Source organism: Euphorbia lathyris, chromosome 10 (assembly GCF_963576675.1).
Source record: "Euphorbia lathyris chromosome 10, ddEupLath1.1, whole genome shotgun sequence".
Lineage (NCBI taxonomy): Eukaryota > Viridiplantae > Streptophyta > Magnoliopsida > Malpighiales > Euphorbiaceae > Euphorbia > Euphorbia lathyris.
This window is the reverse complement of record NC_088919.1, coordinates 76,244,434-76,305,381: the sequence shown is the minus strand read 5'-3', so window position 1 is coordinate 76,305,381 and position 60,948 is coordinate 76,244,434. Positions and strand designations below refer to the sequence as shown.

At 36.2% G+C, this 60,948-nt stretch overlaps 1 long non-coding RNA gene and 1 pseudogene across 4 annotated transcripts; one reads left to right on the top strand and one right to left on the bottom strand.

Moving 5' to 3' along the window:
• Positions 1-10,404: 10,404 nt before the first annotated feature.
• LOC136208225 (DNA (cytosine-5)-methyltransferase DRM1-like) lies at positions 10,405-26,101 on the top strand (annotated as a pseudogene).
• A 10,959-nt stretch (positions 26,102-37,060) lies between these two features.
• LOC136208488 (uncharacterized) lies at positions 37,061-41,638 on the bottom strand. Of its 4 annotated transcripts, XR_010677181.1 has the most exons (5): positions 41,310-41,638; positions 41,177-41,222; positions 39,214-39,472; positions 37,646-37,832; positions 37,061-37,354 (listed from the first exon to the last, which is right to left on the bottom strand). It is a non-coding gene; the product is annotated as an uncharacterized lncRNA (long non-coding RNA). The 4 variants fall into 4 exon arrangements; XR_010677182.1 differs by lacking the exon at positions 37,646-37,832 and having other exon boundaries at positions 37,065-37,354; XR_010677180.1 differs by lacking the exons at positions 37,061-37,354; positions 37,646-37,832 and adding an exon at positions 37,851-38,844.
• Positions 41,639-60,948: the final 19,310 nt, after the last annotated feature.

Below are 60,948 nucleotides of genomic sequence, written 5' to 3'. Positions count from 1 at the left end.
GAAACAGACCTTCCAGACCTCCGAACGACAATCCCTTCGGTGGAAACGTGGAAGAATATGTCTATAAGCTACTGTCCAAAAATCGCGACGATCCGACGGTTCAATCTTCGGGAATCCTCGAAATAGTGGACTGACCTGATGTAGGCGAAGAAAAACGAATTTCTCCCTTTTGATTGTTTTTCCTTCTTTCGTGAACACTGTGAGATTAAGTTAGAATCAACCCCTATGAGATACAACCAAAATAGATTGCCTCTAATAAACCAACACAAGATCAAAGAGAAAGAGGGATGAATAAGATTAATCAATCGATGGAATGCCGTATGAATTCTTGTTCACGAACTTGGGAATAGAATTCTTTTCTCTCTCTCTTAAGCAATTTCGAAAATCACAAGTGGGGAGGGATATGTGCATTAGTCGAAATTCATTAGGGGAGGGGGTATATATATTAGCTTGTATCTAAACCCTAGTTAGATAGGAATAGGTTACTTAATAAGAATCCAATTCGGAAAAGGATTCCAAATTATTATCTCACTATATATCTAATATATTTAGGATAATAATAAATAACCTAATTGGATAATAATAGGAGAATATTAATCTAATTAAAACTCCTAATTAAATTATCTCTTAATTAATTTAATTCATAATCCTAATCTAATTAGGATTAATGGAATAAAATTAATTCTTTACTAACATATATAAATTTCGGCCCCCTCCTAGTATTTGGGCCTTACTGGGCTTAATTGGGCTTCCATCTATTAATCATATCCATCTCTCTTTTGGTTCCAAGTCTTATGTGTGATCCATTAGGTCCTTACTACTTCTGGCCGTATGCAACCTATTAAATTAATTTCTTCAAGAATTATATTTAATCCCTTGCATAACGGAAAGATGTACAGAGTATGTTATTGGCAAGTCCGTAATCATTCCCCCAGAGTCCGTTAAGAAGATAGGTTGATTCTGTCGTTAGCCCTTCCGTATTAGTTACGGTATAATACGATCCTTTATCAACTACATTCTTGAACTGAATCTTATGACTATGGGTAATGTCAAGTCACATATAGCGAGACGTTCATTTTACTTGTTATTGGCCGAGTCAACTCAAAAAGATAGGTTAAGTGAAATCCGAATTTCTACTCTTAAGCTATCACCTTGCAAGGGTTTAGAGTCGAGTCTTCCACAAGCGATCCTTGGATGTATCTCCCATTAATCGGGAGTGATAAATGCTCAATCCAATGTATAACTACCCTGAAATTACTTCATGTGACACCCAACCTTTGCAGTTCACACCCTAGAGTCATCTCTGTTAAGGATCGTGGGACCACAGGATCAAAGTCTCACATTCAGTAATTCAGGATGACCAATTAACATTCCTTTGAGTTTGAGAATTAGTTATACCTATTAATACCAATGAGATGAACAGTTGACAAGGATGAATCTACCCATCCTGTTATCTCAAGTCGGATCCCCAATCCTAATGAACAACGTTTCACCGGATCTATGTAACTGTCCAGATATCTATATATGTGAAGCTTGTGAGATCAGCTTTCTGTCGGATAGAAGACATTGTTACATACAAGTCTCAACTGTGATATATCAATCCTAAATATATCACTTGACTTGGGGTGGTTTTAAGTTTATTGGTTTATTATAAAGTTTTGTCTCACTTCATGCTTGTATGAACACTTTATAATCACTTTAAACAAACTTACGGATTTCCTTTTATTAGACTTTATTTAGTGCTTAAAAAGGGATTGCCTTTATATGGTTATAAAACATATATCTCATTAAAATAAATGATATAAAGAACAATTCATTTACAATAAGTTTGTATCCTGCAACAATTGACTATAGGACACAAAACCCCAACACACCAGAGTCAAAGCATCACATTTCGTAATCCAGAATACCAATTAATATTCCTTTGAGTCTGAGGATTAGTTATACCTATTAATACCAATGAGATGAACAGGTGACAAGGATGAATCTACCCATCCTGTTATCTCAAATCGGATCCCCAATCCTAATGAACAACGTTTCATCGGATCTATGTAACTGTCCAGATATCTGTATATATGAAGCTTATGAGATCAGCTTTCTATCGGACAGAAGACATTGTTACATACAAGTCTCAACAATGATATGTCAATCCCAAACATATCACTTGACTTGGGGTGGTTTTAAGTTTATCAGTTTACTATAAAGTTTTGTCTCACTTCATGCTTGTATGAACACTTTATAATCACTTTAAATAAACTTACGGATTTCCTTTTATTAGACTTTATTGAGTGCTTAAAAGGGATTGCCTTTATATAGTTATAAAACATATATCTCATTAAACAAATGATATAAAGAACAATTCATTTACATTAAGTTTGTACCCTAGAACAATTGTCTATAGGACACTAAACCCCAACATACTCCCACTTGGACTAAAGCCAATTGTTTCTAAAACTTATCCCAGTAGAAGTTAAATGACGATCATGTATTCTCTGGGTTAAAGGCTTTGTCAACGGATCTGCAACGTTGTCCTCTGTAGGTACTCTTTCTATTCTCACATCTCCTCTAGCCACAATCTCTCTAATGATGTGGTATCGCTTAAGGTAATGCTTGGATGCATTATGAGACCGTGGTTCCTTTGCTTGCGCAATGGCTCCATTGTTATCACAGTACAGTGTAATGGGATTGACAATGTCAGGCACCACACCTAGTCCTGTAATGAACTTTCTAATCCAAACCGCTTCCTTTGCTGCTTCCGCAGCTGCGATATACTCTGACTCGGTCGTAGAGAAAGCTACGCTTCCCTGCTTGGAACTCTTCCAACTGCCCGCGCCCCCATTCAAGATAAACAGGTATCCTGATTGGGATTTATAATCATTCTCATCTGTGAGATGACTTGCGTTTGAAAATCCTTCTATTTTCAGATCACCTTCTCCGTACACTAGGAACATATCTTTAGTTCTTCTCAAGTACTTAAGAATGTTCTTGACGGCAATCCAATGCTCGTCTCCCGGATTCCCTTGGTAACGACTCGTTACAGATAACGCGAACGCTACGTCAGGTCTAGTGTATAGCATAGCATACATAATCGAATCGATTGCGCTGGCGTACGGGACTACAGCCATGCGTCGTTTATCATCATCGGTTTTAGGACATTGATGATTGTTTAACTTTACTCCATGTAACATGGGTAACTTACCTCGTTTCGACTCAAGCATGCTAAACCGATTTAGCACCTTTTCAATGTATGTAGCCTATGAAAGACCAAACAGTCTTCTCGATCTATCTCTATAGATCTTTATACGAAGTATATAAGCTGCTTCACCAAGGTCTTTCATTAAGAAGTTACCAGATAACCATACTTTCACTGACTGTAAGAGAGCAACGTCATTTCCCATTAATAATATATCATCCACATATAGTATGAGAAATGCTATAGAGCTCCCACTTGCTTTCTTGTAAATGCAAGCTTTTTCGCAATTTTGTTCAAAACCAAATTGTTTTATGGTTTCGTCAAAACGCTTATTCCAGCTTCTAGATGCTTGCTTGAGTCCATAAATGGATCTCTGATGTTTGCAAACTTTATTTGCATCCTTCGATATGAAACCTTCAGGTTGCATCATATATACATCCTCAAGCAGGTTTCCGTTTAGGAAAGCTGTTTTCACATCCATTTGCCAAATCTCATAATCGTAGTGAGCGGCAATTGCAAGCATGATTCTGATTGATTTGGACATAGCCACAGGAGAGAAATTTTCGTCATAATCAATTCCTTGCTTCTGACGATATCCTTTCGCTACTAACCTAGCTTTGTAGGTACTAACCTTTCCATCCATGTATGTCTTCCTTTTGAAGATCCACCTGCACCCAATGGGTATTATCCCTTCGGGTGGATCAACCAAAGTCCACACTTGGTTAGTATACATGGAATCCATTTCAGAATCCATGGCCTCAAGCCATGCTTTAGAATCTGGACTAGTAAGAGCCTCTTCGTAGTTTTCGGGTTCGTCGTCTAACACGGGAACCTCATTATCATCTCCCACTAGAAAGCCATATTTAACTGGGAGTTCATGAACTCTTTGTGATCTACGAATAGGTGGCACTGGAGTCTCATCTAATGGGACTCCTTCGGGTACCTCAACCGCCTCTGTTGTTTCAGTCGGTGTTTCTTCTTCTTGAACTTCGTCAAGTTCAATCATGCTTCCCTTTTGTGTTTCTTCGAGAAACTCTTTCTCTAAGAAGGTTGCGTGCTTGGATACGATTACTTTCTAATCATCTGGATGATAGAAGTAATATCCCATAGTTTCCTTAGGGTATCCAATGAAGAAACATTTATCAGATTTCGAATCTAGTTTGTCGGACGCAATGCGTTTGACAAAGGCTGAACAACCCCATACTCTCATAAATGAAAACACGGGTTTCCTACCAACGAACAATTCATATGGTGTGGAACTAGCGGATTTAGTTGGTACTCGATTTAGGGTGAAGAGGGCAGTTTCTAAGGCATAGCCCCAGAACGTCTTTGGAAGTAAGGCCATGCTCATCATGGATCGTACCATATCTAATAGGGTACGGTTTCTCCTCTCGGACACACCATTGTGTTGTGGTGTATAGGGAGGTGTCCATTGTGAGCATATCCCACATTCAGTTAGATAATTCAGAAAATCATCTGAAAGATATTCGCCACCTCGATCAGATCGAAGCGTCTTTATTTTCTTTCCTAATTGATTTTCTACTTCATTCTTGAAGCATTTGAATTTCTCAAAAGCTTCTGACTTGTGCTTCATCAAGTAGATGTAACCATATCGGGTATGGTCATCTATGAAGCTTATGAAGAATCTGAATCCTCCACTTGCTTGGACTGACATAGGACCACATACATCTGAATGAATGAGTCCTAGAGTGTCTGATACACGCTCACCTTTATTGCTAAAGGGCGTCTTTGTCATTTTACCTTTTAAACATGATTCGCATGTTTCCAATGATTTGGGATCGAATGGATCTATAAGCCCATCTGAATGTAGCTTTAGCATGCGTCTCTTGTTTATATGGCCTAAACGACAATGTCACAAGTAAGTTGAATTATCTAGCTTATGTCTTTTGGTATCAATTGCAAAAGCAGGAATTTTGTTATCTAACACATAAATCCCATTTTGTGAAATCCCTGAAAAATAAAAGATCGAATCTTTATAAAAATTACAACTCTTGTCTTTTATTGAAATATGAAAACCGTCGTCAACAAGACGGCTAATAGAAATAATGTTGCGAGACATTTGAGGAACATATAAACAATTCCTTAATTCTATTACAAGCCCAGAGGGCAAATTTAAAACATAATCTCCAATTGCGAGGGCGGCAACTCTTGCTCCATTTCCTACTCGCAAGTTTATGCTTTCTTTCTTTAGTTCCCTAGTCTGATTTAGCTCCTGCATATTTGTACAAATATGAGATCCACACCCGGTATCTAATACCCAAGATTCAGACAGTGAAACTGTATTTATTTCAATATAAAACATACCAGATGTTGAAGCACCGCCATTTCCCTTCTTGAGGGAGGCTAGATACTCCTTGCAGTTCCTCTTCCAATGCCCGTCTTTACCACAGAAGTGGCACTCTCCTTTGGGCTTCTTCACTTTCTTTCCCTTAGCTTTGTAGGGCACGACTTTCTTACCTTTCTTGGGATAACTAGGATTGGGATAACTCCCTTTCCTTTTCTTTGATCCCTCAATGGCTTTATCTTTCTTCATATTGGGCTCAACTGACTTGAGCATATTTGCAAGCTCTTCAAGAGAGGTTTGCAAGTCATTCATCTGATAGTTCATAATGAACTGTGAATAACTTTCTGGGAGGGATTGAAGAATTAAGTCTACACTTAATTCGTTATCCATCGCAAATCTAATACTAGAAAGTTTGGTAATGTAGCCAATCATCTTGACACAATGTGTCATGACAGATGTGCCCTCTTGCATCCTACTACGATATAGCAATTTGGATATCTCGTAGCGTTCGCACCTGGTTTGTTTCCCAAACAATTCCTTTAGGTGCATGATGATGGAATAGGCATCCATTTCCTCATGTTGCCTTTGTAATTCCAGTGTCATCGATGCAAGTATGATGCATCCAGCATGATCATCATCAGCCTTATGCTTCTGGTAAGCATCAATTTCCTCAATGGGAGCATCATCAGCAGGGAGAGGGGGTATCGATGTATCAAGTACATACCCTATTTTATCGAACTTCAAAACAATTTTGAGGTTACGAAACCAGTCGGTGAAGTTTGAACCATTCAATTTGTTATCGGTAAGAATGTTTTGCAGATTGGTTTTAGTCATGATTATAAGAGTGGGTTTAATTAAACATGAGAGTGAGAAAGAGTAAACGTATGTCATTCATTTGCTTAAAGTATATCAATCTAAAATTATAGGCCTTTTAGTTTATTTTAGATTGCTCCCACTATTTTGCCAAATTAATAGCCCTCCATATTAATTCGAAGAATTTCACAAATCCTTTAGTGAGCTAGGATCCTAACTCCTGAGATTTCGCCTTGAGTTTACTCAACAAGCTAGTCTCATTCATTAGGTAGATTCATGTAATCAATCACATCTTTAATGTGATTCCTAGGTTATTGGGTTACTAACCACATTAGTAACTAATATGCTATTCATATTAATCCCAACCGTCTTGCCCATTAGTTTATGACAACATGAGTTTACTCATCCAATTATCATAATCTAATTTAAGTATTACCCCATATTCATGAAAAATGATTTTCGATAATTCAGGTGTTACCGAAAGGACCCCGAGCTTGAGTTTACTCAACAACCCAAAAGCCCTCAGCACTGCCGGCTGAATTATAATATTAGGGAGGGGCAACCGATTTTAATAACTTGTTTATTTACTTAACTTTTTAATGAGGGATTTTATTTTAGGTCTCATAATCTAACTTAGTCTTGATTTGCTTTAGCATACATCAGACACATACATTCACATACATTGGCGTTATGGACATATCATCTAAATTATTTCGTCGAGCCAGAGACGGAATAAAATGGCAAACCTAAGGAAACACTAACTATTACATATTTCTCTTTAGGTCCTCCGTCTTCTCCATGGCGCCTTGAAATTACATATTAATTTCTATACTACTAAATAAAACTTCAATTGAATTGAAGGGAATCAGATTAGAGGAGAAATTACAATAGATAGTAGAAAGGCAGGACTCGCAGGCCCTATTTCAAAAATACCAAAAGACTAAAAAGGGTCCAAATATGTCCATAACTCCAAACATGCACAGACTCAATTAAATAAATTTAATTGGTTGATTACATAACTATCTTGTGTAATATTTATGTTAATCACATTAACTTATCAATTAACTTTCATCCAATTTTACTTCTAATAGTTTCGTATCTTTTATATTAATCTTTAGATTAATATAACTATACAAAACTTTAATTATGCACGTCCCAATTATTTTGATTTTAATTCATTTAACATTTTGATTTACAAATTGGTAAAACAAACTTTTAAACAAATTAGGAACATACGCATAATCTGTTTTAATTAACAATTAATTAAAACTTATTTATCTTTAGAATTAATTAATGAAAACAATTTGTTAATTAATCCTAACTATAAATATTTATGCAATCCTATTGAAAACTTCTAAATTTTCATATATGAAATAACGGATTTAACGATGGCTCTGATACCACTGTTGGAAATTAGGCTAAGGTATAGCAGCGGAAATATAAAAATTTTAACCTATTTTCATTTAACCACAAGATCCGTTAATCGTTATTTCATATAAAGAGAGATAAGGAGAATTACCTCTTGATGATCAATCTACCAATGTTAATGAAGTGCCCACAACTTCAAAAGAGATAGAAACTGTCTACCAATCTGCCCCTATCCGAAATAGACCTTCCAGACCTCCGAACGACAATCCCTTCGGTGGAAACGTGGAAGAATATGTCTAGAAGCTCCTGTCCAAATATAGCGACGATCCGACGGTTCAACCTCCGGGAATCCGCGAAATCGCGAACTGACCTGATGTAGGATTAGTAAAACGAATTTCTCCCTTTTGTTTGTTTTTCTTCTTCGAGTTCCCAAACACGAAATAAAACAGGGGAAGATTAATTTAGAATCAACCGTTGAATAGCAACCAAAGTAGATTGCCTGTAATTAATCAACACACGATCAAGGATAAAAGAAATAGATGACATCAATTGATCGGAAGGAAGCCGTAGAAAATCTCGTCCTCGAACTGGGGGTGTCGAAATTTTCTCTCTCTTACACTATAGGGAATTTCGAAAATCTCTCTAGGGTTTGCACTAGTGGATTTCGAAAATCCTAGGTGGGGTATTTATAATCTCTTGTATCTAATCCCTAGTTAGATAGAATTAGGTTACTGAATTGGAATTCAATTCGGAATAGAATTCCTAATTATTATCTCATTATATATCTAATATATTAAGGATAATAATAATAACCTTATTGGATAATAATAGGAGTATTTTAATTTAATTAAAACTCCTAACTTATTTATCTCTTAATTAATTTAATTCATAATCCTAATCTAATTAGGAATAACAAAATCAAATTAATTATTCATGTATTCTATTACATGAATTTCGACCCCCTTATGTCCATGGGCCTTATTGGGCTCAATTATTAACATCTATCTCTCTTTTAGGTTCCAAGTCTTATATGTGATCCATTAGATTCTTATTGCTTCTAGCCGTATGCAACGTTATTAAATTAATTTTCAAAGAATTATATTTAATCTTTGCATAACGGAATGATGTACAGAGTATGTGATTAGCAAGTTCGTAATCATTTCCCCAGAGCTATAAGAAGACAGGTTGATTCTGTCGTTAACCTTTCCGTATTAGTTACAGTATATTTCGATCCTTTATCAACTACATCCTTGAACTGAATCTTATGACTATGGGTGATGTCAAGTCATATATAGCGAGACGTTCGTTTTACTTGTATAGGCCGAGTCAACTCAAAAAGATAGGTTAAGTGAAATCTGTATTTCTTACTCTTAAGCTATCACCTTGCAAGGATTTAGAGTCGAGTCTTCCACAAGCGATCCATGGATGTATCTCCCATTTATCGGGAGTGATAAATGCTCAATCCAATATATAACGACTCCGCAATTGCTTCCTGTGATACCCAACGTCTACTGTTCACACCCCAGAGTCATCTCTTTTAAGGATCGTGTTACACCAGAGTCAAAGCATCACATTCCGTAATCCAGAATACCAATTAATATTCCTTTGAGTCTGAGGATTAGATATACCTATTAATACCAATGAGATGAACAGGTGACAAGGATGAATCTACCCATCCTGTTATCTCAAATCGGATCCCCAATCCTAATGAACAACGTTTCATCGGATCTATGTAACTATTCAGATATCTGTATATATGAAGCTTGTGAGATCAGCTTTCTGTCGGACAGAAGACATTGTTACATACAAGTCTCAACAGTGATATGTCAATCCCAAACATATCACTTGACTTGGGGTGGTTTTAAGTTTATCAGTTTACTATAAAGTTTTGTCTCACTTCATGCTTGTATGAACACTTTATAATCACTTTAAATAAACTTACGGATTTCCTTTTATTAGACTTTATTTAGTGCTTAAAAGGGATTGCCTTTATACAATTATAAAACATATATCTCATTAAACAAATGATATAAAGAACAATTCATTTACATTAAGTTTGTATCCTAGAACAATTGTCTATAGGACACTAAACCCCAACAAAACCTAAAAAAAAAATTGAGATGCATCAGTACAAGCTTTAACAGAAAATTCATTGGCCTCAACTTGCAAATTTCACTAGCCCACAATTTCCCATACTTAAACAAAACATCAACAAATATCATCAGCAAATCTATCAATGCCAGTACCAAAACACTTTGAAGCACTTAAATTAGTAGATGAATGGAAAATAAAAATAAATTTATATTTATTCATAGGACTAATCCCACCTCCCCTTATGCGGTTCCTAGGAAAACTAATAAGCATTCCTCATCTGGCTCAAGTAGTGCAACTTTGTTCCTCCCAACATATACCAGATTTTATTTCCTGCACTGATCAAGAACAAACTTCTCAACACTCAAATGAGGTTCTCCTTCATAAGCCCCATCAACTTGATGAATATTCTCCATCAATTTCACGCTCGTGTAACTATTTTCAGCCACTTGTGTCCATTGAAAGCCACCATTTATAGCCAATGGAGGCATCAGAACAAGGGGAAACCTCTTATGAATTTGAAGATTATGAATGTATCCCTTTTTCTTTGTTGCACTACTAATATGTTTTGAATCAACATATTAGCGATGCATCAAGGAAAAGGGGATACATTCATAATCGTTGAATTCATAACATGTTTAGTCTTGTTCAAATGCATCCACTGACCATAAATGGTGGCCTACGAGTGCCTGAAATCGGTTACCAGAGCGTGAAATTGACGGAGAAGATTCGTCAAGCTGTTAGGGCTTATGAAAGAGACCCTTCTTTGAGTGTTAAGACGTATGTTCTTGATCAGTGCAGGAAATACAACCTGATATGGGTTGGGAGGAACAAAGTTACACTACTTGACCCAGATGAGATAGAAATGCTTCTTGGTTTTCCTAAGAACAATGGGAGGTGGGATTAGTCGAACTGATAAATATAAACTACTTGGTAACTTATTCACATTTTGTAGTTTAAAAGTTTACAAATACGGTTTATGGGTGTTAGTTAACATAATATTCCTTTAGTTTTCCAATCTAAGTTCAGATGATGTTCCAAATTCATCAAAATTGAAGTTCCATTCATTGAATAGTTAATATCTTTACATATCCATATTGAATCTGTTTTATAAAATCTTGATATCAATTTATGTAAGTTCACATTATTAATCTCATCAATTTAAAAGTTCAAGGATAAAAATATTATTAGTTATAAACTTGTTTAGATTGACATGATTAATTTTCTATGTGTTACAAGATATTTGCATAGTCGAACCATGTACCACTTAAAACAAATTTAAGAACTAATATGTCACTTTAAACAAGTTTAAATGTCAATAAATCACTTTAACCAAGTTCAAGGATCAAATAGACCACTTAAAACAAATTCAAGAGCTAATCTGTCATTTTAAACAAGTTCATATTTCAGAGGCTAATAAATCACTTTAACTAGATTCAAGGGACGAATAAATGAATTAAAACAAATTCAGAGAGCTAATTAATATTTGACCAAGTATGGAGACTTCCTTATGCATTAAGTTTCTATCTGCCTCAATAGATGAGGCTCCTGAACTTGACCAGAATAACAAGTTGACTTCTTAAACTTTAAAGTTGTCTTGTGAGTCTTCTGATTTTGCTTACAATCATATATTGACCTCTAAATTTTCTTAAATTGACATATCGGCCCCCTAAAGTAGTTAGGGTAATATGTTAGCTCACTAAACTTGTTTAAAGTGATACATGTTTTGATGTGATATTGGTTATGAAAAAGAGATAATAACCAAATCAACAAGTTTTCCCGATCTATCTTAAGGAATTAATAGAATCAAATAACAAACATAAATTGGTGATAACAAACCAATCCCAAAGAATTAAAGACAATGAAAGGAGATCTGACCTTACACCTTCGAATAATTAAATTGGAACCTGAGTGTTTGGCGATTCACAAGTACCTTACCAAAATACTTGTTCACGATCAAGATAATATTGCAAGAATGATGACCCGGTCTCTCAAGCTCACAATAAAGAATTCAATCCCGGATTGAAAATAATTCCCAAAGGAAAAGAAGAACTTTTGTTCATAAAAATATTGATTTCTGATTGATGAAAATAATGAAGAATACAAGCCTTTATATAGGCTACAAAATAAACCTAAACCTAAACTAAAAAGGAAGTTGAATCCTAGTGCACCAAGGTAAAAGAAATCCTAATTAGACAAGGAAAAACATTAAATTCGTTTTTGTCCTTTAGAGCCCAATTTCAGCCCACTAATTAACATTATTTGGGCCTTTTAATTAGCTAGAAATAAGCCCAATCAAACCTATAAGGTTATAGCATTAATTTTAATGAGTCCCAATGGGTTTTGCACATGCCAAACACATGCAAGTCCAAAGCTTCTCTTAAAATATGATCAACCTTTTTACATATCACTATTATGGGCTTGGGCTTGGATACAACACAAAAACACACCATCTTTAATGACTTCGCTAGAATTCATTCCTTGTTTAAAGAAGCTCAAGATGAGTCCATTAAGCATTTGTTGGTCTTTCTTTGCACGATTCTTCGTCATAGGTCCAATTGACAGCTCCAATGGATCCCTCATGCTTCTACTAGGCTCCTTAACTCCAAGCTCCTTTGTTCCATGCTCTTGTGCTTTTGATATCACATCATGTTTTAACTTACGAAGCCTCTTCTTGTTGTCCAGTTGCCTATCGACTTTTTTGACAAGTTGATGTGCTTATATTTTAATCAAGCTCATGAAGATAACAGATTATAATAATCAAGTTTAGGAGGCAAACTAGTCACTTAAGAAAGTTTAAAGATATAGATTGATCTAGTGGAATTAGACGCTTCCGCTCAACCAATATTGAAAAGGGTATGTAACCCCCTCACTAGGATCACATGATATCTCACACAATATCAGTTATAGACATACTTTCAATTCTCAATTATATAAACTTCAATCTCATATAAACTTTACATATTATACATAAGAGAAAGCATTTACAATTTACAATACACGTTTAAGTCATTATCCTACATAGAGGATTTACAAAACAAAAGTACATCACAAGACTCCAAAATGCTTAGATGAGAATGGACTGACACTGCCGGTGCGACTTTAAGCAAGAAGAACTCCACCTAACTTGTAAAATTTGTTGGCAAGGGGTGAGCTTCCTACTCAATAAACATATTACGCATATATGTATATACAAAAGTAATGTAAAGAGCACAAATCAAAATATATCATCAGTACCAGGTTAGAATTTTCAATAGAAAGATATATTCACTTGTTTCACTTAGTATAATAATACTTATTTTAGAAAGGCCTTGCTATACTTAGACAATATATATATAATGGTCATTGGGCCCAATCTATATCCCGGCTCACTAAATTCGGAATACAATCATCTGCGCTACGGAGGAGTTACACTCAACTCGCGTACTCATATATCTCAACACATGTGCTTCTGGCTCACAATATTCAGATAGCACTCTTAACTTGGACCATTTCATATATCCATGCAAGCTCATATTCATTAAAGAATATCGTCCCTGAAATTCACTTACCAGAAACTTCAAATAGGTAAGGATATTGTGTCCTCATATTTTCTTCTACCTCCCAAGTTGCCTCATCAAGTGTTTGATTATGAGTCCATCTCACCTTAACCATCGAAATTTCACGGTTTCTGAGTCGTTTCATTTATCGTCCCAAAATATCTAAAGGCTGCTCACTTGGGTCTGATCTATATCTTCTTAATACTGACACGTGAAATACATCATGTATTAAAGACAATTTTGGTGGTAAAGCTAACCTATAAGCCAATGGTCCAACTCTTTCAATGATCTCATAAGGCCCGATGTATCTTGGATTCAACTTCCCTCTTCTGCCAAAACGAACTATTCCTTTCCATGGGGATATTTTTAAAAATACTTTATCTCCAACTTTATATTCCATCTCCCTTCAGTGCTGATCCACATAAGCTTTCTAACGTTCCTGTGCAGCTTTTAAATACTTCTTTATGACATTGATCTTCTCAACCGTTTCCTGGACTAACTCAGGTCCTTCTAATTGCCTCATTCCTTCAACATCCCAACATATAGGGCTTCTACACGGTCTTCCATATAATGCCTCATAAAGTGCCATGCCTATACTCGAATGATAACCATTATTATAAGCAAACTCCATAAGAGGTAAATGTATATCCCACTCACCTTGGAAATTAAGAACACAAGCTCTCATCATATCCTCCAAGGTCTGAATAGTTCTTTCTGATTGTCCATCTGTCTGTGGATGAAAAGCTGTACTGAAATGCAATTTTGTTCCCAAGGAGTGCTGTAAACTGCCCCAAAATCTAGATGTAAATCTAGGATCACGATCTGAAACAATAGATATAGGTACTCCATGCAATCTCACAATTCCAAACTCAATTAACCCATCGTTACATCTTAACGACACACTAATCGCCTCCTAATCGCACGGTAATCACATTATGAATACGAAACTTCTAATGACAATGAGATGAATCTAAAATGTATGTATTCAATCATGAAAACATATATGAATGTGGGAAGACTCATATGTTAGGGTTTTGGGGATGTTACAGGGTAGCTGGCTGCAAACAATAAATTTAAGTAAGTTCAAAAACTAAATAAAACATTTTTAAAGTGTAGCCGCAGTTAGACTTTTTTTTTCTAAAAAATGCAGAGAACTAAAGATCTATTAAGGCTTTTTCTTTTTTCCTCCTCTTTGAGCTTAATTATTTGGTGTAGGATTTGAGATGGGAGTTGCGTTTAGATTGGGTCACTTATTTAAATGGGATATAAAAGATGCTTGAAACCAGGTTAGGATGCAACACAAGTTATGAGAATAAACTCGAGGTGAATGATGAGGCTACCTCTGGGAGATCATGAAGCCACCAAGGATACAGAACAATAAGAGGACAAGAAATCCAAATGTACATAGCGAGCTGACTGATGTATTGCAAAGAATGAAAAGTACTGTTTGAAAAACCTGAAAAAAAAAATTGAGATGCATCAGTACAAGTTTTAACAGAAAATTCATTGGCCTCAACTTGCAAATTTCACTAGCCCACAATTTCTCATACTTAAACAAAACATCAACAAATATCATCAGCAAATCTATCAATTCCAGAACCAAAACACTTTGAAGCACTTAAATTAGTAGATGAATGGGAAATAAAAATAAATTTATATCTATTCATAGAACTAATCCCACCTACCCTTATGCCGTTCCTAGGAAAACTAATAAGCATTCCTCATCTGCCTCAAGTAGTGCAACTTTGTTCCTCCCAACATATACCAGAGTTTATTTCCTGCACTGATCAAGAACAAACTTCTCGACACTCAAAGGATGTTCTCCTTCATAAGCCCCAACAACTTGATGAATCTTCTCCATCAATTTCGCGCTCGTGTAACTATTTTCAGGCACTTGTGTCCCATGAAAGCCACCATTTATAGTCAATGGAGGCATCCGAACAAGGGGAAACCTCTTATGAATTTGAAGATTATGAATGTATCGCTTTTTCTTTGTTGCAGCACTAATATGGTTTGAATCAACATATTAGTGATGCATCAAGGAAAAGGGGATACATTCATAATCGTCGAATTTATAACATGTTTCAAATGCCTCCACTGACCATAAATGGTGGCCTACGAGTGCCTGAAATCGGTTACCAGAGCGTAAAATTGACGGAGAAGATTCGTCAAGCTGTTGGGGCTTATGAAAGAGACCCTTCTTTGAGTGTTAAGACGTATATTCTTGATCAGTGCAGGAAATACAACCTCATATAGGTTGGGAGGATTAGTTATAAACTTGTTTAGATTGACATGATTAATTTTCTATGTGTTACAAGATATTTGCATAGTCGAACCACGTACCACTTAAAACAAATTTAAGAACTAATATGTCACTTTGAACAAGTTCAAATGACAATAAATCACTTTAACCAGGTTCAATGATCAAATAGACCACTTAAAACAAATTCAGGAGCTAATATGTCATTTCAAACAAGTTCATACTTTAGAGGCTAATAAATCACTTTAACTAGATTCAAGGGACGAATAAATGAATTAAAACAAATTCAGAGAGCTAATTAATATTTGACCAAGTATGGAGACTTCCTTATGCATTAAGTTTCTATCTGCCTCAATAGATGAGGCCCCTCAACTTGACCAGAAAAACAAGTTGACTTCTTAAACTTTAAAGTTGTCTCGTGAGTCTTCTGAGTTTGCTTACAATCATATATTGACCTCTAAATTTTCTTAAATTGACATATCGGCCCCCTAAAGTAGTTAGGGTAATATGTTGGCTCACTGAACTTGTTTAAAGTGATACATGTTTTAACTTGACGAAGCCTCTTCTTGTTGTCCAGTTGCCTATCGACTTTTTTGACAAGTTGATGTGCTTATATTTTAAGCAAGCTCATGAAGATAACAGATTATAATAATCAAGTTTAGGAGGCAAACTACTCACTTAAGAAAGTTTAAAGATATAGATTGATCTAGTGGAATTAGACGCTTCCGCTCAACCAATATTGGAAAGGGTAGCTGGCTGCAAACAATAAATTTAAGTAAGTTCAAAAACTAAATAAAACATTTTTAAAGTGTAGCCGCAGTTAGACTTTTTTTTTTAAAATGTAGAGAACTAAAGATCTATTAAGGCTTTTTATTTTTCCCCCCTCTTTGAGCTTAATTATTTGGTGTAGGATTTGAGAAGAGAATTGGGTTTAGATTGGGTCACTTATTTAAATGGGATATAAAAGATGCTTGAAACCAGGTTAGGCAATGCAGCACAAGTTCTCAGAATAAACTGGACGTGAAACAAATGGTTTTAAAAATCTGACCGGCTATCTAGAGATTCCTTCATCATCACCTCCATTATATTGTTTTCCGTGGAAAATGTGCTCTAGAACTCATGGTTTTAAAAACCCGATCGGCTATCAAACCGATGGAACAAATGATTTAAGGGTCAATGGGTTCAACCGGTTTATTCAAACTGGTTGAACCGGACGACGTAATAAATATTATATATATATATATTAATGAATATATAATTAAAAAAATCAATTTGACATAACAAAATTATATTTCTAAATATTACTTTAATTCAACATAATTATCTGAGATTCAATTTTAAAGAATGAACTAAAATTGGGTTTGTATAAAAAAAAATATTCATTTCGCTGGATTTGCATGGCTTATTTATATGCCACATTCTCATTTCTTAGCTTTCACTATTTTTGATGTGGGACATAAAAATAGTGTGCAAGTGAAACCATCGAGCAACGACTGCCCCTCATATCCCTGAAACTAGAGATACCATATTTATCCCTCTTGGGAATAAGTCTTTCGGTACGGATAAATGGTACGTAATTGTATCAATCTGAAATAAGTTTTAAATTTTAAAACCATATGGTAGATTGCAGAACAAGAGGAATATTAGGGTAAATGACACCCATAGACTGCATTTGTAAACTTTTAAACTATAAACATGTCTTTGCAAATGCGTAGATCTTACCGCGAATAAGTTACCAAACGATTTATATCTATCTGTTCGACCAACCCCACCTCCCCTAGTGTGGTTACTATGAAAACTAATAAGCATTTTTTATCTCATCTCGCTAAAGTAGTGCAACTTTGTTCCTCCCAACCTACCAGATTGTATTTCCTACACTGATCAAGAACAAACTTCTTGACACTCAAAGGAGGTTCTCCTTCAGAATCCCTAACAACTTGATGAATCTTCTCTGTCAATTTCACGCTCTTGTAACTGTTTTCAGACACTTGTGTCCCATGAAAGCCACCATTTATATTCACTAGAGGCATTGGAACAAGGGGAAACTTGTTATGAATTTGAAGATTGTGAAAATGTATGCCTTTTTCTATGTTGCATCACTAATATGTTTTTAATCAAAAAATTATGGCTTCACTTCATATAAGAAACTTACATTGTTTGTCAAACTCCTTTAAGAGCAAGTGCCACATTCTCATCATAAAAATACGGCGGCCAGATTGCCACTTCTGAAAGTGTTCTACAGTTCACGACAGCTGAATCAGTTGGTAGTCCGAATTCAATCATCGGTGGGAGCCTTTCATCTCATCATCTCTATGTACTAGCTTCAGCTTCTTCTTCTCCTTAGAGTGCTTGATCATTGTTGAATTTGACAGTCAAAGATCAAACACTCTAAGCAGAAGAAGAAACTGAAGCTAGTACATATAGAAATGATGAAATGGTATGACTACCATTTCTAATGATCGCATTTGGCCTACCCACTGATTCAGCTATCATAACTCTTAGAACACTTTCAAAAGTGGAAATCGGGTCACCATATATTTATTATGAGAATGTGGCACTTGCTCTTAAAAGAGTTTGATAAACAATGTCAGGTTTCTTATATGAAGTGAGATCATAATTTGTTCATTCAAAACATATTAGTGATTTATCAAGGAAAAAAAAGGATACGTTCACAATCTTCCAATTCATAGCATGTTTTCTCTTGTTCAAATGCATCCACTGACCATAAATGGTGGCCTTTATGGGACACGAGTGCCTAAAAATGGTTACTGGAGCGTGAAATTGACGGAGAAAATTCGTCAAGTTGTTAGGGCTTATGAAGGAGAACCTCCTTTGAGTGCTAAGACGTTTGTTCTTGACCAGTGCAAGAAATACAATCTGGTATGGGTTGGGAGGAACAAAGTTGCACTACTTGACCCAGATGAGTTACAAATGCTTTTTGGTTTTCCTAAGAACAATGGGAGGTGGGATTACTCAAACTGATAAATATAAATCACTTGGTAACTCATTCTCGGTAAGATTATGCATTTGCAAAGACATTTTTATAGTTTAAAAGTTTATAAATACGGTTTATGGGTGTTAGTTACCCTAATATTCCTCTTGTTCTTTAATTAACATATGGTTTTTAAATTGAAAAATTGTTTCCGATTGATACAGTTGCGTACCATTTATATGTACTGAAAGACTTGTTCCCAAGAGGCATAAATATGTTGTCTCTATTCTCAGGGATACGAGAGGGAGAAGTTTCTCTTCATCGGCTAGATATTAGACTAAAGAATGTAGTGTCAATTGAGAAGTCAAATGTCAATAGAAACATGGTGAGGTGTTGGTGGGAGCAAACCAACCAGACCAGGAATTTGATAGACTTAGAAGATGTCCAAGATCTAAAGGAAGATAAAATTAGTGCAACCAATTCAATCATTTTGAGGATTCGATCTGATAGTAGATGGAAGTACATGTAACAATCTTGCTGGTAGCAATCGATTTCATCATGATAGTTTAGAGGGTAAAGAATCATATCCTTTTCTTAGCCTATAGGTAATACTTCGTAAAGCGATATTATTCTAACTCCTTGGCACTCCGTTTATTTGGTTTAGTCCATAGGTATGAGTGTTGACACACTCAGCCACCCGGAAGGGTCTTTCCCATTTTCTTTCCATATTTCCTAAATATGATATATTTTTTTTTGAAAAAAATGAATTATTTTATAATTAGAAAATAATTAATTTAATTTAAGAGAGGAGATAATTAGGAAAGAAATAGGATTCATCTTTAAAAAAATAATATTTTACTAAGTTAAACCTCTAAATAGTACTAATTTAAAAAAATCAATTTAATTGTTTTATTCTTTTTATAAGGATGATTTAGAATAAACGAAACAATTCAAGATAACTTTCATCTCATGGTTGTTTGGGTATCGATAGTTATAAAAAAAAATATTTTTTATTCGTTTTAATCTCTAATGTAATAAACTTTATTTTTATTCGATGCTACCCTAATCTAATAACTTTATCTTTTTTCACTTTTAATCCAAATCTGATAATTTACTTTTCTAATTCATTTTAATCTTTAACAAAATAATATTATTTTTATTCATTTTGATCCTTAATTAATAAATTAGCTTTTGTTGTAAATGTGTGTATCTCATTACTAATGGGTGTAGCATATATACAGATATAATAGGGGTATAATGGTCATCCATTACATTATTTATAACACTCCCCATTGGATGTCCATTATACAAAAATAAGTAAATGCGCTTGGGGATGCTGCCTCATTAAAAACCTTACCAGGAAAACCCAGTGGGAAAAAACCATGGTCAAGGAAAAGAGTGCAGCACGCATTTACTCCCCCTCATGAATACATAGCTAAAAATCTTTACAACGACGCAATCCAATGCGATAAACTAACTTCTTGAAAGTAGCAGTTGGAAGCGCCTTGGTGAATAAATCCGCCAAATTGTCACTTGAACGAATCTGTTGAACTTTCACATTACCATTCTTTTGTAGATCATGGGTGAAGAAAAATTTTGGTAAGATATGCTTCGTTCTATCTCCTTTAATGTATCCTTCCTACAGTTGTGCAATACATGCAGCATTATCTTCATACAAAACTGTTGGAGCTTCTTTTCCGGTAGATAGACCACAATCTTCTCGAATATGTTGAGTTACAGACCGTAACCATACACATTCACGACTAGCTTCATGAATAGCTAAAATTTCTGAATGATTAGAAGAAGTAGCTGCTATGGTTTGCTTCATAGAACGCCAAGAAATTGCAGTATCACCACATGTAAACACATATCCCGTTTGTGATCGAGCAGTATGAGGATCAGACAAATATCCTGCATCAGCAAAACCAATCAAGTCCTCTTTGGACTGGTTAGAAAAGAATAAGCCCATATCTTTCGTACCTTGAAGGTAACGGAATACATGTTTAATCCCATTCCAATGCCTTCGGGTTGGACATGAGCTAAACCTTGCTAACAAATTCACAGAAAATGATATGTCGGGTCTTGTATGACTAGCAAGGTACATCAATGCCCCAATTGCACTTAAGTATGGTACTTCTGGACCAAGAACTTCTTCATTGCTTTCCCGAGGACGGAATGGGTCCTTATCCACATCAAGTGATCTTACAATCATTGGGCTACTCAACGGGTGTGCTTGATCAAAATAGAATCTCTGAAGCACCTTTTCTGTGTATGTTGTTTGATGCAGAAGTATTCCATCTTTCAGATGTTCAATTTGCAGTCCCAAGCAAAATTTTGTCTTTCCAAATCTTTCATCTCAAATTCTTTTTTCAAATATTCCACTGTATGTGAAATCTCTTCAGGAGTTCCGATGATATTTAAATCATCAACATACACTGCAATTATGACAAATCCAGACCCAAATCTCTTAATAAAAATGCACGGACTGATAGGGTCATTCTTATAATCTTCTCTTATCAAATATTCACTAAGACGATTATACCACATACGCCCTGATTGTTTCAATCAATAAAGAGATCTATTTAACTTTATGCAGTAATGTTCTCGAGAACTAGATCTTGCTACTTCTGGCAGTTTAAATCCTTCCGGGACTTTCATATAAATTTCATTATCCAATGGACCATATAAGTAGGCTGTGACTACGTCCATTAGACGTAAATCAAGTCCTTTCATTGCCAGACTCATGAGAAACCTAAAAGTAGTTGCATCCACCACAGGAGAATATGTTTCTTCATAATCAATTCCAGGTCTTTGTGAGAATCCTTGTGCAACTAAGCGTGCTTTATATCTCACAATTTCACCATTTTCATTCTTTTTTCTCACAAAGACCCATTTATGTCCCACTGGTTTTACACCTTTAGGTGTACGGACTACAGGTCCAAATACTTCTCTCTTTGCAAGAGATTTCAATTCTGTCTCAATTGCTTCTTTCCATTTTGGCCAATCATTACTTTGTGTACACTCCTCAATGGATTTTGGTTCATGATCCTCATTTTTATCCATAACATCAACTGCTACATTGCATGCAAAAATTTCATCGACGTCGATTTTATTTCGATTCCATTTTATTCCAGACATGACATAATTAATAGAGATCTCTTCATTCTCAGGTACATGAATTTCTTTCTTTGTCATGTTTATAGTCTCTTCAGGAGATCCTTAATTGTTCTTTGGTTCCTTGGAAAGGCCATTGTCAATTTCTGCTCCTTTTCTTTTTCGAGGATTCTTATCTTTGGAACCGATAGGTCTACCACGCTTCATGCGTGTGTGAGACTCATTAGCAGTTGGATGTTGTCCTTCAGGGACTTCAATTATATTTGGAGCATTTACAGCTGGAATATGTGATTTGGTCACTCTCTTTGGGTCAGAAAATGCGTCTGGAAATTGATTCGCTAAGTTTTGTAAATGAAATATCTTTTGAACTTCTATTTCACATGCTTTAGTACAAGGATCAAAATGAGACAGAGATAATTCATTCCAACTAATTTCTTTTCCAACTGTTTCTTTTCTCCCCCTAATGTTGGAAAAACTGACTCATTAAAATGACAGTTAGCAAATCGAGCCTTAAATAGATTTCCAGTAGCTGGCTCTAGATACTTAATGATTGATGGGGATTCAAATCCAACATATATTCCCATCCTCCTTTGAGGGCCCATCTTAGTGCGTTGTGGTGGAGCAATTGGAACATATACCGCACATCCAAAAACTTTCAAATGAGAAATATTTGGTTCCTGACCAAGAACCAATTGTGATGGGGAGAATTGTTGATTACTCGTTGGCCTGGTGCGAATTAATGCTGCTGCATGTAATATAGCATGTCCCCAAGCTGATATTGGAAGTTTGGACTTCATAAGTAATGGTCTAGCAATCAACTGCAAACATTTAATTAACGATTCAGCTAGACCATTTTGTGTATGAACATGAGCTATAGGATGTTCAACATTTATCCCAATGGACATACAATAATCATTAAAAGCTTGTGAAGTGAATTCACCAGCATTATCGAGGCGAATTGCCTTCAAAGGAAAATCTGGAAAATGTGCTCTTAATCTAATTAATTGAGCAAGTAATCTCGCAAACGCCAGGTTGCGAGTTGATAATAGGGAGACGTGTGACCATCTAGTTGAGGCATCGATTAAAACCATAAAATATCTAAATCCACACGGTGGGTGAATTGGCCCACAAATATCTCCTTGTAAGCGTTCCAGAAAATTGATTGATTCATGTATAACTTTGGCTGGTGATGGCCTAATTATTAATTTTCCTTGTGAGCAAGCAGCGCATGTAAAATCATTAGGAAGAATCTGCTGGTTCTTCAATGAATGTCCACATGAATATTTGATTATTTTTCGCATCATTATTGAACCCGGATGGCCTAATCGGTCATGCCAAACAGTAACATTATCAGTAAACTTCTGGTTTACTATAGCATATGATTCAATTGTAGTACAATCCAGTGGAGAATGCAGGTAATTTCTCAACAACATGTTTAGTGCCTTGGGTAATACTCGTGATTTGAAGGTATTCTACATTTCCTTCACTTATTGTCTCAATATGATATCCATTCTGACGGATATCTTTAAAACTCAATAAATTTCTTTGAGACTTGGGAGAGTATAATGCATCCATAATGTCAAATTTCGTTCCCACAGATAATAATATATTTGCTCTTCCGGAGCCTTCAATAATCTTTGAACTACCCGATATAGTATTAACACAAGTTTCTTTCATTGTCAAATGAGAGAAATATTTCCTACTTCTCAGTATGGTATGAGTAGTTGCACTGTCTGCTAGACATAATTCTTCACTAACCATGTTCTTCAAAATAAATAAATTAAAGTCACATAAATAACTTTAACAACTCAAGTTCAATAATATCTCATGCATATAAAATTCAAAATAAAATCCATAAAATCATAAACTCATAGTTTAACACAAATCCATAAAAACATAATAATAAAGAAATCCTAGTAACATGAAGAAATCAAAATTAAATTTTTTTTTTTAGCACAGAATTGGAGATGCTTTGATCCAATTCCACCAAATATGTGTAATCTGAACCGATGGTAATGTGATAAATTGTTTCGCCCTCCATGGGCAATGTAATACAGCTATTTCCATATATGAGGAAAAGATGAAACATCAAAATGATGTAAGACCAGATGAGATTACTTTTGTTGGCTTGTACTCATGGTGGACTTATTGAAAAAGGGCGTCACTATTTGGTGGACTTGTTGAACCTGATGAAGTAGTTTGGGGTTCTTTGCTTAATGGCTGTAAAGTATATGGTAATGAAATTGACCCAAAAAAAATGGAGGTTATGGAATAATGTTAGCAAATTTATACGGTGGGTTAGGGAAGTGGGATGAGGTTCGTGTGGTAAGAAAGAAGTTGAAAGAGCAAAATGCTTACAAAATACCAGGTTGTAGTTGGATAGAGGTTGATAATGAAATTTATCAGTTCTACTCTGTTGACAAAACACATCCTAAATGGGAGGAGATATACAAGATATTACAAACTGTCAGACTTTAGCACTGCGAAACTAAGGAGTTTTCAAGATTTTGATCGGAGGAGCTCAAGCTTGGGATCCTCCTGTTGATCCTCCTCTCCTGCAATGCTTACAATCCTAGGACCCTTAATTTTATCAGGAGAGAACTTGGAGATAGACAAATTGAGCACACCATTTTCAAGCTTAGCTTTCACAGAATCCAAATCGTTAATCATCGTCCTTAACTAATCATTTCCAGACAGAGATAAAACCAAATCAGGCATACGGAAAGTAATATCAGCAAGAACTAATTGGCTCGGGTAGTATGAACAAGCAAAGGGGTTCGTTTTTCAAATCATTGTAGATAATTATGCAAATAGTGAGAAGTTAAGTTTCAAACTCGAATGCTCTTGCACTTGAAATCGTTTTGCTCTGGTGTTTCTGAGACAGAGGTAAGCATAATATACAACGAATCCTATCAATTCGATATCAAGCCTAATGCTCACACTTATTCAACCCATAATATACAACAAATCAGATCACAATCGCAAAATTAAGAGAAAGAAGAAGATAAGATCATCGCAAAACAGAAAGAAAATGGATACCAAATTGACAGAGACGACGATGAAGAAAACACAGACTCGCAGCTGGAGCGTACCTGAACCGATGGCGCAACAAATTGAATAAAAACGATAGTGGCTAGGATCGTCTACGATTGATGGGAGGCCTGCTCAGACGGCTAGGGTTTCGTGCTGATAACGTGTTGTAAATGTGTGTATCTCATTACTAATGGATGTAGCATATATACAGATATAATAGGGGTATAATGGTCATCCATTACATTATTTATAACAGCTTTCCTTTTTATTCATTTTAACTTTTTATTTAATAATTTTTATTTTATTCATTTTAGTCCCTAATTTGGAACTTTCATTTTATTCATTTTAGTTCCTAATTTGGAACTTCATTTTGTTCATTTTTAATGCAGCTAATCTAACCAAACAGATGCAGCTTTCAAGCAAAATGAACAATTACAGTCAGCACTCAAATTACCATGTGAGGTATCAGATGCTTGCTTAGCTTCGTCATCAACCGATAAGCTCTTCTCATCCCCAATTTTAGTTTTACCAGATTGTAAATTCTCATCTACAAATTCCGATTGAGATCCTAAATCTTCTAAAATAGGAAAGTGATGAAATGTCCTTTTCACAAGTCCATTAGTGATGAAATTGTCCCCACCTTATGGTGAAGATCCTATAATACAAGCAGCAAATTAGTCAATCTCAACAGATTGGAAACCATAAACCTAGAAAGAAACAACTTAAAGAGAAACAACTTATCAGTAATCAAGCGATGGAAGCATATATATATATAGGACATTTTGACCGAATCCCAAATTTTTAGGAGGCATGAACCATGTGTACAAGTTTTCAAATTAATTTGAGCAAAGGGAGTTGTTTATTGGCAAGTTTTGTGTTAATTTTTAGCCACACAGAAGTTTTTTCTTGCATCTATAACACATAAAAACATGTCTACAAATATAAGTATTTTTATGCAGATGTTGCGATGATGTTCCATCCAATGCTGATACTTGGGATGGGTCATTGTAATGCACTAATTAACTTTTTCACCTGTTTTAATTAAATTAATTAAGATTTTTTTGAAACTATTTAAAATATTATTATTTATAATGCTAAGATAGATTAAGAATATGACAGAAAATAAAAGGGGAGAATAGATATTTTGATGTCAAGATGTAAAATAGGTGTTTATGTGATTTTCATGTTTGAAAACATGCACTTAGAAATGGTTAATAAAAATATTAAGTACTGGGAGTTTGGAATTAGGATGTAAAGGTTTTCTTACCTGAAAATTCTTTTGGTAAGCACTGCGAATCTTCGGAGACTGATGAAGAAAAAGAATGCATTAGAGGAAAACATCCCTAAATGTGTTTATATAGTCACTCAACCAATATGGTTTGACTATTCTTCAGAAAATAATGTTATTTTAACAATTACATGTAGTCAAAGATTGCATATTTATATTAATTGAAAGAATTTAAATATAAGTAGAAATACATTGATCAGGAAATAATTAATTATTTTAAAAAGGAAATAAATAATTTAATTGGAGAGAAGAGAGGAGAGAACATTAAAAAGGAGATTTGTATTTTTCTTAAATGTGCTGTTTTAATTAAAAAATAATTAATTTAATTTAAGAGAGAGCAGAGAAAATTAGCAAAGAAATATGATATATTTTTTTTTGAAAAAAAATTAATTATTTTTTAATTAGAAAACAATTAATTTAATTTAAGAGAGGCGATAATTAGAAAAGAAATAGGATTTGTTTTTACTAGGTTAAACATATAAATAGTACTAATTTAAAAAATCGATTTAATTGTTTTATTTTTTTCATAACGATGATTTAGAATAAACGAAACAATTCAAGATAACTTTTATCTCATGGTCGTTTGGGTACCGATAGTTAAAAAAACTTTATTTTATATCTGTTTTAATCTCTAATGTAATAAAGTTTATTTTTATTCGTTGTTACCCCTACTCTAATAACTTTATCCTTCTTCACTTCTAATCCAAATCTAATAATTTACTTTTCTAATTCATTTTAATTTCTAACATAATAATATTATTTTTATTCACTTTGATCCTTAATTAATAAGTTAGCTTTCCTTTTTATTCATTTTTGCTTTTAATTTAATACTTTTTATTTTATTCATTTTAGTCCTTAATTTGGAACTTTCATTTTTTTCATTTTAGTCCCTATTCTCGGACTTTATATTTTATTCACTTTAATCCTTAATATGATGTTTTTCTCTTTCTTTCAATTTCTTATCCAAATAAACTTTTCTTCGAGAGAGAAAACGCGGCTGGAGAACAGGGTGAGGGAGCGTTCGAGTGAGAGGGGTCCGGCAGGGGGTGGGGGGGTGCGGCAGAAAGCGGGGAGGCAGGATCGGGAGGTGGGGAAGGCGGGGGAGTCGGATCCATGGTCGGATGGAGATGGGGAGGAAGGCCGGGGGAGATCGATGGTTCGGGGGGATGGGGTGAGCGGATCTCGTCCGGATTTGGGTGTTATTAAGGCGGTGAGCCTGGGGGGAATAGCGGCAGTGTAGGGAGAGGGTGATGCCAATTGCGGCATCCAGGGAGGGTTAGGGGTGCGTGATGGATCGGACAAGGCAATGGCGCCGGGGGTTCTGGGGGGCGCGGCTGGGGCAGAGCTAGCGGTAGGTGTCGGGCGGTGCCAGGCAAAAGGGGGGAACCGCTCGGCTCTATGGATCGGAAGAGCGGGGCTATTGCCCAAGCAGGTGGCGGGGATTCTGTGGGCGTCGGCCTGGCAATTACGGGCAGTGGTGCCTCGGTCAAGGGAAATGAGGATATTAGGGTTAGCCAAAATTTTGGAGGCGCGGCTGCCTCGGGGAACCCGGATATTAAAATTGTTTCTCCTAGGCAATTTGGCGACTTGGAATACAAAAGTAAATCTGTAACTGGTATTGGGAGAGGTTCGTGGAAGGATACAGTTATGGGTGTGGTTGAGGAAGAGCCGTGTTTAGAGGAAGTGTTTATGGAGGAAATTTCGGAAGATTTGTATTTTGAGTCAGATGAAAAGGATGAGGATCAGGATGATCCGTCATGTCCAGTAATCAGGCTCTCATCAGCTGATAAGCGTGCACTTAGGGATAAGTGGAGAATTTCACTAATTGTAATGGTGCTAGGGAAAAGAATAAGCTTTAACTACTTCGCTCAGAGGATCCAAGCCCAGTGGGCAAGGAAAGGGAAAGTCAGTATTACTGACTTGGAAAATGACTACTATGTCATTAAATTTACTCGAGTTGAGGATTACAAAGCCGTGATCAATGGGGGTCCATACATTATTTCAAATCATGTGTTGGCCTTAAGGCCTTGGGTCCCTAATTTTAATCCTCATGATTCCTCAGTAAACAGAATTTTGACATAGGTGAGGTTCCCGGGCCTACCTATCGAGTATTATAGTGAAAGTTTTCTTAAGAAGATAGGCGGGTTTGTTGGGAAGGTTCACCATGTGGACAAAACTACCATAGGGGCTATTAGAGGCAAATTTGCAAGGGTTTGTATTGATATAGATCTTGCAAAACCTCTGTTGTCAAAATTCTGTGTTCATAACAAGGTGTATTTTATTGAGTATGAAGGTTTACATAATATCTGTTTTGATTGTGGTATGTATGGTCATACTCAGGAGGGATGCCCTAAGAGGGAAAGGGTGATAGAGGAGGTAGTTGAGGGTGTTATCGGAAAAGCTGAAGGGATCCAAGGTGATGGAGGGAAGTTTGGGCCTTGGATGGTGGCTAAAAGGTCTGCTAGACGAAGGACACATCCCTCAGTTGTTCAAAATCGTCCCCCTGACCTTAACACTAACATAAAGTATATCCTGCCAGATCCTACTGTCATTCCCATTGTCAAGGAGAAGCCTAACCTTAAACTTAGGGGGGATCCTGAGGCTGCTTCAGGTATCATTTTAGGATCCAGATTTGGGGCCCTAACTATTGAGGAAGTCCAAGATTCTGACCAGGTTGATGAGCATATTGAGCAAAGCATGCCAGGATTAGAATCTGCTGAACCATCAAGTATGGTGGTGGAAAATGTTAATCCCCTGTTTGTCTCCAAAAGTGACTCCCAGGTGGGGACCCAGGCTTTGGCATCTCAAGGGAAGAAGAAGATTAATGAGGTTAGTATTCCTAATCAGTATGGTGATCCTGGTATTGGGAAGACTATGGGGGTGAATAAAACTAGTATGAAAAAGCTAAAGGGGAAGCAAAAAAGTGTCCATAACACTATGGCTTTACCTGATAAGAGAGGACCTGCGGGTACCTCGGAGAGGCTCTCAGGAGCCCCTAATAAGTACCTGGCTTAGGTTTGTGGGTGCGGTCAGTTGTCCTCCTTTCTATGGATTTGTTGCTTTGGAATGTTAGAGGTGCGGCTAGCAAGGCTACCCGTATCCATGTTAATGATTTAATTAAACAATTTAATCCTTCTTGTTTTGCTTTATTGGAAACCAAGATTAGTGGAGATAAAGTAGATGAGGTGGTTAAAAAATTTAGAAACTGGAACTGTGTTAGATCGGAGGCTACTGGCCGGGCTGGTGGGATTTGGCTTTTCTGGAAGCCAGATCGCGTTCATTTCGATATTATTAGTATGGATAAACAGTTTATTCATAGTAAAGTGAGTGTTTCTGGTAATAACCCCTTTTTCATTACCCTGGTGTATGCTGATCCGGTCCTGACCAATCGGAAACGGCTTTGGGAGGTTCTTCATTCGATGAGTGTTAACATATCTGAATCTTGGTTTGTGGCTGGTGACTTTAATGATATTGGCCTTATGAGTGATCAGAGAGGGGGATTGCATCACTATGTTAACCGTTGCCTCAATCACAAGAATAGCATGGATTTATGTGGGCTTTCTGATTTGGAGGCCTCTAGTCATAAGTTCACTTGGAAGCGCAACAGTACCTTCGTCCGATTGGATAAAGTTTATGCGAATGTTTCAGCTCAATCTACTTTCCCTGAAGGTTCTGTGTTGAATCTCCCGTTCCCTCATTCGGATCACTGTCCTATCTTATTTAGGCTGTTCAGAGGTAATCGGCCTAGGGGGAGAGACCTTTCCGGTATCAGGTGGCTTGGGAGACTCACCCGAAGTTTAAGGAATTCGTTTAAGATAATTGGAAGCCTCACTCAAATGTCCTTCAAGCTGCTGAGGGGTTCAGAAAGAATGTGCGTGGGTGGAATAAAAATGTCTTCGGGCATATTATTAGGAGGAAGACTAATTTATTGAGTAGAATCGAGGGCATTCAGCGTAGGTTGGAGGTGAGGTTCGATCACAGTTTGGATGGCTTTCTCAGAACCCTTCAGAAAGAGTTGGAAGCTGTGCTTCGGCAGGAGGAGCTTCTTTGGTTTCAAAAGTCTAGGAAAGCCTGGATCAAAGATGGAGATCCGAATACCAGGTATTTTCATCTTTCTACTGTCATTAGAAGACAGAGGAATAGGATTGATGCTATCAAGAACTCTAGTGGTGAGTGGATTTATGAGATCGAAAATATTTGGCACTTGGCCCTGGACTTCTACAGGGACCTTTTTAATGAGGAACCTGTTGATCTAGGTAAGGCTCATTCTGTTGCTACCTTTCCCATGATAGGAGAGAATAAAATTCTGGAAGCCTTCCACCCTATTTCCCTGAAAGATATTGATCAAGCTATTCTTAGTATTAGGGCTTCCAAAGCTCCTGGGATTGATGGTCTGCCTGCTGGTTTTTACCATAAACACTGGGAGGTTGTGAATGAAGGTGTGTAGAACTTCATAAATGGTGTTTTTAATGGTTCTCAGGATACCGGGCTGATAAACAGAACCCTTCTGGTTCTGATTCCTAAAGTTGAGAAGCCTTCTTCTTTCTTACATATGAGGCCTATCAGTCTTTGTAATGTTCTTTATAAGACTATTACAAAGATGGTGGCAAATAGAATCCGTTGCATTCTTCTTGAGATCATTAGTCAGAATCAGAGAAGTTTTGTACCGGGTAGACAAATGATGGATAATGTAGTGATTGCTCAAGAGATGGTCCACACTATGAAGACCAGAAAGGGGAAGAAAGGTATTGTGGCTCTTAAGTTGGATCTGGAGAAGGCATATGATCGTATTAACTAGAGTTTTCTGATGGAGAGTCTAGAGAGAGCAAGGATCCCTGACAATTGGAGAAGGTTAATAAAGGTTTGTATTTCTTCTCCTGTGTTTCAAGTTTTGATAAATGGGGATATGACGGAGGAGTTCTCTCCGGGCCAGGGTATTCGTCAAGGGGACCCAATGAGTCCTTTCTTATTTGTTATTGCAATGGAAAGGTTGTCTCACCTGATCCAAGATGCTGTTGATAAAGGGAAATTCCACCCAGTGGCTATCAATAAGTTTTGTCCCCAGGTTACTCATTTGTTCTTTGCAGATGATGTTCTGATCTTTCTGGAAGGTAATGAGGAGCAATTAAGTATTATTATGGATATTCTAGATTGTTTATGTGCGGCCTCTGGTCAGAAACTCAATGTCCAGAAGTCCAGAATGATGTGCTCTAAGAATATGAACTAGAGAACCTGCAAAAGGATGAGTGATCTGTCGGGTATCCCTCTGGCTTGTTCTCCTGGGAAGTATTTGGGTATTCCCCTACATAGTGATAGAGTGTCGAAAGTGTCTTTTAAAGATACTTTGGATAAAGCTAATATGAAGTGTGCCACATGGAAAGCTAAGACTCTATCTCTGGCGGGCCGTCTTACCTTGATTCAATCTGTTAATTGTGCGACTCCCAATCACATTATGCAGGCTTGTCATCTTCCAGAGCCTGTCCTCAAGGATCTGGATAAAATTAATCGTAGGTTCTTATGGGGAGAAGCTGAGGAGGGGAGGAAGATCCACCTCATTCCTTGGAATGAGGTCTGTCAGCCTAAGGATATGGGAGGTCTCGGCATTAGGAAAGCCAAAGATAATAATAAAGTCTTATTAATGAAGCTCCTGTGGCGTATGTGGCAGCTTCCTTCTGCTCTATGGGTCCAACTTTTATGTGGGAAATATCGGAAGGATAAGGTGTTTGGGGTCCTAAGGAAAGAGTGGTTAATTGTTTATTTCTTTGGAAAGGCATTAGTGCTGTTTTTTCTGAGTTTTGTTCAGGGATTGGATGGAATATGGGTAATGGTAGGTCCATTAGCTTCTGGAAAGATATATGGATAGGGAAAAAGCCTTTATTGGAAGCTTGTACTTCTTTGCCGGCTTTGGATATTCAGGACTGGAAAATTGCAGATGTGGTGGATTCTGAGGGTGAGTGGATTTGGTCTAAATTTGATTCATACCTCAGTCTGGAATCGCTCCTTACTATTAGAAGTGTTCAGATTAGTAGTAACATTGAAGACAAGGATAGGTACTGTTGGTCTTTGACGAACAATGGGGTCTATTCTTGTAAATCAGCTTTTCAGGGTTTATATCAGGAGTTAGATACCTCGTCCCCAGGGGTGTGGAAGACGATTTGGGCCTTAAAAGTGTCGTACCGTATTAGAAGCTTCTTGTTGGTTGGGGTTAAAAATAGGTTGCTTACTAATTCTAATAGGAAAAGGAGGCATCTGGTGGAGTCTAGAGCTTGTGGCAGATGCAGAGATAATGAAGAGACTTTGTGCCATGCTCTCAGAGACTGTGAGAAAAGTAAAGAGATTTGGAGGAGAATTCTCCCTAGGAATATGCTCGCTTCTTTTTTAGCCCACTCTGAGAGTGATTGGTTTGTGGATGGGATTAAAGGGAAGCTTCTGACTGAATTGAATCAGGGTGGTCTATTATTTATTGTGGTTTGCCATCAGATTTGGAGATGGAGAAATGAGGAGATTTTTGGAGGTAAAATGTAGTCTCTGCCGAATGTTTTAGAGTTCTTTTCGAAAAAGATTAGCTCCTTGGTTGAGAGCTTTGTGAAGGATCCCTTGGCTAGGTCTGTTCAGAGGAAGGAGGTTCATCTGTTAGGCTGGAGGAGGCCGAGCGAAGGAGTAGTTAAGCTTAACACTAATGGTTCTTGTCTAAGGGACGGGAGAATTGTCGCAGGAGGGATTATTAGAGATGATGGTGGCAGATGGGTTTCTGGTTTCTCTCATAATTTGGGTATTGGGTCGTCCTTCTCTGCAGAGCTTTGGGGAATTTTATCTGGCCTGAAGTTAGCTAAGAATCTGGGGGTGAAGAAGCTTTTGGTGGAGTCTGATAACCTGGAAGCGGTTAAAATGATTTCTGAGAATAATGCTATTTGCCGAAATAGCCAAAACTTAATCAAAGGCATTAGAAGGATTGGCTTTGTTGGTTCCTTGTAAGGTTGCAAGTATAGTTCCAATGGGGGGTTAGGAACTATTTAAGCTTTTTTTTTTGCAATTAGGGCAGACTTCTTTTTCTAAGGAAAAAGGTTTTAACAGCGGCGCTGAGTAAACAACAAGATACTGGCTTAGTCAACTGGTGACTAGGTCAGTTTCTTGCTGTTTACTCAGCGCCGCTGTTAAAACCTTTTTCCTTAGAAAAAGAAGTCTGCCATAATTGCAAAAAAAAGCTTAAATAGTTCCTAACCCCCCCCCCCCTTGGAACTATACTTGCAACCTTACAAGGGACCAACAAGTGGTATCAGAGCCTTAAAAGCTCATTGAAAAAGGTCTAACAACCTTGAGCTGATCCCTACCATGGACGAAAACAGCACTCGGTTTCTCCCTGGAAACCAAACAACTCAGATACTGCCTGAGGGGCTGTCCATTACTAGGCCTCCCCTATTCTTCGGATCAAACTATACCTTCTAGAAGAATAGGATGAAAAATTCCATTCAGGCTACAAACATGAGTGCCTGGCTATCTATAGTCCAAGGCCCATTTGTACCTGGCGAAGTTGTGGATGGCCAAACAGTTGTAAAAGCTGAGGCCAAATGGACAGAGGATGATCTTAAGAAGCTTCAAAATCACGCTTCGGCTATCAATATGCTTCACTGTGCGCTCGATGCTGCAGAATATAATAAAATCTCAGGTTGTGAGTCGGCGCAAGAGATCTGGAGAAAGCTGGAAGTCACCTACGAGGGAACCAATAAAGTAAAGGAGTCCAAGGTGAATCAGCAGATGAGACTGTACGAGCTGTTCGAGATGAACAATGATGAGGGCATTTCAGACATGAATGCAAGATTTACCAACATCATTAATGAGCTCAAGAGACTTGGGAAAATCTTCACTGAGGAAGAACAAGTCAAAAAGATACTCAGGAGTCTTCCTAAAGACTGGCAAGCAAAGAAGACATCGGTTGAGGAAGCTCAAGATTTAACCACCTACAAATATGACGAACTCATCGGCTCGTTGCTGACCCATGAAATATCCATGAAAAACTTTGAGGTGAAGGAAAAAGCTGAAGACAAGAAGCAGAAATCCCTTGTCATGAAAGCTGACTCCACTTACGGGAGCTCAACTGATGATGAGGAGATGACCATGTTCACAAGGAAGATGAAAAGGCTATTCAGGAAAAATGATAAATACTCCAAAAAGCCTTACAGAAAGTTTGATAAGTATAAAGCCGACTCAAGCGATAGCAAATACAAAAAGGACAGCTCAAAGTCCATTACATGCTTTGAGTGCCATCAAACCGGCCATATTAAGTCAAACTGCCCCACACTGAGGAAAGACAAGAAGAGCGGCAAAAAGGCAATGGTGGCTACATGGAGCGACAGTGATGAGTCTTCATCAACAGAAGCTGAGGCCACCGAGTCAGCGAAGATATGCTTCATGGCTGACGAACTTGCTGAGCCATGCGTCTCTGATCATGCTGACCCCTCCATTGAAACTGACGATGAGGAGCAATCAAATGAGGTAATATCACTTTCTTTGCTCAGAAACGAAATGTGTAATACCCTGAGTGATCTCTATACACTTATCAAAAAGTGTAATAATACCTTCTTCAGGACAACTCAACGTTGCATGATAACATGAAAATCATACATGAGCCTGTCTCTGAAGTCCAATCAGTTTCAAAGAAACTGAGAAAGAAAGTCACAACTATCCAGAACTAATTAAAGGTTCCAATTAAAAGAAACATTCCTCTGAGAACTCAGTACCAAAGTACTCAGCAGAGATGGAATCCCCAGCGAAAAGTCCAGTGTGACTTTTGTGGGAAGAAAGGACACACCACTAAGGTGTGCTGGCACGCTCAGCACTGGGGTGCTGACAAGTCAGTGAAACATCCTAAACAGAAGGTCAGCTGTGACTTCTGTGGAAAGAATGGCCATACTGTCCATGTATGTCGCCATAAAATAAAATATGATGCTTTACCTGTTGCACCTAACAAGCAAGGACCCAAAAAGAATTGGGTACCTAAGAGTAACTAGTTACAATGCAGGTAAGCCTGAGGTGTGCTGAGAAGTCAAAGATGTGGTATATTGACAGCGCATGCTCAAGGCATATGACGGGTGATGAAACTCAGTTCATCACGTTTGAGCGTAAACGAGGTGGGAGCGTAAGTTTTGGAGACAACAAGAAGGGTAAGATAGTCGGGTCAGGAACCATTGGAGGTAATCCTACTATTGAATCTGTCTCCCTAGTCAGCGGACTCAAATATAACTTACTCAGCATAGCTCAGCTATGTGACAATGGGAGAAAAGTTATATTTGATGCTACTGGATGTAAAATATACGAGGGTAAAACAAATGAGTTAATATTAACTACCCCTCGAATAGATAATGTCTTTATGCTAGGCTTAGAGAAAAAGTTTTCAAAAACTGTGTGCTTAGTATCAAAGGAAGAGAATTCCTGGCTATGGCACAGGAGACTTGGTCATGTAAGCATGGACCTCCTGGCCAAATTAGCAAGAAAGCAATTGGTTGAGGGACTGCCCAAACTTAAATTTGAAAAAGATCAGTTATGCCACGCTTGCAAAGCTGGAAAACAAACCAAACAATCTTTTCATAGCAAAAACATTGTCTCAACTAAGCGTCCATTAGAGTTACTACACTTGGATCTCTTCGGTCCAGTCCAGCCGCTGAGTCTGGGTGGAAGAAGATTTTCCTTGGTCATTGTAGATGACTTCTCTCGGTACACGTGGGTTATCTTGCTGACCAGCAAGGATGAAACCTTTGAGACATTTTCAAATTTGGTTAGAAAATTGAAAATGAAAAATACCTAAAATTAGCTCACATCCGTAGTGATAATGGTGGAGAATTCAAAAACCAAAAGTTTGTTGAATTCTGTGAAGCCAGCGGTATTGACCACAATTTTTCTGCTCCTAGAACACCTCAGCAAAATGGGGTTGTAGAAATGAAGAACAGAACTCTGGTTGAAATAGCCAAGACAATGCTGGATGAGCATAGGCTTCCAAAGTATTTTTGGAGAGAGGCTGTTAACACAGCATGCTATATTCTAAATAGGGCTCTAGTTAGACCTATATTAAAGAAAACCCCTATGAACTTTGGAAATGACGAAAGCCTAATATTAGATACTTTTGTGCCTTTGGCTGTAGATGTTTTATTTTAAATACCAAAGATAGCTTAGCAAAGTTTGATTCAAAAGCTGACGAGGCTATCTTTTTGGGCTACTCAACAAATAGCAAAGCATACAGAGTTTTTAATAAGCGAACTCAAGTTTTAGAAGAGTCAGTACATGTAGAGTTCGACGAAACTAACCCTGCAGGTAGATACCAGCCGCTGACCGAAGATGATCCACACTCAGTAACCACCGCTGACCAAGAACCAGCTACTGAGTCATTCACTAAAAGGCTGACCAAGAGTAAGAGTGAACCTAAGATTACTTTTACTGACCTATCTACTTCTGCAGAGATTGTTGAAACAGAAACAGCACAAGACAAAAATCTACCTAAAAAGATAAGGATCCCAAGAGGGCACTCAGAAAGTGCAATCCTTGATTCTGCTGGGAATACCCTGATGACGAGGAATCAACTCAGGAAGTACCTCAGCAATGTTTTTTTCAACATGCCCCTCTCTTTTTGGAGTATTCATTCTCATTGGCATTCACTATTATTAATAAATTTCAAATACCAAGAGGGATAAATATAGTTTCTCTATTCTCAGCGATAGGAAGGGCAGACTAAAGAAAGTAGTATAGAAAAGAAAATGGAGAAAAAGTTTAATTTATTTTTAATTCTAAAGGTCTAAATTGAAATGAGAAAGAGAATGAGATAAAAATATTTAGGCTATGCACAGAGTTTTAATTTTGGAACTATAGAAATATTTATTAGTTGTAGAAAGGGAAAGATTAAGGACATGGTGAATTCAAAGTCTGAATTCTATGAGTGTGAGTGTTTAAAGCATTGTAAGGAAATCGATAACTTTTTCCTCAAATCCTAAACATCCAACACCTCTAAAACAGGAATAAATTCTACAATATTTGGACTAGTCCCCATCTCCATCATCTTCCTTATCGTGCTTGACATTCAATTCTTTATAGAAAAAAGCTTAATATGGACACGAAGAACAACATGAAAGAAATACGAACAAATGGAGGAAACACATAATGAGATGTCATCCATAAGGTAATAGATTTTAGTGAGACAAATTGAAAGTTGTATTTAATGTACCTTTTAGACATCTCTGCTTTACTGTAAGTGCTATCATCAAACATGGGAAAGGTGGATGCTACACCAAGAGAGCAAATTTACCAAAAAAAAATGATACTTTCACAAGCGGAACAATGCCAACAAAGTTGTTCTCAAACTTGCATAACGTTCAAGTCTTCAATGCTAGTGGACGCCTAGAAATTGAGACCGCTGCTACAAAGAAGAAAAACCTGCATATTTTGTTGTTTAAAGCATTGTAAGGAAATCGATAACTTTTTCTTCAAACCCTAAACATCCAACACCTCTAAAACAGGAATAAATTCTACAATATTTGGACTAGTCCCCATCTCCATCATCTTCCTTATCGTGCTTTACATTCAATTCTTTATAGAAAAAAGATTAATATGTACACGAAGAACAACATGAAAGAAATACGAACAAATGGAGGAGACACATAATGAGATGTCAACCATAAGGTAATAGATTTTAGTGAGACAAATTGAAAGTTGTATTTAATGTACCTTTTAGACCTCTCTCCTTTTCTGTAAGTACTATCATCAAACATGGGAAAGGTGGATGCTACACCAAGAGAGCAAATTTACTAAAAAACTGATACTTTCACAAGCGGTATGATGCCAACAAGGTTGCTCTCAAACTTTCATAACGTTCAAGTCTTCAATGCTAGTGGACGCCTAGAAATTGAGACCGCTGCTTGAGCCAGATGAGATAGAAATGTCTATTAGTTTTCTTAGGAACCGCACAAGGGAAGGTGGGATTAGTCGAATGGATAAATATAAATCGTTTGGTATCTTATTCCCGGTAAGATCTACGGATTTGCAAAGACATTTTTATAGTTTAAAAGTTTGCAAATACATTGTATGAGTGTCATTTGCCCCTAATATTCCTCTTGTTCTCCAATCTAACATATTGTATTAAAATTGAAAACTTATTTCAAATTGATACAGTTGCATACCAATTACCCATACTGGAAAACTTATTCCCAAGAGGAATAACTATGGTGTCTCTATTCTCAGGGATAGAAAGGGCAGACGTTGCTCTTCACCGGCGGAGTAGTAGACTAAAGGATGTAGTATAGAAAAAAGAAAAAGAGAATAAGATAGATCTAGTAAGATCCAAATGCAATTCATGTCCTAATTAGGCTATACAATTGGTTTTTTTTACTAATAATCACATGGTTTTGATTTGGGAACTATAGAAATATTTATTAGTTGTAGAAAGAGGAAAGATTAAGGAAATGGGTGAATTCAAGGTCTAAATTTTCTTCCCCGAATTTAAAATCTGAATTCTATGAGTGTCTATGTTTAAACTATTGCAAGGAAATTGATAATTGTTCTTCAAACCCTAAACATCCAACACCTCTAAGACAAGAATAAATTCGGTAATATTTGGACTAGTCGCAATTTCCATCATCTTCTCTATCGTGCTTGAGATTCAATCCTTTCATTGAAAAAAGCTTAATATGGACATGAAGAACATGAAAGAAATAAGAACAAATGGAGGAGACACATGACCGGTCATTTTTACCTATTTTACATGAAAGCTGAGGAGTGTTTCATGATTAAGTTCATGAAAAATGAAGCCATCCACTTTCTATCTCGAGAATAGCACTCAGTCAATACATCTTTTTTAGCACTATTCTCATATGTACTTGCATGATACAACACAGAGCTATTACATCTTTAGCCCCTTTATACATGTCCTGAAACATTAACAATATCATTGCAACAACTATGGTTTACCAAGCAGTATCATTTTTGTGGAGATATAAAGCTAGAACCAGATCAGTCATGGACGGCCAAGCGATGTATCAGCATTAGCTGAAGTATAGTTGTGCAATACTTGCCTTGTTCATTGAAAAAGGACATTGTGTTTTATTTTTACTTTTGTTTTTTAAATCCAATTTAACTCTGTGGATTATATAGAGAATAACTTCCCAAATAATCCATTAAAAAAAATTTCATGGGAACATTTTTCTTTAGCTATCTGATAAAGAACATAAACAAAAAGGGATTCAATTAAGCAACTTCCTAAATCAAGTCTTATCCAAAATACAAGCATATATTTTTACCTTTTCAGCATCTAATTGCATTTGTACACAAGAAGAAATAGAGGCCTTAACTGTCTTTCTGAGCAAGAAAAGATCCAATTCAATATTTCCAGCATCATGATCAAGCTTTGGTTCAGTTAGAAGAACGGATCCAGGATAAGTCTCGTTGAGAACTGAAACTTGTGTGCATGAAATGTGGCTCCATCAAGCTTCCCTCCCCAGTTTCCAGATAATGCATGAATTCTGGTTGTTCCATGCAATTCCTTCCTTTTTGTACTTCCTACAGAATGTTAGTTTTGGAATTGAGAATAGATGTGCAAAAGGGAAACGCAAGCAGAGACAAATTAATACAAAAAAGAGTGAATAAAATACAAGCATAGTCGTGCATTATCTCATCTTCAGAATTCAAAGGGCGAGCATGTTAGCATAACTAAATTAAATAATCAAATTATTGTTAAGCAATTATTTTCATTTGATTCTTTGCCAACTAAATTGTACTTTGGAATCTGTGTTTTTGTTTAATTATTCTCCACTATGGCTTTTAGTTTATTTCAGCTAATGTTCCATCAAAATGCTTCTCAAAAACAAGACTTCAAATACTCAAAACCTTAGAAACAAAGTAATGAGATATGAAATGCAAAATTTCCATTAACATCACATAACAGAAGACCGAAAATGTTGTAATGGGTCACCAGAATACGTGACCCAAACACGGAAACAGAATCGTCATCGAGAACTGAACAGCAATTCATGTACAATGCGAAACATGAGAATGAAACAATATTCAAAACCAAGCAAACAGCAAAGTAAATTGATGAAAATTGAAGCAATATCAGTGAGTGAAGGCAATAAACAAAAATGCAGAACAGAATCAAGGCACCGTTTAAATAACAGAAATAAGAAATGAGTAACCGATAAGCCAAAATCAGAAAACCGAATAGGTTACCAGTTGAAGGGAAAAAAATGCAGATAAAATTAAGTAGGAACGGCAGTAATTGCAGGCAGGAATTTGAGAAAGAAGGAGAAGATGAGAAGAATGTCGGCCAAATGAGTCTAAATTTACCAAAATTAAGTATAAACTCATATTATATGTTTTTTTTTTGGCATAGCCATCGGAATCTCCTCTCTTCGGATTTCCATTAACTAAAGACATGATGCAAAAATAAGAATCAAGATCTAAATCAAGATTGCAGTTTTAATTACAATAAAACAAATGGGTAACACATAAAGACATTTTCTTCAAGATATTCGCTCTTGGGAGTTCGTCATGTATATCTCATAACCAACATCAACCTCAAAGATTTTCAAATTAACAGAAAAATGTATTGAGTTAGTGGCTGTAACATATAGATCAATGACATAACAAGCATAAAAAAAAACACATGAAGAACAAAGAAAATTGTAATCTATCTCTATGCTCCAGGAACCAAAGAACAAGAGAGATTTGGAGTGTTTTCTCGGGATTTATGAATACTTAATTAATATATTTTGGAGTGTATTGCATAAAGAAATTAAAACAACATGCACAATTTCCATGAAGTTTTTTCCGAGAATCAGTGGATGCTAAAGAACCCGAACCCCACTTGGATCCATCCCTGATTCATAAGTATGGTAGAGAAACTTCAACTTAGCTTTTGGGATATGAAAATCCAATAGCATCCAACAGTATACTTTTGTAGCTCCTTTAACAGAATGTGTCACATGAAAAGTTGATAGTAATCTTTAAAATTCACATTACGTGTTTTCACATTTTTTTGTAGCTCCTTTAACGGAATTATAAAGTTGAACATATTTCAAGTAATCCTATCATGAGTGTAATTATAAACAAACACATCATCTAACAAACGTATTTAACAATAGATCTATTGAAATCACCATTAGAATCAAAAACTTAAAGCTCTTTAGATCTTTAGTTAAGCAAAATTAAATCAAAAACTTGCCATTAAAACATGAAAACCAACAAAGCAAAAGTGCAAAGATTTACCATAAAATTGTAAGCACTAACTGGATTGGTTAAGCAAAATAGTTTCCTGTAAAAAAATCATCACGGAATCAAAATCCATATGAGAAATTGCAATTTCCCAAATCAACAAAAACACAGAAAGAAGGGTTTCTACCGAATTAAGCTTGATTCTTCCTTCATAGTCCGTTCCCCCACATCAGAAATTTACCGGACCGTAATCCTAATCGCATAAAAAGTATTGGTGAACGCTAATTTAATTGGGTTTCATAGATTTGATTGCGCCACTTTCTGGAGAAGATAAACCCTAATCCTAATCACATAACAAGTATACATAATCGCTATTCGGCGACTGAGAAGGAGGGGCTATCCGCGATTGCGATCTCGCAGAGGAGATATCAATGTCGAATGCCTATATCTATGAACAATAGGTAACCCTAATCGCTATTCGGAGATTGAGGAGGTGCGGAGAAGAGCAAAGGTCTGACTTCACTTATATAGGTATTGAATTTGTGTGAGATATTGAATTTGTGCGAGATAATAGGCTTCAATTTCAATTACCCCTAAATTTTGAAAATTTTCTAAATTCTCCTGTATTATTATCTAATTACATTCAATATCCTTATTTTATTGTCCACTTCCATTTAATAACTCTTAGGTGCCGTTTGGTTCACAGAATTGAATAAAATGGCTATTTCAATAGAATAGCAAAGAATGAAATAGGAATTCCTAGCAATAATTATTTCTTTGTTTGGTTCGTGGAATAAGATAGAATGTAATAGATAATTTTTTTATTCAAAAGACAATATTACCTTCAAATATAATGTCTTATTTTTTATTAAATTTTAAATATTACTATAAATTGTTCAAATATTTAATATATATTATTATTTAATATAGAAAATAGAAAAACGTGAAAAAACGCAAAAAAACGTAAAAATTTATTAAAAACACGAAAACGTGAAAACATAAAAAGTGAAAAAATTCTGAAATCACGAAAAGTAAAAATATTTAAAACAAAAAAACATGAAAAGGTGGAAAAATAAGAAAATGTGAAAAAACACGAAAAACACGAAAACGTGAAAATGTGTTAAAACACACGAAAATGTGAACTATGCGTTTATTACGTTTTTTCATATTTTCATGGTTTTTGTATTTTTTTTTATGTTTTTTCGTGTTTTCCAAGTTTTTTTATTTTTCGCGTTTGTTCACATTTTTGTATTTTTCCCGTTTTGTCACGTTTTCGTGTTATTCACGTTATTGTTTTTTTTTTGTATTTTTTCATTTTTTCTCGTTTTCACGTTTCACTTTTTCGCGTTTTTGCATTTTTCGCATTTTGTTATTATTTTGTATTATTCATGTTGTTTCATGTCTTTCGTGTTTTTTACGTTTTCATGTTTTGTTTGCGTTTTTCACATTTTCATGTTTATCGCGTTTTTCACATATTGTCATATTTTTGTGTTTTAGTATTTTTTACGTTTTCGTGTTTTTCATATTTTTTCACGTTTCGTGTTGTCACTTTTTCGTTCATGTGTTTGCTTTTTTTTCATGTTTTACACACTTTTTTTGCATATTCTCGTGTTTGTAACTTTTTTGCGTTATTCACGTTTTTTGTGTTTCATTTTTTTATATTTTTACATTTTTTAACGTTTTCATTTTTCCATTTTTCACGTTTTTTTATGATATAAATAATGAATTCGTCAAAATATATAGGATTTAGGAAATTGGCTAGAGTGGATATTGAGAGTTTAATGGAGGATAATTTTATAAATTACAAAAATACAATATTAGGAATAGGCTATTCCTTGAATAAATTGAAGAATAGTAAGGAATATAGATTCTATGGAATAGCTATTCTATCCAAAACATTGAACCAAAGGTAGGAATAGCTATTCCTTAGGAATAGCTATTCTATTCCTCCCTTTATTTCGCGAATCAAACGAGTCCTTAAAGCTCGTTTGGTTCGCGTAATAGAGGAGAAATAGAATAGTTATTCCCACTTTTGGTTCAATTTTTTGTATGGAATAGTGTTATTCTATGGTTCAATTTATCAAAGGAATAGATATTGCTAATATTGTATTTTAATAATTTACAAAATTACCCTCCATTAAATCATCAATCTTCTCTCTAGCCAATTTCTCCAATCCTATAAATTTTGGCGAATCCATAATTTATATCATAAAAAACGTGAAAATGGAAAAATGGGGAAAACATAAAAAAAATTAAAAATATAAAAAATATGAAACACGAAAAACGTGAATACCGTGAAGACGTTACAAAACACGAGAATATGTAAAAAAAGCAAAAAACATGAAAACTTAAACAAATACGAAAAAGCAAAAAAAAAAAAGCAAACACACGAAAAAACACGAAATAGGAAAATAAGACGAAAAATGACAAAACATGAAATAATAAAAAACGTGAAAAATACAAAAAACACGAAAATTGAAAAATACAAAAAACGCAAAAAATACTAAGACACCAAAACGTGACAATACGTGAAAACGCGATAAACATGAAAATGCGAAAAACGCAAACAAAACACAAAAACGTGAAAGAAAACGTGGAAAACAACGTGAATGACACGAAAAACTAACAAAATGCGTAAAAGCAAAAACCCACAAAACTAAAACGTTTTCACGTGAAAAATGAAAATATACAAAAAAAAACATATAATATGAGTTTATGCTTAACTTATTAATGTTTCATACTTAACTTAATTTTGGTTAAATGGATTTAAAATCCAAATTTAACTTAACTTTTCATAACTCATAAATTAACTAAAAAACGAGTCTCCATTGGAAACAAAGGGGCAGTTAAAGTCTTTTGCAGCATTGAAAAATATGTAAGTAATTTAATGTTTCATTTTTTTTCATCACGAGGGTCTTAATATGACTAAACATAAATGAGCAGGTACATCAGGATGTTACAAATTACACTTCTAGCCTCTACTTATTATTATTATTTTTAATATTCTTAAAGAAATTATATTGATAGCAGCTCATTTCCTATATGGTTTCTTGGTTTTCAGGTGAGTACTAGTTAAGACAAATATTCAGTTCTACTAGAGAATAAGTAAGCAGATGAAGAAAGAAAATGACCAACTTGTTGCTTAAAAGAATTGGGTTCGAGAGACATCAATAAAGTCTATCATTGGTAACCACATATTTTGTATTATAAAAGGAGAGTGACAGGAAACTTAACACTCAGATCAAGTTTTAAGTTCTACCAGAAAAGAAGTAAGCAGATGAAAAAGGGATGTGGCACTGTAAATCTGTCGCATTCTTCGAACCTCTCGAGTTATACTTTTGTAGCTCCTTTAACGGAATGTGTCACATGAAAAGTTGATAGTAATCTTTAAAATTCACATTACGTGTTTTCACATTTTTTTTTGTATTTGTCGTGTTTTTAGTGATTTCACATTGTTTTTTGTTTTTCACGTTTGAATTGTTTTTGCGTTTTTTCATATTCTTTCCGTTTTTCATATTTTTTCTTAAATATTATATATTATATATTAAATATTTGAATAATTGATTGTAATAATTAATATTTTTTTAGGTAAATGATCTATTAATTAAGTTAAATTCTTATATATTCTAATACAATGTAAGAATAACTTTACTATACAATAACTACCTAATATGTATATACCATATATAATATTATAATAAATAACTTTCCTATACAATGAATTGCCTAATATATGTATATATAATATATAATATTCTAACATTAAAAATATTTGTGGAATATTATTTATTTTACTAAAACCCACTTTTTAATATACATATATAAATATACGCGAAAATAAACGAATTTTAGCAAAAGATGATTTCAAATAATATTTCCATTTTGGTTTAGATTTAGATTAGTTTGTACTTTTATGCGCATATATAACATATTACTTTGTAAAAAACAAAGTAAACATAGCCTTTACCATAACATATATACTGAGTTTAGACGAAGATTTTGGATGGTTATTTACATAATCGAGGTACGGGATAGTTTCGAGATTTTGACAAAAAGATTAATTTGACATAGGCCCTGTTTGGCAAAAAGCGTTTTGGGATAAAAAGAGCGGTTTTGACCAATTTTAGAGGTTTGACCACTGAAACCGCTGATTGGAGTGTTTGGTGGAGAGAGGTTTGAGAGAGAGTTTTGGGATGAAAACGCTAATTTAGAAAAAGCTCTTAAAATGAGCTTTTTCAATTAGCGTTTTGGAATATTAAAATTAATGGACTTCTTTAACCCTAATAGATAAACTCCGACTTTTTCTGCGCCAAAATTAATGCCCTGATTCGTCTTTTTGCACAAACCGCTATTATCAATCAGCTAATTTTTACCAAACAGGTCTACACAAACAGCTAGTCAAATCAGCTAATGTAATCAACTAACAGCAACAGCTAATGTAATCAGCTAACAGCTAACAGCTAATTCCCAAACAGGGCCATAAAGATGGAAAACTAAAATGCTAAAATGATGGCATTTTATCATAGTTTAATGAAAATAAATAAGTGCTTAAAAATTAAAATGAAAAGAAATAGTTAAGAATTATATTAAGATTAACATGCTAGTATACCCCATTGAATCATTGATTGGTTAATTGATTAATAGAATTAACCGATAGATTTCTAATAGCTTGATCAATTTGATTGTGTCCATTATTTAGCTTTATTATTTTAATAATTAATTTAATCACTTAAACTAACGAGCTAATCATTTCAATTAATCAATATTAATCACTCAATTTTATTCATTTTCTATTTGGAAAATAAAAATGAAAGAATTAGAGGGATGAAATTGAAGGTGAAATTTAATATTTTGGAGTGAAATTGAGATTAAGAAATAATAATAGGTGAATTGGGAGGGCCTAATTGAGGCAAATGAAAATTAACAGGGGTCAAATTAAAACATAAACGAACACTACAAGGAAAAAAAGTTTTTCTTTTTTGAAACCAAACAAAATGGTATTAAGAAATAAAAAAAGATTCATTACAAACTATAGAAACCAAGAAATCAGGAATCGAAAAATCACTAAATAAACTAGCATTGGACCGAGCATGCCTAGCTATAGCATGAGCCGCTCCCTTCGCTAATCTCGAGATGAAGGTCACAGGATAATATGGATGTCTAAGTAGAATCTGTTTGATATCATCAATAACCACTCCCACCTCTGAGCAATCTGAAGCAGTACCAAGTAATTTGTATGTAACAACCTTCGCATCACTCTCAAAGATCACATTACTAAAGTGCTTAGACTCACACCAATCCAAAGCACTCTTAATTGCAATATATTCAGCAAGAGGGGTAGAATAATACACGCCCCAACACTACTAAAGCAAGCCAAAAACTTACCCAAATGATCTCTGAGGACCACCCCTGCGCCATACCGCTCCTCGTCTGCGAACAAAGATGCATCCATGTTGTGTTGAAACACCTTTCCACATGATTTTGATTTGACAAAATTATTTAAGTATGATTAATTCACCATGATAAAAATATTCTAACACATTAAATTTAAATGTTTTGATTTATTAATACTAATGTGTTTGTTCAATGTTGAGTTAATTGATTTATAAGATTCAAGACATCAAAAAAAAAGTATAAGGCCTAAAAGCCCACAAGAGAAAGTCAAGCCCAAGTCAACTATTGAAAGCCACACAGCCCAAGCAGATCAAAACACAGCTCAAGCTGAATGAAACGCAAGCCCAGCGAAGAGAAGGATCGAGAAGCCTTCTCCAAAAGCTTCAAGACGAAGCTGTTGAGTTGTTCGACAAGGAAGTCAGGTCAGCGGCTGACCTGAATAAACTTGGAGACAAAGTATTTCTACTTCGGGTAAAGTTCAGCAGACACAGCAAGTTGTCTGGAAGACTTTGCCAAAAATATAGAGACAATCTGACTAGCTTGACGAAAAGCAATTGAGCACTGCCGAAGATGAAGGATTCTTATTGGCCGAAGACACTGAGCACTGACTGAGTGAAAGAGGCAGGAAACTGTTTCCCTCCAATGGTTATTTTGAAATTCAAAATGATCGGTGCCTCAAGTGTCACTATAAATAGGCCTCTCAAACGCTTCATTCGATGCAGATCTTCAACAAGTCAAAACGCTGACCAAATCATTACTCGAAGTTCTGTATTAAAAAAGCAAAACAAATCTTACACCAATTCATATTCTTATGTAAAAGTCTAGAGTGATTTATTTCATCTAAAGTGTTCTCAGCTTCTGTTTAGAACAAAACTCTTATCATTTCTAGAAGAATAGAAAGGAGACGTTAAGTTGCTCGGTTATAGCACTCAGCGGTAGAAATATGATTGAGTATAGGAATAGAGGAAGGTACTCTTGTATACTCAATTGCTATTGTAAAAGGTTTGTACTCTACCTTTAAAGAGCTTAGTAGAGGATTCGAAAAGCTCGGAAGGAATTCCGGGAACTGGACGTAGGCGGAGAGGCCAAACTAGGATACGTCTGCTGAGTAATATCTTTCTAACCCTTAACTCCTTTATATATTGCTTGCTAAAATACTGCCTAGTAAAACACTAAAAAGAACATAAGCTGAGTTGAGTGAACTGAGGAGCTGAGTTCAGGAATAGACTTAAGTGCTATCTCCTGACTCAAGAATAGAAGCAGTCTTAGTCACCTGTTGACTAAGCTTGTATCTAAAACTTACTCAGTACCACTATGCTAAAAAGACTAAGTTAAGGTCTTAAAAGAAAAACAAGTCAGTCTTAACGTGAAATTTTGTAAATAGTTCCTAACCCCCCCCCCCCTCTTGGAACTAATATTGTCACGTTACACGGGACCAACATGTTGCACTTAGAAAATCCCATTAGCGGCCTCTGCCATTGACCCTCAACCGCACTACCATGTCTCCTCCCCTCCCTGCCGACTCTAGTGTTGGCCGTCTGCCATTCCGCCACCATCAAATTTTCCTGCCGAACCACCCGCTCAACGCCTTCACCTTGGTAATTCCAAAAATTCATGTTTCTATTTTCCCAAATAGCCCAAAGCAAAGCAACTATCTTAACCACCAAATTTGCGAAAGCCGTCCTAACCATTTCCAGAGCCCAATCCTCCACCCACTCCCACTCGACCCCTGGACCCATAAGCCCTGCCTTTTGCCAGCATGCTCTAGCAAACTCACATCCTGGAAACAAATGCCATCCATGCTCAATGTCAGCCTTACACACCACACAATCAATTGGGACCGGAATTCGCCTATGTGATAGACGAAGTCGCAAAGGCAAAATTATAGCACAAAACCGCCACAAGAATAGACGAATTTTAGGTGGAATATCTAGTCTCCAAATCTTCTGCCATCCCAAATATTGTGCAGTACCCTAGTGGAGAGAAGCTAACCTCCTATATCCTGATTTGACCGAATAGGATCCATTAGAATTAAAATACCATAGAATCGAGTCGTCTCTATTGCTGAATGGCACCACCGTGTTAAGAATACACTCCCTTTCCCCCGGGTCTAACCATCATTCAATCTTTCCCCTATCCCAAAGATGGGTACCTGGAATAAAGAGATCTGACATAACTGCAAGCTGATTCTCTTCCGTGCAAGCTGACTCGATCATTCTCTTCTCATCATTAATGAGCCAAGGATCTTTCCAAATGGAAATCTGATCACCCTGCCCAATTCTCCACCTTACTCCATCTTTAATGACCTGAAAGGAACACCAAATACTTCTCCAAACTAAACTTGGGTTATTACCCAACTGAGAAGATAAAAAATACGTGTGAGGATAATATTTAGCTTTGAATAAATATAGGGTTCTCAAGCAGCTTCCATCCCTGTTTCCCTAAGAGAGCAAGATTAAAATCATGGAGATTTCTGAACCCTAACCCACCCTTATCCTTCTCGACACACAATTTGTTCCAACTACACAAGTGAATCCTCCTAGCTCCATTCTCCTTCGTTCCCCACCAAAAGGAATTCATCATTTTCTATAGCTCATCACATAAAGACTTAGGTAACATAAAAGCACTCATACAAAACATATGAAGGGATTGAGCTACAGAACTTAATAAAACCTCTTTACCAGCATTGGATAGGAAACGATAAGACCAACATTTGAATCTTATAAGCAACCTTTCTTTTAAAAAGCTAAAAATAGCTTTTTTAGACCTTCCAATTAGAGAAGGGAGCCCCAAATATCTACCCGTGTAAAAAGGAAGGTGAATCCCCAAAATTCCTTTCACTAACTCCTGACACTTCAAAGAAATATTAGCACTGAAGAAAATGCCAGACTTCTGATAGTTAACTGCTTGACCCGACATCAACTCATAAGACTGAAGAATGTTGGCCACCACCCTACACTTAGCTTCAGTTGCCTTAAAAAACAACATACTATCATTTGCAAAAAAAAAACAAATGAGAAATAGAAGGAGTTGATGGACAAATTCGACACCCAATTACATATCCTTCAGCTTCTGCCTGTGAAATAAGTTTGGATAGTTACTCAACACAAATGATAAAAAGATATGGAGAAAGTGGATCACCCTGTCTAAGCCCTCTTTTAGGAGTAATCAGGCCCACCACCTCAGAATTGACCCAATCTCATAAGACACAGTTGTAATACACATCATCATCCAAGAAACCCATATCGAATCAAATCACATGCGAATAAGAACGACTTTCAGGAAGCCCCAATCAACCCTATCATAAGTCTTACTAATATCAATTTTTAAAACAACCTCTTCCTTTCCATTTCTCCAGTTTCTTTTCATATAGTGAAGGGACTGAAATGCAATTTGGACACAATCAATAAGTGACTGACCCGGGACAAATGCCGACTGACTCTCAGAAATGCTCTCAGGCAAAAAACACTTCAAACGATTTGCTAACACCTTAGCAATTAGCTTATAAAGAACATTACATAGCGAAATTGGCCTAAGATCAGTCATACGCTCAGGATTGTCACATTTGGGAATTAGAGTTATAACAGTGTCATACTCTCAAACATTAATTCTTAATGCATTTATTGAGTGTAAAATATACAATCCTATTATTAATGAGTAATATATATATATGTGTGTGTATATATATATATAATGTTGATTTTGACTAAAATTTCGCTAATTAATTAGTTGTCATAAAAAATCTCACCAACTGTAACTTAAAAAAACCCGTTGATTAATTTAGGTGTGGCTTCTGCTTCTGGATCCTTCCAACTATTGGGCTGAAAATTGATCCTTGGGCCTTTGATCTAAGTTCAAGGCCTTTGTGCATATACCTTTCTTATTTACATTTAATCAAACATACACTTAACAAATACATTAGTCCAAATTATATCAACATTTAATTTTAATGTTTTACTAAGTATGAGATTATTAATTTCTTTTAATATTTTTTTCATAATCAAAGTCAGTGTGGAAATTATGTTTCAACACTAAGGAGGGATAAGTTTGAACTTGGAGTTGGACATGTGTCTTCATTGGTTGTCTATTTGGAAAAAGGGTGGAGGTTGTATGATTTAGAGACAAAAGAATTATTTATTTATCGTGATATAAAAGTTTTTTGAGACAAAATTTTTGTTTGCTACTTTAGCACTTCGTGTACCTATTAGTGAAAATGCTCCTCATCACTCTGTGGAATGTTATACGGTGAAATTAGTGGAAAGTAATAACGGTTAAGAAAATTCGATGTTAGAATAAGAAGGTGGGGTAATGTGAATGTTGGGAAAGATGGTGCTAAAGTAGTTGTACTGGCAATTAGCGGGAGGGTGAGCAGTTGTAGGCTGCTAGTGATGGGATGGGTGGGCTAGTAGTGTCGGTGCAGCAAAACAGAGGATAGCCCATGGGTCGTGGGATGTGACCTAAGATTCCGTCATCTAAGCTACGTGATTTTGTAACTCATACCATATGGAAAAAGAGTCCCCTCGAGAGTTCACCGACTTCATCATCCTCCTTAGGGACTCCTTATCCTATAACTCACTTTGTTAACTATGATAATTTTTCCACAAAACATCACAAGTTCCTTACAATAATCAATGCAGGAAACGAGCCAAAGAACTTCAAGGAAGCTACATAAAGTGAGGGTTGCTGAAAAGCAATGGTTGAGGAGATTCGAGCTCTTGAAGATCAGGGGACTTGGGAACTTGTGGACTTAACCCTAGGTAAAAAGGCTTTTGGAAACATATAGGTCTTCACTGAGAAGCATGATGAAAACGACAATTTACAGCGATTAAAAGCGCGATTAATGTGTTTTGGGAATCACCAAGTTGAAGGGAATGCATACAATGAGACATTCACTTTTATAGCTAAAATGGTCACCAATCGGACATTTTTAACCATACCCATGTAAGAAATGGTATGTTTACCAATTGGATGTTCACAATGCCTTCCTTCATGGGTACGTTGAGGAAAAAGTGTACAGGTCCGGAGTTTGACAATCGATAGTCAGAAGTAGTCTACAGGTTGAAGAAGTCTTTGTACAGTTTGAATCAAGAACCAATATGATGGTTTGGGAAGCTGGTAGAGGCATTAAAGAGTTATGGTTTTTTGCAGTCTTATTCAGATTACTCTTTTTCACTCTAATAAGAGGAAAGATTCAAATTAATTTGTTGATGATATGCTAATTATAGGGAATGATGACCTTGCTTTGAGTACCTTCAAAGTAAATTTAGGCTGATGCTTTCATATGAAGGACCTAGGTGTTTTGAAGTATTTCTTGGGGCTAGAGGTAGCCCGTAATGTTGACGATTTTTTTTTTGTGTTAAAGGAAATATGCACTTAAAATTATTACTGAAACTAACTTGGTGAGAGCTAAACATGCCGAGTTTCTAATGGAACAGAATCACAAGTTAGCTTTAGCTATCTCTGCAAATGGAGCAGAATACAAAGCTTTGATCCCTGGATTGCACTTGCTAAAGGAAATCACTCTAGAACGTGTGGTGATATAGGGTTTTAGTGTTATTTAGTTAATAAGCGAGCAATTCTCGCATTTAAATGCTTTTGTGTGAGTTAGTTAGAAATTGGAAATGTTTTATTTACTTTTCACTGTTTAGGCTCATTTTGTGATCAATTTAGGCAAATACGGCCAAATTGGCATGCATATAATAATTCCGTTATCTTTTGAAGCTAATTGATCCGTCAAAAGTCGCACCAAACGAAGCGTTTGCTCAAATAAGCGATTGGCGGGTCAATTTAGCCTTTGGACTAATGTTATCTGGAGTTTTGTGCATGCGTAGGGATAAATTCGGGCGAAGAACACGTTGATTGGCGTTCGGCAAACACGCGGAGGCGTATCGGGCAAGACAGCTCGCCGAGCAAGCCGGCAGAGGGCTGCTCGCCGAGCAGGCAATGCCCGCTCGCGACGAGCAGCTCGTCCTGCTCGGTGAGCAGACCTGCGGGAATTGGTCAAAAAGACCAATTCCGCCCCCACGACGCCACGATGGACCCCACGACTTCCTACCTCCATAAGGACACGAAAATAGGTCAAGAAAAGGGCCCGAGCCACGCATATAAATAGGATTTTTTCCAATGTAATTAGGCATCTTTCATTATTTGTAAATTACTTTAGCTTTCCCCTTGAATTTCCTCTCCATCTCCTCCATCTTCATCAATCTCCATTGAAGCTCCTTGAAAGCTGTTCTCGAGGAATATTCAAGGTCCGTCATTAAGACCTAGGAAGCCGATTGTAGAGTAGACAGGTTCCTTGAAAGGGATTTTCGTATCTCCTTTTACTTTTCCTTGTTTTTACTCTTTGATACAGTCTATGAATCCTAGGCTAATTGTATCATGTGACATTGTTCTTCATCTTTAATAATATTTTAGCTCTTGTTTTGTTCTATGATTGTTTGTTTAATCTTTGTCTTACGCTTTATTCAATTGGTTTAACTCATTCAAAAGCCCCAAAATCGAGTAGGCACATATTGTGAGCTGAATCTGACCTAGTCAGAGCCTAGGAGATTGACGACCTCTTAGTTGATTAAGCCCAAATTGCTGAGCCTTAGACCTAGTTCCGGCCTTACAAGGGAATCACGCACTAGGAACTTCAGGAGGGTAAGTAGTGTTAATCGCTTTGAATACAAGTGACTTCGATTAGGTTTTTAATCAATAGACCTAATAACCTAACCTCATTATTATCGTTCATACCATGTTCCTTCGGGTAATTGCATTAGTGAAAGATCAATTAGGAATAGTTTAACTTAACTAGGAGTAGTTTAACTTAATTAGGCGTAGAATAACTTAGTTAGAACTAGATAACTCAGCTAGGAGTAACGTAATTCAACCTAGGAGTAGATTAACTTAATCAAAACCAATTCAAACCCCACAAAGCCTAGATAACACCTGAGACCAAGTAGTTCAATACTTGTGGTAAATAAGTCCTGTGGATTCGATACCTGACTTTCCAGATTTATTACTTGATAACGACGGGGTACACTTATCCCTGAGATCGGCCTCATTCGCGTGAGGCCGCGTCACCACACAGGGACGTATTCCGGTGAAGAAAAATCTGCAAGATATCACATATGTTGCTCAATACAGATGTCTCATTAGGCGACTCATTTATTTGTTGATTACAAGGCTTGATCTTGTTTATTCGGTCCAAATTCTATCTCAATTTATGCAGCAACCTCAAGAAGAGCATTGAGAGGCAGCCTTACAGGTGGTATGTTATTTGAAGAAACATCTAGGTCAGGGAATTTTTATTTGGTCTGATTATGATCTTATAGTTTAGATGGATGTTGTGATTCAGATTGAGTTAGTTCTCCGCTTACACGACGTTCCTTAACTGAATGGTTGGTTTTGCTGGGTTATTCTCCGATTCCTAGACGACCAAGAAACAACACATAGTTTCAAGGTCTTCCATTGAGGCATAGTATCGCTCAAATGCTTCTCTTACTTGTGAGTTGAAATGGTTAAAGCAACGTTTATGAGAGTTAGGGGTGAGTCACCCGACCATAATGCGATGAATGTGTGATAGTCAGTCATCATTATATATTGTAAATCATCCAGTTTTTTCATGAACGTATGAATCATATTGAAGTTGATTATCATTTCATTGGAGATGCAATTCAAGATGGACTTATTTCTCCTTCGTATGTTCCTAAGAAAGTGCAATTTGCGGATACTTTTATTTATATAATTTTTACCACTTTATATAGCACACTATTAAACCAATTTTTATTTTTATTTTAAAAACTAATTTTTTTATTTATCCATATATTATATCCATAATTTTTTTAAAAATAATTACTTTGTATGCACGTTAAAAATTATATCGTATTAAATAAATTTTCATTCAAAATTCAAAATTCAAAATGATGCATGGACAAAATTTGGGATACCACCTTAGAAAACATGCCTTTATACCTTCCATATACAAAACCTGCAATTTTCCATATAAAAAGAGAGAAGGAAGATGTACGAACCAGTTTGAGCGGCAACAATGGCACGACTTCCATATATACAAACACCTATATATAATACATACCGACGAAGCAATGTGAGCGGCAGTAATGGTGCGACTTCCCGAAGATTTAGTCGTTGAAATCCTACTATGGTTGCCGGTGAAGTCTCTTTTGCGTTTCAGATGTGTGTCTAAATCCTTATGCACAGTGATAGACAACCCTAACTTTATCAATTGGCATCTCCGAAGATCTTCTTAAAACCCCAATCTTCGCAAACTGATTTTCCCTGACCGATGGAGGAAGATGTTTCGTGTTTGATGTGAATGGCGATCTGGAAAAAAAGATTTTACTCCTTGAAAATCCAGTCTCATGCTTATGGAAGAGAGTGTATGGTTTCTATAACGGGTTGATTCTCTTGTATTCAAGTGAATTCGGATTTTCAGTGTGGAATCTATCCACCCTACGGTATAGAGATCTTCCTAATTACCCGTTGGAAGTCACAGCTGATGTTCCATTCTGCAGCACAATTGGGTTTGGTTTGCCTTATGATGGCTCCACTGATGAATACAAGGCTGTTTTTATCGTATGTGGCGCTCCCTTAATGTAGTTCGAGTTGGCAGACTACCAGACAACGCGCGCCACAATAAATTATGAACTTTTGGCGGAACTTTTAGCTTCCAAATGGAGCTCTAATTCTTAACATTCGCTATGGTAGGGGTAAGACGCAGTTCGCTCGTAGAGAGAGATAGCAAGCCGAAACACTAAACTGACCCGAACTGACATCTAACCAGCATCAGTCGTCCGCCACATTATGAAAGCTTAACAAAATCTGGGTAATTAGAGCTGCATCACGATCACAAAATAGTCCCCTAACCATATTCATATGCCAAGCTACTCTTTCCGGAATGCGAAACATATTGACTGTACTTACCGTGACGCCATCCAGCCTCGCACTTTCAACAAACGGGTTAAGTTGATCCGGCAACTAGGGGTCTTCCCATATGTTAATACTCGCTCCATCACCTACCACACATCTAGCTTTGGAACGAATCACTACCCGAGCCTCTAACAAACTCCGCCACATGAAACTGGGATTCGAACCGATATCAGCTTCCAAAAAGGAGCAGTGAGGATAATACATGAAATTGTGATGCTTAGGTTACAGGCTCTTCAGCTAGTTGCGGTGGGGTGTTCATAAATGCGGTTGGACAGGTTCTGGGCTGTTTCACTGCTACTTCTGCGGATCTGCTGGTGCATCTGGTGGAGCTAAAAGCTTCCATCTCTGCAATCACATTAGCAGGCTCTCACGAATGGAACTCTATATGGTTAGAGAGCGATTCCTCTTTCGTGGTCTCATTATTCCAGAACTCGTTGTAGGCGGTACCGTGGTCTCTTCGGGAGGAATGGTTCAAATGCCAGGAGATTATATCTAGAATGAGGTTTGTGGTTTCTCACATTTTGCGGGAAGGTAATCGTGTTGCCGACTCATTGGCCATCCATGCAAGACTTGGCTCCTCAAACACATGGTGGGGTGAATACCCTTCTTTCTGTAATAGTCTAGTGTTAGCTGACTCGCTAGATAGAGATAATTATCGGTTCGCTTAACGCCTTCTTAGCGGGACTCTTTTGTATTCTTTCATTTTTTATCTTTATTAATACATTTGGGTCCTCGTGCAGGAGTTCAGGGGGTGCCAGCTTAGCTGGGATGTCTTGAATCCTTGTTTCAATCCTCCGCTTTTAATAAAAAAAAAAGATTATAATTATAAATTGTAACTTAGATGTTTCTATCTTGATGACTACCCTACATGAAATCTGAATAGCAGCATCACAATGCCTACTAGGGAAAGGCAAGCACGTCAAACCTGGGAGGGGCCTTATACGGTGGTAGCAGACCTCCACAACTTACCTATTTTAGAGGTGTTGGATGTTTAGGGGTTTGAAGAAAAAATTGTCGATTTCCTTACAATTCTTTGAACACCGACACTCAACTAATATATATTTCTATAGTTCCCAAATCAAAACCCTATGATTATTAATAAAAAAAACCAAATTTCATAGCCTAATTAGGACACGAATTGAATTTAGATCTTATCAGATCTATCTCAATCTCTTTCTCTTTTCAATTTAGACCTTTAGAATTGAAAATAAATAAACTGTAACTTTTTCTCCATTTTTTTCTATACTGCATTCTTCAGTCTACTACTCCACCAGTGAAGGGCAACGCCTGCCCCTCCTATCCCCGAGAAGAGAGACACCATATTTATCCCTCTTGAGAATAAGTCTTTCAGCATAGATAAATGGTACGCAACTGTATCAATCTGAAATAAGTTTTCAATTTTAAAACCATATTTTAGATTGGAGAACAAAAGGAATATTAGGGGTAAATGACACCCATAGACTGTATTGGTGAACTTTAAACTATAAAAACGTCTTTGCAAATGCATAGATCTTACCGGGAATAAGCTACCAAGCCATTTATATCTATCCATTCGACTCCTCCCCTTATGCTGTTCCTAGGAAAACTAATAAGCATTTATCTCATCTGGCTCAAGTAGTGCAACTTCGTTCCTCCCAACCTATACCAGATTGTATTTCTTGCATTGATCAAGAATAAACTTCTTGACACCCAAAGGAGGTTCTCCTTCATAAGCCCTAACAACTTGATGATTCTTATTCGACAATTCCGTCCTCATGTAACTATTTTCAGGCACTCATACTGTCCCATGAAAGCCACCATTTAAACTGACCATAAATAGTGGCATTTGTGGGACATGAGTGCTTAAAAACGAATACCGGAGTATGAAATTGATAGAGAAGATTCATCAAGATGTTGGGCTTATGAAGGAGAACCTCCTTTGAGTGTTAAGACGTTTGTTCTTGAGCAGTGCAAAAAATACAATCTGCTATGGATTGGAAGGAACAAAGTTGCACTACTTGACCCAGATTAGTTATAAAATGCTTTTTGGTTTTCCTAAGTGTAGATACCCATTTTGTCCGGGGTTAACTTGCCCCTTTCCCAAACATTTCGCATCGAAGAATACCTATTGGTTGCTTTGGGAATTTCTTCCTAAAACGTTTTACTTATTTTACCTTATTTCGCTCATGATATCTGATCGATTCTTTTTAGGTCTTTAATTTTAATTGTTTCCTCACCTTTAACGTACTTTTTTCTTTTCTCTTCTAAGCTAAACATTACCGATTTTGCTTAAATTTTACACGGGTATGGATATTGATTAACTTCTTGTTCACTTTTTTATCGATATGTTTTAAATGTATACAAACGTCTCGCAAAGTGATTTCATTTAAAAAATATGAAAGGTTAGCGAGCTAATTTGGGATTTGTTACTAAATCATTCACATCGATTAAGATTAGGTAGCCATCACATATTAGTACCCTTTTGTTTAAAAAAACAAATGACATCTATTTCCTTGTCTTTGGCTCGAACAGCAATCGCCACTCTCTTGTTTATCTCTTATTTTTGTCGACCCTTCTACTTATTAGCGTTTTCGTCCTTTTATTAATTAAGATGGCATGTCGGAATCGCCACGTATCCACCCCTTTTCATATTCAATATATCAATTTCTCAAATAAAACTGATAATTATTAAGGGAAAAGAATATATACTAGAAAAAGGAAACAGATATTAAATTAGTTCGAGTTCGTTAAATCTAGAAGATAAAGGAGCAATAGCGGAAAATGGTGAATGTTGAATTAATCAATTTTAAGACTAATAACTCGTCGAAAAAAGAACTCGATTCACAAAGCTAAAATTACCAATATTTTTATTTCAAAGTTAATTGGTATAAACTCATTTGTCATAAACCGAAAATAACTTTCAAGATTAAACCAATAATTTTGTCATAAACCAATAACTTGTCATTGCTAACAATTTCCCCATTTTCATATAATTAAATCAAGAAATACAGTGCATTACAATTAGAGTCTTCCACCCAAGACACAAAATTACAAAAAAGGCTCTCAATTAATCATACAGAGAAGGGCTTTTAATTAAGCCAAAATAGAGTACACATAGAGAGTGAAAAGGGGTGACGTACCCTCTCTAATTACAGCCAGTAAAAAATAGTTTCAAAGCCCCCTTTCTACCCAGATCAATTACATCCACAAGAAAAGTCCTTAAATAGGAAGATCCTAATCAGTGAGAGGGGGGACGGACAAAAAAGGAAAAAGAGGGATAAAGAAAGCATCAAGACTACCTGCAGACAAAAGATCACTTTCTCAGGTGAAATTTCTTCACCAACCTGCCCGTATTGTCATTAAGAATAAGAAACACAGTTCAGAGAATTGTTAGGGAGTTCCTATGCTATAGTGGACAAACTAACTTTTCTCTTTTGGAGTCCTTTAACTGAGAGGGGAGGATGTGCTACATTCTGTCCATATCATTTAAAGATACCCAACTGTGGATTCAAAGCACCTATGATAAATGAAACTTGTAGCCTCTTGAGGAAAAGAACATATACCCGTAATAAACTAGAGACTAGTCAGATGGAAGATAAGATAGGACTCACAACGCCCTGATAACAACGTAGTGTTAGACTCTTGAGACACAAATATCAAATCCAATCCTCAGGCTGGAGTCTAGCTTTATCTTTGGTCCAATCTTTTGTCTCCTTCAGCTAGTCTCCTTCTAGCCTGTAGAAACGAAAAACCTAAACGAATAAGAAGCTTAAACCAATGAAAAGCAAAAATGCAAAATCACACGTATAGGAACCCATACCTCTAGGAACCACGGTTGATTTCTTAGGAGCCTGCATGTTCAGATCGCAGGGGTGCCAAGCATCGATTTAAACGAAAAGAGAGAGAGAGAGAGAGTGGACTGAGGGTGTCCAGGAAGAGGAGGGGCGTTAGAATCGCCACTGCCGTCGGGGATAGCCGTGTTTACGGTTGTCGCCGGAGTTAACGGGCGACGCGGCAGGGGCTTGAGGTAGAATGAAATCTGCCATTTTAGAGAGATTGACAGGCGGAAGAATTGGGAAGGGAGAGTTGGACGAATGCATCTGTAATTTGGGGGAAAATAGAGACCTAGGGTTTATTAAATAATATAAAGGAAAGAGGTTGAAGTTAATGGGTCTTGGATTGCTGATGGTTCGGTTAAGCCCAACGCCCTCCTTATGCCCATCCTAATGTTAATTAGACATTTATTACTTAGTTTAGTTGCCCCATGGTTCAACTGTTATATTTAGGCCTGATATATGATTGTTTGCATTTAATTTCCAACAGCATATATGTATTTGTCTTGTAAAAGTTGTTTCCAAATAAGTTCAATAAATAATTATATGCATATCAAAATAACGATGAAGACAAATGAATCAATTTAAAGCTTTGAGATTGTATTAAAATTATTATGTTATAGGAAAATACATATTAGAGGCCCTTAAATTCACAAAATTAACGACCTACTTTATACGTCTATGCCATAGGGGGTACAAAGTCGGTCAAAAATAATTAAGTAATTTAGAACGGCTCAATTCATATGTCTATGCTATAGGGGTATGAAAGCGGCTAAAATAAAATTAATTAAAACGACCCTATTTATACGTCTATGCTATAGGGGTATGAAAGCGGTCAGAATAAAAATTAACTGAATAATTTAGAACGACTCAATTCATACGTCTATGCTATAGGGGTATGAAAGCGGTCAAAAATAAAATTAATTAAAATAACCAAACGGTCCAATTTATACGTCTATGCTATAGGGGTATAAAAAACGGCATAACATAATTAAATATCCTCCCAATCAGTAAAGACTTAAAAGGTGCAATTCATAATCCTTCATTACGAATTTACATCTACAATATTAATCTTGTCTTAAAATTATACGTTTATTATAAAAAGTATATAAAACAAAGATGAATGAATCAGATAAATCAAGTAAGTTTAATATAAAAATCCCATCTTTTAGTACCAATTTTGGGCGGGGTAGGGTGATTACTCAAAGTTTTCTTCCCTACACGTAACTGACAAACGAACCAAAAATCTCCATTTCGCAGACCCCCTTATCCATTAAAATTTTACCCAATTTCGGTGTCCAATCACACCTTAATTTTCTAACTCATCTGGGTCAAATAGTGCAACTTTGTTCCTTCCAATCCATAGTAGATTGTATTTTTTGCACTGCTCAAGAACAAACGTCTTAACACTCAAAGGAGGTTCTCCTTCATAAGCCCAACATCTTGATGAATCTTCTCCGTCAGTTTCACACTCCGTTAATCGTTTTCAGGCACTCATGTCCGATAAATGCCACCATTTATGGTCAGTATAAATGGTGGCTTTCATGGGACAGTATGAGTGCCTGAAAATAGTTACAAGAGGACGGAATTGTCGTATAAGAGCCATCAAGTTGTTAGGGCTTATGAAGGAGAACCTCTTTTGGGTGTCAAGAAGTTTGTTCTTGATCAATGCAAGAAATAAAATCT